Source organism: Nicotiana tabacum, chromosome 13 (assembly GCF_000715075.1).
Source record: "Nicotiana tabacum cultivar K326 chromosome 13, ASM71507v2, whole genome shotgun sequence".
Taxonomy (NCBI): domain Eukaryota; kingdom Viridiplantae; phylum Streptophyta; class Magnoliopsida; order Solanales; family Solanaceae; genus Nicotiana; species Nicotiana tabacum.
Genome location: NC_134092.1, coordinates 54,077,918 through 54,150,006, shown reverse-complemented (window position 1 = coordinate 54,150,006; position 72,089 = coordinate 54,077,918). Strand labels below are relative to the sequence as shown.

The following is a 72,089-nucleotide window of genomic DNA, read 5'->3' as shown; positions in this document are numbered from 1 at the left end:
GAGAACATAAATCAATTAAGTGATGAAATAATCAAGTAGAACGGATTTTTAGTAGCAGTCCTATAAGCATGATTTCTAAGTGAGCGTAAAATCCTAAGAGCATGCTTCCTATGCGCAGTAATTAATAGGCAAACAAATTAAAATAGAGTTAAACCATATACGCATGTTATCTAGGCGATGATGTTGGATTATAAATCGTATAGGTAGGTTATCTGTGCAGTGCCCGATCCATACCAATTAGAGTATCATAGTTTCTAAGTGGAATAAATCGAAGATGGAAGCACGTTAAAAAAATGTAAATCCAATAGGCATGATTACTACTAACAGGTAGCACGTAGGAATTCAAAGCCCTAAAAGTATGTTTTTGTAGCGGTAGTTAATAGGTAAGGATTTAGAAACATATAGGCATGTAATCTACCCGATCATGCATGAATTGAAATATTCCCAGGCCCAATTCACTATTTTTCCCATTATTCGTCTTTACAAAATATTACAGACCAATGAAAAGAATATCAGAGGCCCAATAGAGTACAAAAAATAACCCAGTCATATTCTTGGGTCTTCAATAGCCTTAAACTTCACTCAAAACAACATGCCCAAACTCCAGGTGTATAAGGCAAGGCTGACCGTGTTGTTTTGGACTTAATAACCATCTTGACCCAATGGACTAAGCCCAGACCTAGCAACGACTCTTTACTCTTATACCATTAATGCTTAAACAATTACTGAGAAAATAGCTAAGAAATGCAGATGAGATCCTATAGGCATGCTCTTTAAATGCAACTTCATAAACTCAAATTTGAACAAGAACCATACATATACACTCAAAAATGCTATGTGTTATTGTCTGCAAATTAGCCAAAGACAGCATATCACGTTCATGAAATCAAGATGACAAGATCGTATAGGCATGTCTCCTAGAAGGGTCAAGGATAGCATGGAGAGAACAACCAGAGATAGATTTGTACTGGAAAAACAATAGGATTTATTAAGACACAAGTTCAGCAGAAACATTCTATAATCATGTTCTCTATGCAAAAACAATTAATAAGTCATTTGATTGCAAATAGGCACAAAAGAGATAGGTATTCGACTGATCATATAAGTCAACTAAAGAAAATGCACATTGGAGAGTATTGCTAACATGTAATAGGGAGTCACATATAGATGCACTTAGGCCAAATTGAAGGACAGTGAGTTACAACAAGGTTTAAGCAGGCATGTAACATGAGAGGGGATATCATAACATTAGGAGGTTAATATCTTAAGCCATGTTTTCTACCTTCTTAGAATTCAGTAGGCAAAGATAACAGTATCACATAAGGCATGACACATATAGACATCAATGAGATTGAGCTAGAATGGGTTTCAACATTAGCATGCAAAGAATCAAACTACAAAGGTCAAGGGTACTAATCAGTGCACTGAGTAGCAGGTAAACAAGAAAAATCCAAAAATCCAATAGTAGTTCAATGATTACAAGTGAAAAAGTGCAAGCAACAGAAACCCCAAGTTCTCTGGCACTTCAGAGTTCACAAGAGCCTCGAGGACTCTGAGCAGTGGTTGTGCCGGAGGATGTTACAAAATAATATCCGAGTGACCTTGGCTTTCAGCCGTCCAAGAGCAAAATTAAACAAACAAAGATTTCAGAGAACCAGAGCACAAAAGAAAGCAAGTATAAGCAAGGAAGCAGTGACTAAAGTTCGTCCACAAGGGAAATCGGGGAGGGGCATATATACTGCTCGATTAGGCAAACAAACAAGATAAGAAATCAATCAAACGCAAACAAGTAAAATAAAAATCACATGCAATCACTAAAACAACTCGTAAATGAAAGAAATCGGTTTTCAAACCCTAGCCAGGGTTCCTTTCACAAGAATAATCGCAGACCGGCCAGTGAGTGTAGGAATCGCCTCCCTTCACATGTATATAGACGGGATATCATCTAAACCCCAAAGATTGAAGTAAGTCAGGTCTTATTTTGAAAGATAGTACTTGCCAAAATTGGGCAAGTACTACATAATACCACAAACGCAAGAATAATGATGAGATAACCCAAATACGGCAAGCAGATCATTAAGGGATACCATCATTTAGCCGGACTTGGAGAGGATTTGGGGAGTGAGGCATCCAAGGCTAGCAGAGAGGAAGAGAGAGAGGAAAGCATTGAGAGGCGGCTGAAGTAAAAAAAGGGGATTAGGGTTTGGGGTCGGGTGAAATAAGGAAAAAGGGGGAAGGCTGCGAGTTGTTGATCATTTTAGATCAACAGTCGAAGATTAAAATGAAGCGGGTGGGTTAACGGGTCACCCGGCCCGGTATAGGGTATTGGTTCGCGTGTATTGGGTTTAGGAGTGTTGGGCCAATGTTTTGGGCCTCTTTGATCCGATACTTAGCCTATAATTGGGCTATATTTTGAAACACATAAAAATAAATTAAAATAAATTATAAAAATAGCTAACAAATATATAAAAATATCATTTATGAAATTAAAGACTTCAAAATAGTAAATTACGATTATAAAAATATTATTTTGACACAAACAATGTAATAAATATAGTTATTGTGGAAAGTACAAGCTATTTTGTTTAAATAATGCATAAATAATATAAAGCATAAACAAATCATAGGAGTGTTGTAAAATATTATAAAATGCGCATAAAATATTATGAAATATGAATAAATATTTTGGCCAATCGGTCACTCATAAATGATTTTAAGAAAATAATAAGTAAATTATTTATCAATTATAAAATTCTAAAACCAATCAAAAATACTTATAGTATATAAATGGAAGGTCATTTGCATAAATCTTCCATAATAATTTGAAAATGCTATGAAATAATAATAAATTAATAAATTAATATCTTAAACATGTCATGGAGAAATAACGCAGGGAGGTGTCCTATGAATAATACTTATAAATATTTAAAAAAATACATTATAAAAATATAACAACCCACAAAGGCTAAATGAAAAACCATGAGGGCAAAATAGACTATCAACACATAGGCAATCACCCTACCATTCTACATCAACACACACCCAATGCCAACACGCGAGGCATCACAATAGACAGTATACATCCCCGATCTTGAAGGTAATACCAAAAATGGAGTTGTAGTCAAAGAAACCTTGAGCTTCTGAAAGCTCCCTCACACTCGTCAGGCCATTTGAACGAAGCACCCTTCTAAGTCAACTTGGTCAATGGAGTTGTAATAGATGAAAACCCTTCCACAAAGCGATGATAGTAACCAGCCAAGCCTAAGAAACTTCTGATCTTTGTAGCGGTAGAAGGTCTGGTCCAACTATGAACTACCTCAATCTTCTTCGGGCCAACTTTGATCCCATCACCAGACACCACGTGGCCCAAAATTGCCACTGAGTCCAACCAAAACTCACACTTGAGAACTTAGCATACAACATGTTCTCCCTCAAAATATGGAGCACAATCCTCCAGTGTTGCTCGTGCAACTCCCTACTATGAGAGTACACCAAGATATCATCAATGAACAAGATGACAAAAGAATCCAAATAAGGCTAGAACACATTGTTCATCAAATGCATGAAAGCTGATGGGGCATTAGTCAAACCAAATAAAATCACCAAAAACTCATAATTCCTACAACGAGTCCTAAATACCGCCGTAGAAATATCTAAAGCCCTAATCTTCAATTGGTGATAACTTGATCTCAAGTCAATCTTCGAGAACACCCTGGCACCCTAAAGCTGATCAAACAATTTATCAATGCGAGGCAATGGATACGTGTTCTTGATAGTGACCTTGTCCAACTGCATTTAATCAATACACATCCTCATGGAACCATCCTTCTTCTTCACAAACAACACTGGCGTACCCCAAGTTGAAAAAGTCGGCTTGATGAACCCCTTATCCAACAACTTCTACACTGCTCCGTCAATTCCTTCAACTCAGTTGGAGCCATAAAATATGCTGGAATAGATATGGGTTGAGTACTCGGCACCAAATCAATACCAAATTCAATATCACTATCGGGTGACATGCCCGGTAGGTCTGCAAGAAATATATTTGGGAACTTCCTCCCTACTGGGACTGAATCATCAGTAGGAGTATAAGCCCTAACATCTCTAACAAAATCCAGATACACCAAACACCCTTCTCAACCATCTGTTGAGCCTTCAGAAAAGAAATCACTCTACTAGGAATGTGACCAAGAGAACCCATCCATTCCAACTTAGGTAACTCCCATATGGCCAACGTCACAGTTTTGGAGCGGTAATCAAAAATAGCATGATATGGAGCTAACTAATTCAAACCCAAAATCACATCAAAATCTACCATACTAAGCAACAGAAAATCAACCCTAGTCTTATAACCCCAAATACTAACCACACAAGATCGATATACATGATCCACCACAATAGAATCACACACAGGTGTAGATACATGAATAGGAACATCAAGCAAACTGTAAGGCCCTATGAAATTTCACCTAGAACCCGAGGTTTTGTGGTGTCAAGGTAAGCTAATGTGTTTGAGGATTGTAGAAATTCTTTTGGGGTTGCTCTTCGTCGAGGAGTTAAAGGAAAAGGTTTGAGGAAAATAGCAGTTTTGCGATCCACTATGCGACCGTAGAACCAGTTTGCGGGCCGCAGATCGGCCGCGGAATGAAGCAAAATGATTTGCCAATCTTGCGGGCCGCAGATCCCATCGCAGAACCAGCATGAGAAATTTGGAAGGAGGTGCTGCGGTCCATTATGCGACTGCAGAATTGGTCTACGGACCACATACCTGTCGCAGAGTGAAGCAAAAATGCCCAATTCTGGAAGGCCATTATACGGTCCATTTTGCGAATCACAGAAGTATTATGCGACCGCAGATCTGCATCGAGGCTTTATTTTTCTAATTTTATAACCCGACCTCCATTTTGTTTATCTAGCCTGCGGGTTCATTTTTGGGGGATTACCTGACATTTTAGAGAGAGACGAGAGTTGTTCTAGAGAGAGAAAAGGGATGACTAAGAATTTCACGACTCTACTCTGATCAAACCTTGGAATTTCATCAAAAGGAACTTACTAGGGCTTCAAAAAGGTAAGAATTTCTTCCCCCAATTCTTCAATTTCGGGTTTGGGTTGATTATGGGTGATGAGGGTAGATTATCACATGCATGATCTAATAGAGACTGTGGGAAAGTTGTTGAACCACCTTGGGCGGTTTTGTTCTTGAATTAGTTGAGGGAGGGTTGAGTCGTCAGTGTAGCAGCTCTTGCCATACGAATTCCTCTAATCATGCTTGTAATTCTCCCCTCTTCTATAGATTAACATCATTAGAAGAGTCGGGATGTTATTCTTACACCAAGGAAAGCTCTTTCGAGGTATGAAGGATAAACTCTTCTTCTAGTATTGGAATTCCCAAATCCTTGCAAAACTCCATCATATGTAGTCGAACTTGAAACACTGTTGAGGTGGGATGTTCAAGCTAGTAAATTGATTCTCAAATTGCATAACGTGTCCAAATCCTCATGTGTTAAAGATTTTCTATTGTGACTTAATTATGTTATACTCCCATTTAGGAAGAAAACCTTGTATGAAATCAATGTGATCAAACACTTATTTCTCATATGATAAAACCTTATGAGCTTACACTTGTTAAGGCCGAAGGTGCCAAACGGTTTATTGGAAGAGAACTCCTTGTACAATCTATTATCATTTTGGGAATCTAAATTATGGTATTGTGATTACACCTCCACCCGCAAACATTGGGGTGAGGCAGTAGGGCCTCTTTGTGTAGAATTGTGGTATTATGATTACACCTCCACCCACATACATTAGGGTGAGGTGGCAGGGCCTCTTTGTGTAGAGTTATGGTATTGTGATTACACATCTATCCGTACACATTAAGGTGAGGCGGCAGCGCCGCTTTGTGTAGGGTTTATGGTATTGAGATTGCACCTCCACCCGCATACATTGAGGTGAGGCGGTAGGGCTGCTTTATGTAAGGGTGGTTACAGAGGATCCCCGACTTAAAATTTATAAATGTTATTGGAAGCTCTTAATAAAATTTGCTTTGACTTTAACGGCTATTTAAGCCCTTTTATTGTTACCATGATTCATCATATCCATGTTGTATTTCCAAGTCCTTGAATAGGTGTTTTGGTTTTCATACTAGTACTATTCGACATGCACTAACGTCTCTTTTGCCGGGGGCGCTGCATCTTTAATGGGTGCAGGTGGTTCCACAGTGGGAGATATTGACCAGTGATAGCGTACACTTTCTTCCCAACTGACTTGGTGAGCTCCACTTCATTTCGGGGTCGTGCATCTTTTGTTCCATGTGTATTATCTTTTGAGGTATAGCCGGAGCCTTGTTGTTGGCACTATCATTGTACTCTTTTGTATCTATTAGAGGTTCCGTAGTCATAGACTGGGTTGTGTATTGTTATTGGGAAAGTTAAGCTAGTAATGCCGTATGTGTATTACATGTTCCACTTCAAACTATGAAATTGTTTGTATTTTGAGACTTAATGTAACGACCCGACCGGTCGTTTTGAGGTCTAGTGCGCCGTTCGTCAGTTTGAGGCCTTGAGTATCTTCACTTCATGTTTCATGACTTCTACACGTAGTCGGAATCGAATTTCAAGAAGTTTGGAGTTGATTCGGATGGAAAATTCTAATTTCAGAAGCTTAAGTTGGAAGAATTAACTAAGGTTTGACTTTTGAGTAAACGACCTTGGAATCGGGATTTGAAGGTTCCAATAGGTTCGTATGATGATTTCGGACTTGGGCGTATGTTCGGGTTGAGTATCGGGTGGTCCGGAAGCATTTCGGCACTTATTATGGAAGTTGGTGTTTTTTGAAAGTTTAAGAATTTCTTATGGTTGGTTTGGGGTGGACTTTGGTATTATGGATGACCGTTCGGGATTCCGAGCCTTGGAATAGGTTCGTATCGTGATTTGTGTCTTACACGCAAAATTTGGTGTCGTTCTGGGATGTTTAAGTATAATTCGAACGCATTCGGCGAAGTTTGGATGTTTGAAATTTTTAAGGAAGGTTTCGATCGTCGATCCGTAGTTTTGATGTTGTTTGGCGTGATTTGAGGCTTCGACTAGGTCCGTGTCATGTTTTGGGATGCGTTGGTATGTTTAGATGGGGTCCCGGGGGCCTCGAGTTTGATTCGTATTGAAATCGGAGTGAGAATTTGGCCTTATGCAATTTATGGTGGCAGCACATCTGGTATAACCGCACCTGCGAGGTTTTGGGATGCGTTGGTATGTTTGGATGGGGTCCCGGAGGCCTCGAGTTTGATTCATATTGAAATCGGAGTGAGAATTTGGCCTTATGCAATTTTTGGTGGCAGCACATCTGGTGTAACCGCACCTGCGAGGTTTTGGCCATAGGTGCGAAGGTGCAAAAGCGGCCAGGAGGGTCGCAGAAGCAGTTCTGGGCGAGCTCGACAGTGGGCGCAGGTGCGATACTATTTCCGCATATGCGATGGCGCAGAAGTGGCTTCCTAGAGCACATAAGCGGAGTAGAGCGCAGAAGCGAGGGAGATTGTCGCACCTGCGATGTCGTAGGAGAGGGACCTTGTCCGTAAGTGCGAAGGGGAGGCCTCCAGTGCTTTTCGCAGAAGCGTATTTATTGCCGCAGAAGCATCCATTGGCTTCGCAGGTGCGAAGATCGCCTGGGCAGAATGTATATGTTAGCCAAATCGGGTTTTGGTTTATTTCACCTCTTTTCAGCCGGCCTTGGGGGCGATTTTGGAGATCCATTTTTGTCATCCTTCATGAGGTAAGTGATTCCTACCGTTGTGAGTTAAATACTTGATTTACATGTGGATTTAAACATGAAATATTGTAGTAATTTTGAAATTTTTGAAGAAACCTAGAAATTGGTAATTTTGGATTTTGACCACGGTTTTGGAAATGAAATTAGGAATAAATTATATATTTGAGTTCGTGGTGTTATGGGTAATGATTATCTTCAAAAAAATTTCGAAATCCGGGCATATGGGCCAGAAGGTTGACTTTATTGACTTTTCGAGCGGAGTTGAGAATTATTATAAATTGATTAATTATGGGTAATGGAGTATATATTTATGGATTTGCACATTGTTTGACTAGTTTTGGAGAGACGGGCATCGGTTTGAGGTGTTTGAGTGGCGTTGGAGCCGGTTATGGAACTTCGGAGCGAGGTAAGTCTCATGTCTAACTCTATGAGGGGGAAACTACCCCTAGGTGATGTATTTGATAGGTGCTACTTGTTGCGGGGGCTACGTATGCACGAGGTGACTAGAGTCCATACGTAGCTAGATTCATGCTATGTTCGGGTAGACTTAGGTTCACGCCATGCTATAATTGTACTATTGGAGTTATCTTTGCTCGTTTAATTCGTTTATTTTACGTTACGACTTGAGACTAGACTTGCGTAGAGTGTTAGACTTGCTATTGTAGAGATTTGATGCGCTACTTTATTTAGCCGCAAAATAATTGTGCTCCCCTTTTGAATTTCTCCCGCATTGTGCGTTTTTTATCGAAAAGCTTTCTTAAATTTCATAACTCACATGTTTATTCATAAATGGGGTCAAGGACCCGTTAAAGCTTCTTATTTTAATGGGATCAGGCCGTTTGACCCTTGGTAGTGCATACATTATGATGGGAACGGGTCGTACACCTCGGCATTTCTATAAAATACTCTTATGGAATCGTCTGTAATATTTGACAAGAAGCCAGTGTATCTGTGAGTTTTCCTGATTTGAATTGTGATGACCTATCTGGTGAGGTCCATTATATATATACTCCGATTGAGAAGGTAATCCATTATATATATACTCCGGTGGAGGAGGAAACTGCTAATTGAGAGCTTGAGTTTATTGTTGAGAGGAGGATTGTACCACGTATTTATACTTGTTTATTTTGTTTATTTACTCTGCCTCACATTTGTTTACTTCTATTGTATATGATTTATTGGACCACTAGTAAGTGTCAATATCGACCCCTCGTCACTACTTCTCCAGGGTTTGGCTAGATACTTACTGGGTACGCGTTGATTTACTTACTCATGATGCACTTATTGTGCAGGTACATATATGTCTGGTGGTCTTTTGGGCGCAAAGGCGCGGCTATTGCGGGGACTTTACCGTGAGCTGCATTTCATGTTACGATCTGTAACATGCAGAGTCTCATTCAGGGTTATTTATATTCTCTTGTCTAACTTGTATTCCAAATAGATGTTGTATTTTATTATATTTCCTAGTTGATGCTCATGCACTTGTGACACCGAGTTTTGGGGGTTCCTACTAGATGTTTAGTATGGTAGTTCACGTAATTATTATCATTTCACCTTGTAAACTCTATTTCATACTATTTAGTTAATGAAAATTATGATTTCAAAAGTAATAAAATGAGTAACTAAGTTGATTAATCACCGTTGGCGTGCCTGACGGCGGTGTTAGGCGTCATTACGACCTATAGTGGATTTTGGGTCATGAAACTTAAAAATAGAGTAACTAATGTTAATGGAGTTGGGGTTGTTTATGAAATCCTCGCATTGTTTAATTAATAGAATATATCTCCTCTTTATTCATTGGTGACTTTGGGTAGAAGTAAATCTAACAGGCTTGCTCGGCTGAGTTATTTCGGTTGAGCGCCGGTCGCGCTCCCTGAGGTTGAGGCGTGACACGAACTACGGGGCATATCAAAATAAGGAGAAAAGTATTATGGCACATAGGAATAGGTAGACCCCAAATCAAACAACATAGAAGCATCTCTATGACAAACCGAAACCATACCTGTAATCACAGCATCTGAGGCTATCGCCTCAGGTCTACCCTGAAAAGCATAGCATCGAACCTGACCACCACCTAACAGATTACCACCAACTTAGCACCCTCATCTAGGATGACCTTTGGTTGTTTGTCCTCCCCATGTAAATGATTGGGTCGGGGATGAAGCAACTGGTGTGGGGGCCACAGACTAATAAGTTTGTGGAGTTGCGCCTCTAGCAAGTCTAGGGAAAAGCCTCCTCACATGACCGAACTCTCCGCACTCAAAGCAACCTCTAGCTGGTGGAGACCGCTAAACCTGAATCTACCCTCGAATAGCCACTAAAAGAAACCTAAGCAAACGAAACACGGTATGAACTCACTGGGAGAGTACTGAAAGATGATGGAACTAGAGTGCTAAAAGATGATCGAGCCACTACACCACGGGCTCCGTGCTATATGAAATGAGCTGGCCTACCATGATGGCCGCTACTGAACTGACCTCTACCTCTAGATGAGGTGCCAAGGAAACTACCATAACGACAAGGCTCTTATTCCTCATCATAGCCTCTCTCCCCTGACTACGAATACGCTTGATCCTCTGAGCTATATCCACAGTCCAAAGTCAAAGTAGTCTCAATATCTAACTGTTGGGCCATAGTATTTCTGATATCATAAGTCAATCCCTCAATGAAGCTCCTCACCTTCTCTACCTCGGTGGTGATCAAGAAAGCATCATGATGAGACAACTTTGTGAACCTCATCTCATACTCAATCACAGTCATGTGATCCTGCTGAAGGCGCTCAAACTGACTCTTCAACTCATCCATCCTAGTATGTGAGATGTGCCTCTCCAAAAACAAGTGCAAAAACTAAGTCCAAGTAAGTGGAGATGAACCAGCTAGCCTGCCCGACATAGTGAAGTCCACACCATTGGGCTCTACCAAGCCCAAATTGCAAAGCATCTTATGGCATCTATCTAGAAAGCCCTGAGCATCCTCTGAAGCATCACCATCAAAGTGAGGAGGATGTAACTTCTGGAACCTCTCAAGCCTCTTTTGCTCCTCATCAGACATAGCAGGCTCAACCGCGAGTCTGGCTACCACAATAGGCTGCTCAACTGGCAATGCTCTTGACGTTTTAACCACTGTCGCTACCTGCTCTAGGGTACTAGTGATAGGGGTTTGAGCTACCCCTCCAGCTTGAGATGTGGTTGGGGCCACTAGAACCACTACAGCCTGAGTTAGTGCATCAATAAAGTTGACCATCTTGTCCATGGTCTCCTGGAATATCGGTGCGACAATAAAACTCTCTAGATGTTGGGCGTGCGCTGGAGCCACAATATGATCATCCTTTTATCTGAACCTCCCCATGATCTGCATGTGGGTCCATTGATGCTTCTATGGAATGCCCTCAAGCTACAGTAGGTGCTCTACCTCTCGCCATAATTGTGCAACCCCTGGTAGGAGCCTTGGCCCTACCCCAAACTCTGCCCCTCCCGGCTACGGCCGCTGGTACTTCCTCTGGAGTTCCTATTGCAGATGTGCATGTTCTCACCATCTGTGAGAGAATAGAAGAAACAGATTTAAATTCAAAACAATAATCAATGCACGAGAGGAATCACGAAAGAGAAGTTTCCAAAATCACTATAGCCTCTCGCAGATAGATACTAACGTCTCTATACCAATCCACATGACTCTATTAGACCTGCTTGTAACTTGTGAAACCCTTAGAACCTAGAGTTTTGATACCAATTTATCACAACCCAAAATCTCACCAAAGGTCGTAATGGCATCTAACTTGCTTTCTAGACAAGTCAACACTTAATAACAATAACATAAGCCAATTTATTAAGTTATTAATAGAGTTATGATAAATATAAAAGAAGAAATAGTCTCAAAACCAATATAAAGATAATAAATATCTAAGACATGATCTAAATACGACCACAACTATCTAGAAATGCCCAAAATCCGGTGTCACAACTGTCACGGGCATCTAATAATAAGAGTAAATTATATCTGACAATATAGCAATATTTGTCTGAAAGGAACAAAGACAGAAATAGGTAATCAAAGAGAGGGACTCCATGTACTACGGATCGAACAAGTAGGCATCTCACCACGAAGTCTCCAAATGCAAGTCACTAAGCAGCTGGACGGGTATGACTGGTACCAGCCTCAAAGTCTACAGAAAATGTGTAAAAGTATAGTATAAGTATAGAACTATATTACTCAGTAAGTATCAAGTCTAGCCTCGAAGAAGTAATGATGAGGGGTCAGTACTGACACTCACTAGAAGTATAATGAGCAAGTGAAAGCATAAAAGAAAGCAGTAAATAAGACATGATATCACTAAAGGATACAAAGGTTAAGTCACGGTAATAACTGATATGTAGGCATGCTTTTCAGGCGAAGAACCACAATACAGGGTCACATATCTCAATTACTTTCAAAATCAGGATAATACTAAGTGATATGTATAAATGAGGGCTACGACATGAATCTAGAATGCATATGCATGCTCATGATCTAACTCAAGACCTCACAATACAAAACCATATGTCCAACACTGGCCAAGTGTAAACTAGCACCAATTTGTGTGCCTGCGCTCACAAGCCTAAAGTAACATGGGTAATCACATGATTTCAGAGGGACGAATCTATATCCAAGCGATGTGTGCAGCCCGATCCATTGATAATATTGAAGTCCATAATCAATTTCCGCTCATAATGTCCTTTGTGCCAAATCCTCAACTTTCCTCAATATCAACTCTCCAACTCATGCATATGCATATGAGATAATGTAATAAAGGTGCACCGGGACATAAGAATAAAATGTGGATGAACATCAACATGAATAAGAGATAGCTATGGCTAATCATGTAATTCAACTTTCCATAACAGTTCAACATATTCATTTATTATTCTACAATCCGAATATGATATCAAATATGAGACACAAGGGCGATAATCTCAAATCATGTCAAATAAGGAAATTGCATGCATATGGCTAGAATAGAAAGCCAAACATGGTGAAAGAAGCCCGTCAAGTTCAAATCAACAAGTCATAATTATCACATAGTCTCTAAAAATGATTTAAGATTCATCACGTAGTCAAAGATTCAAGGAAGCTTGGATAATAATTCTTAAAGTCTCAACAAGGAATGATATACGTATAACTCTAACCGGCTATGGTCAAGACCTAACCACGCATATACGCTCGTCACCTCGCATATACGATCACTTAAATCATGTATAAAATAGCAAGCATATCACCTATGGGAGGAATTCCCTCTTACAAGGATAGACAAGAGGCTTACCTCCACCCGGTAACAACTTCAACCGTCCAACATAGCTTTTCCTTTCAAATGAACCTATGAATGCCTTGAATCTAGTCAAATACAACTCAATAACATCAAATAATGATATAGAAATCAACTTCAAGCAGTAAAGCTTCAATCTTTAATCAAATTCCTAAAAGTTAACAAAAGTCAACTCGGGCCCACATGGTCAAAACCTGAGTTAAGGGGTAGATCCCGACTACCCATAACCCCATGAGTCCAAATATGTGATTAGATTCCAAAATAGAGTCCAAAATCGACACTCAAATCCCAAAAATTCTTCCTTTTAATTTGTAGACAAAAACTCAAATTTTTTCTTCAAAATCTGATGATTAAATTGAAAACGGAAAAGGGCCAGAACTGACCCTGAACTATAGTTTCAGGGTTAAAAATACCCTTCGTCCACCTACTGGGTATTGGAATCCCTAACGTTTTTTCCCTAGCCCTTACATGCCATTCCGACTAACGACTGATAATTAAAAAAAAAGTTAATGACTAATTACGTGGAAAATTCTCATTGACCTATTTTGAAACAAGGTACCCCATTACATATCCAAACTAGATGAACCGTACCCGCCCAAAAAACCCACCCGCTCCGACCCATAAACTAGTAACCTTAATTAGGAGAGAAGAACTATGAGAGACTATTTTCATGTCATGTGTCAGCTCTTCAACCCTCGATTCAAGAGGTTTTGAGAAACATGCTCATTACCAAGAGAAAATTAGAGAAACCACAAAATGAAAATGCAACATGTCAATAATTGGATACTTCAATTACTGTTCTGCTTATTTTCTTTCTTTTCAAGTCTGCTGCAGAATTTAAGTTCTTAATTCTTCCACCAAACAAAAGGAAAGGAATATAAAGTGTGATAACGCATAACATTTGACTATATGGTAAAAATGATCACAAAAGTTGATAGTTTTGGGGTATATCCCAGCAAATCAAACATTTGAGTAATGTTTCGTAGAATCTGCAAGATTCTTTAATTATTTCCAGCGCCAAGGCAATAGAGGGACAGATGCAAGAAGCCTATATTTACGAGATAAATGGGTTGACATTGGCCGATCTCCCAAAGTTCCAAGGAAGAGGAAGTACACAAGAAGCCTATATCTATGAGATAAATGGACTGAGATTTGCCTATCTTCAACAGTTAATTTTGACTGAGACCTTAGAGCTCACCATCCCATAGCTCTTCAAGTGTTCTGTACTGGCCATAAGTTTCGTGAACAAATGAAGTGCCTCTCAGCAGCCTTGCCTGCATGATGTTCAACAGTAATGTCAATAATCCATGAACTGCAAGTAACTAGTCATTAACTTTTTTTATTAATTATCAGCCGTTAGTCGGAGTGGCATGAAAGGGCCAGAAAAAAATGTTAGGGATACCAATAACCCAATAGGTAGACGGAGGGTATTTTTAACCCTGAAATTATAGTTCAGGGTCAGTTCTGGCCCTTTTTCGAATTGAAAATTACTTACCCACAAAATAGTGATGAAAATCACCTCAAAAATTACCTCTTATCGAGCTCCAAAACTCAAAATAATTAAAAAAACAAAAAGCTAACCCTCGAAATATATGAAGTCTGCTAGTGATTCTGCACCTGAAGACAAAATATTCGCATCTGTGACATCACTTCTATAGTCCAAGGCTCGCATCTACGAGCTTCACTAATGCTGCCAGCCTTCGCATCTGTGGAACATACGTCGCATTTGCGACTCCACTGGTGCGTCCAAATCCTCCGTAGTTGTGCTATCTCTCAAGGTTGCCAATCCTCACAGGTGCGCATTCGCACTTGCGCTCCCCCTTCGCAGAAGCGACCTCCCAAAGAACCAACAAGCCTCGTAAGTGTGATATGTCATCGCAAGTGCGACCTCTGTACTTGCACTCGCTCTTCCGCAGATGCGACAATTCCCTATACCAGCTCAATACTGCAAATGCGATAGACCAATGGCACCTGTGCCCAAGCTTCCGCATGTGCGATGCACTAGAACTAGATTTGGCAAAAGACACCAGAAAAAAGCTATGAAATCATTCTGAAACACAACCGAGACAATTAACATTAAAACTAAGAATTATCAATAAAAATCCATCTCTTAACTTTCGAATTTTTTAACTTCAACAAACACGTCTGAATCGTGCCTAAACATTCTGGACTCTAGCCAAACTTTTCACACAAGTTCAAATCAACTAAATGAACCTATCCATAGCCCCACAACACAAATCGAAACACGATAACACCAAAGCCAACTCCTGATCAACCTATGAACTCTCCAAACTTCCAAATTGCCAATTTTTGGCAAATAGAGCCAAAACCTCATAGGAACCTCCATATTCAAATTCGAATGTACGCCTAAGTCCAAAATCACCTTATGAACCTACTGGAACCATTAAATCACCAATCCGACACTATCTACTCAAAATTCAAACCTTGATTAACTCCTACCACTTAAGCCTCCAAAATAAGACTAAGTGTCTCAAATCACTCTCATGCCTTCTCAGAGCCAAATCAATCAACTCTGCAAGTCACAAAACTACAAACACACACGGGAAGGAAACAGGTTCACATACACATAACGACTACTCGGGTCATTACATCAACAAAAAGTCCACCTCAGGCCCCGGACCCAAAATCCGAAATTGATCAAAGATATAGTTCATCTGTAACCTCATGATTTCAAATAAATGATTAGATTCCAAACCGGGGTCCAATTTCACAATCAAAACCCCCCCAAAATCACTCTCTTAAGCTCATACCAAAAACTCTAACTTCTATACTTTAAATCCATGTTTTAGGGGTTAAATGTCCATATAGATTCTTGAAATATAATCACAAATGAGTAGAAATCACTTACTGTCATGCCCCGACCTTGGGCAATGGGACCGGCACTCAACCGAGTTACCCCAGTCAAGCAAGCCTACTTAGTGCCTATCTTTCAACCTTGCCCATGAATAATGTGAGATGAATATCAAGAGTTAGACAAACGAGAGAATAATATGTACAACACCAATTTCATTACTTATAGAAACTTCATTTATGATTTCCAAAATATTACACGCTCATAGTTTAAAAGTGGAAACATGTTTGATAACTACTACATTTCTAGTTTGTTTTTTCCAATCAAAATACAACCCACAACATATCTACGGAGCCTTTAAATGAAACAGAAGAGTAGTACGAAAGTGCCGGCGATAAGCCCCTGACTATACCTCAAAAGGAATGTACAAGAGAATTAAAACGACACAAGGGCATGAAGTAGAGTAGGGCTCACAAATCAGTTGAGCAGAGGGTATGATGCTATCAACGATCAATACTACCTGCTGAGAAATCACCTGCATCCATTAAAGATGCAGCGCCCTCGGAAAAAGGGACGTTAGTAGATATGGAATAGTAGTAGTATGTAAAGATAAATACCATATCATGGAATGGAATGCCAACGTAATTAGGAGAGAAACATGGAAACAGTAAGAAAAGTCAATACTTATTTAAATGCCAAGTTAAAACAAAGTAATCCTTCAAGTAAGCATTAATAATTTAGGTTGGGAGATCCTTAGTACCGACACACAACCATACACATGGCATGATATCTGATTCCCGCCCAATCGACTAAGACATCTCACCCCAATGTATGCGGGTGGACATAGGACACAATACCACCATGTGCGCGGCATGGCGTCTGATCTCCACCCGATCAGCTAAGCCGTCTCACCACCATGTCGTGTAGGTCGACATGGTCCTTGCTAGCTATCAACGCATCCCAATCAAGGGGAATAATCTCAATATAATATAAAGGGGACTCACCCCTAAATCAATTTCTACACCGACACGTGTAGTTTCGGGCCTGGGCATTTATAACCCAGCCTTCCTCAGTGATCTAAGGATACTCGTAAAAACAATTATCATATTAAAGAATCATATTTGTTTCATAATCTTTCATACTTCCTTTCAGTTCATTGGCACTCTTGGCCACACATATAAATCATCATTCTTGGCACGATGGCTGCATTTCACATTTCATACTTCCCTTTCTTTTGCTTTCAAGATCATCATAAAACATCAATATGTAGAATGTTTTGGAAATTATGACTTTAAATACATGAATGATAAGAGCCTTAAACACATTGAGTTTCTTCCACAAAGAGGGCATAGTGATTCGCAATTGAAACATGAATTCAAATCATAGGCATTAGATACAATAACCATACTTGAAACATTCTTCCAAAGGATAGTGATATAATAGGGGCAATTGAAACATGACTTGAGTACATAAGCATTTGGGTAAACTAATTGTTAGGAGCAATTCTTAACATTAGAAGTAAGAACTTGAACAAACCATGCTTGGAATTTATAAGGAATTCATGGAATCCGATTCTACAGAAGGAGTTTAGCCAACATACCTCGATTGAGATTTTCTTAGAATTACTACAACGTTCCCCCACTCTTAGTTACTTCAATCTATAGAAACATAACCAAATTGAATCATTATTAGGGAGGCATTCATAGGCTTAGCCAATATTGGCATTTCATCAAACACTAAGCTCAAAATCGACTACCAGGTTCTATAATGGAATTCCCTCTCCTAAAAACCAATTTCAACAACAAGAAATCAATCTACACAGTCTTACAACACTTCTCAACCTTTACTAGCACATGCATGTCCAACCATTTATTTAAAACTTCAAGAATCACACTTCTTAGCCCCCCCACATACACGCACATTCGAGTTTGGGACTTATGGCTTTTGATCACCATCCCATAAGCCCTGTCACTATAAAATCATACTTAAACCCATTACAAATATTGCATGAAAGCTTAGGAGCTAGAACTTACCCGTTTGGTTGAAGACCTAGTGAGTAGCTTCCTTGAATCTTTAATATTGAGCAAGAATTGAGTAAAATGGTTGGAACTTCTTCATCTCTCTCTCTCTCTCTCTCTAAGATACTCCCCTCTCTCTAAAATAACCGTTTATGCATTTCAAAATGACCTATAATGCCTTTTATTAAAAACGGGTCAGGTAAATTTCTCAAATATTAACCCTCTGAGTCGGGCCTTTGATCGCATATTGGACCGCAAAGCAGGTGTGCGGCCCGTGAAGTGGACCACGAAATGGTTCTCCAAAATTGGGCTGGCATGATCAAGTCTGTTGTCCGCAGATCAATTTCGCGATTGCACATTGGACCGCAGAATCTCCTCCCAAAATTTTCCCTTGCTGAAATGCGACTATATGTAGTCCGCGAAATGATTATACGGCTGCACATTGGACTGCAAAATAGCCTTCAAAATTGAGCTTCTTCTGGTCAAATCTGTGATGGTTCTACGTTCAGCGGAACTGATCCGCGGTCGCGAAATGGACTGCAGAAACGCCAATTCCTGCAAATCTTTCACCAACTCCACAATGTATTGCACAACCCAAAAAGTATGTACCCACAACCTTCCAAATACATTAGCCTACCTCGACACCATTAAACCTCAAATTTTTGGCAAAATTTTACGGGTCCTTACACTTACCCTCTTGCTTCGGGTGGAAAACCTCTTAAAGAATCGCCTCTCTCGAAGTCTAGAGCCCAAAATATGAAAGATTAGGAAAAATTCCGAAATTCTACTTATTATATGTTGCCCAATGAAGACCTTCACGATCGTGATCCAAAGCTATAAGATAGTGAAGAACAAAAGCTCTTCTGCTAGAAAACATCCTACGCAATCGCGAAATACACCCTGTGATCGCGAAAGCCAAAGGTCCCCCCCCCTCCCCCAGCGAACTCGAGAGCCACTGTGCAAACACGAAGACCAGCTTCTCCACACTACACAATCGAGACTCCATGCCCGTGAACGTGATGAAAAAAATGTCCTGCCAACTTCTCTTCTACATAATCGCGAAGCATTGCCCTGCACCAGAAAACTAGCAATGCAAAACTCAACCGAAATGATCTGAAACCACCCTGAATCACACCGGAGCCCCCCAGTCTCCCCTACAATCATACAAACAAGTCTGGATACCTTATCCAAACTTATCAAAATACTCAAAATTACACAACTAACATCAAAACCGAGAATCAAAGACTAAAATCCATCTCTTAACTTTCAAGTATTCCAACTACGCCAAACGCGTCTGAATCAAACTTAGACATTTCGGATTACAACCAAACTTTGCATACAAGTTCATATCAACCATTATGACCTACCCAAGGTCTCAAAACCATAACCGAAGTTAGATAACACAAAAGTCAATATCCGGTCAAACTTAAGAACTCTCCAATTCTTCAATTGCCAACTTTCGACAAATAGAGCCAAAACCTTCTAGGAGCCTCCGAATCCAAATTCGAACATACACCTAAGTCCAAAATCACCATACGAACCTATTGAAATCATCAATAGGTTCTAAATTCGTTTACATAAAAGTCAAACCTTGATCATCTCTTATAACTTAATGCTTTCAAATTATATTACTATTCCAAACCACTCCCGAACCTTTCGGAGATCAAAACCAACCATACTCACAAGTCATAATATATCATATGGAGCTACTAAAGGTCTCAAATCACGTAATGAAATGCTAGAGCTCAAAACAATCAGTCGGGTCATTACACAAATCCTTGATTTCATGTTAAAATAAATGATAGATCCTCAACTTGAAGATAAATGTGAGTTAGAATCACTTAAACCATCGTGGCTATTTAAAATAGGTCAACCCCTCAAAATAGAGCCCCCATGCTCCAAAATTGAAGAAAAATATCAAAACCACAAAATGGGCTCTATTTATAGTGTGAAGAACCATCCGTGTCCTTCCCCACCCCCCCCCCCCACCCCCCCCCCCCAATCGAGGTAGTGCTGTAACCTGCAACATTCTGGTGACCAAATACTGTTCTTCCACCCTTCAGTAAACACAATCAAAACTTAGTTCTCAAATGTGAGAATGATGAACGATTTAAACACAAGAAACTAGACTCAAAGGATACAATATCATCAAAACCTCATCCCAAAATACAATATATATTGGGAGATATGCACTTTTTAAGTCAAGTCAAATGTAGAAAAGCCCTTTTTCAACAACTCAATTCTTCCAAACCTTGCCCCTAATATATCGAAACTCACCCAAGCCCTTAGGGGCTCTATCTAATCATTCCTACAAGTCCAAATACCCTATATGGACTTGTCTAAAGGCTCAAAATACCTACGAGAACATCACAACAAAGAATCAAGGCTCAAACTGAATAGAATTTCTCTTAAGTTCTTAAATCTTCATTTGTTCAAATGAGGGTCTAAATCACACTTAGACACTTCGGCTTACTTTCAAACTGTGTACACAAGTTCATTCAACTATATAAACTTATCCAAAGTCTCAGAACAACAGTCGATGTCCAATAACATCAAAATCAACTCTTGGTCAAACTTATGAACTCTTAAGTTCTTCAAATTGCCAACTTTCGACAAATGGTGTCGAATACTTCTAGGAACCTCCAAAACAAAATTCATACGTACTTACAAGTCCAAAATTATCATAAAAACCTATTGGAACTATCAAAATCTAATTTTGAATCTTTGTACCCAAAAGTCAAACCATGGTCAACTCTCTTAACTTAAAACTTTCATTTAAGAACTAAGTTTTTCAAATCACTCCTAAGCCTATTGGGACAAAAATCACCCATATCCGCAAGTCATAAAACATCAAGTGGACCTACGAAAAGTTTCAAACCACGAAACAAAATGCTAAAACTCAAAATGACTAATTGGGTCATTACAACATAGTTTATGTCCTAGTAGTCAGCTCTGCATTATCACTTGCAATTTAAGTGTTTGAAATGCGCCTCTGACTCTCTCTTTTAACAAGTATCAAATAGGCTTTGTTCACAGATAGAACTGGAATTATCATAAGAATTTAGTTGTGTGCTTGCTCATATGACTCGTTTAGTCTCATAAGAAATTACAACTTCTATCTTTGCATGAATTCGACAAAATCTCGAGATTTCACAGTCACACCTAGGAACTAGAGGTAGGGTATCAAATTTATCCCAGAGCGAACATAATTTCGAAAAATAAGATGCAATAGTATATTTACCTTGAGTCACTGTCGCAATCTCCTTATGAATTTGAAAAATCCTAGTACAATCGATTTCATCAAATCGCTCCTTTAAATCAACCCAAAGAGTAAACTATCATACTGAGCAAATTCTTCGAGACACAATTCATAATCCATGAAAGAACTATGGCTTTGCATCATTCCCATAGATCAACTAGGTTAGGATCGTAATTCTCCTTTTTTGCATGTGCCATCATGAACCGCTAACTTATTCTAGCCTAGGATTGCGATCTGCATTACACGACTCCACACAGAGTAATTCTTCGGTCCAGTCAATTGAAGAGATATCAACATAACACTTGAATTATTCCGGTCCAGTCAATTGAAGAGATATCAACATAACACTTGAATTATTCGTGGAATGTAGAAACATACGGTGATTATTGTTGAGGTTCTCCAGCAATGTTTCGAAAACGCATTTGATGAGCTCGCCTTGAAGGTACTCCAAAGCAATGATGAAGCATCAAACCCATACTAATTGCCAAAAGGTTTTGATGCCGTGTTAAAAATATAAGCTTTAGCTAATTATAGATTCACGGGAATTATGTTCTTAACTACATAGATTGGTTCTATATTTTTAAGGGGATAATAATTTCACTTTGAACAAGTACAGGGAAGTTATTTGGTCGCCCCTAAAGGTTAAGTCTGAAAATTATTTTGTCAGACAACTACACGGTGCAACTTATGTATTTTCTCTTTAAATTATCATATAATATGTGAACAGATATATTCATCGTTCCACTACATTTACATTTACATGAAACAAAATTTAACTTAAATATTAAATCCTGTCCAGTCAAATGACGTCAAACACAATCAAATGGAGGAAGTGCATCCAGCTATTCTCTCTACAAAAGGTTAAGCATTTTTAGGCGTTCTTCATGCTCTATATCCAGTTTTGGAGGAGTGTAACAGCCACGAAGATCCTCCACTATATACTCCTGCAATGTTTTCAAAGAGTGAGCATATCAACAAACTGTGCTAATAGAAACAGGAAGCAATCACCATGCCATAGCATTGGAGTGTTAGCTCCACTTGGAAAGATAAGAAAAAGATGCTTGCAGCGAGTCAGACTATTTACATGGCCGGGATAACTTAATTTTTCACTATTCCATGATATGGATTGACACTTGGGTGTGATTATCATTACTAGTCAACATTTAACGATTATTCAGACATAAAACCAGTCTGACTCCTGATGCAATTTCACCAACCCAAGTTGGTTATTAGGTTGATGCATGCACGAGTCAAGTACTCCCTCTGTTTCAAAAAGATTGGCACTAATTCCTTATTAGTATATTCCAAAAAGATTGGCACCTTTCAATATTTCCTTAATATGAAGCATTTATAGCCACACAAATGCTATGGCAAGTTTCAGACCACAAGTTTCAAAAGTTTTTCAGACACACAAATGTTATGGCTTATTTAAGACCACATATTTCAAAAGTCTTTCATTCTTTATTAAAGAATGTGCCGAGTCAAACTAAGACAATCTTTTTGAAACGGAGGAAGTAATAGATCTGTTCTTTTGAAATACGGAGCGAGAAGGAGAAGTGTTGATGCAAACCCCTAACTCGGAGATGAACAAAAAAAAAGGAAAGCAGACTTGGAACTTGTTTTTACAGCCTTCTGTAAGTTAACAAGAATTCTGGGTTGCGACCATCAAAGATGACCAAAATATACACCTTTATTAATGAAGACCACGAACTTTTCGGTAAGTGGTGAAGAACACAATCATTAGCATCCAACTGAACCCAGGAAAAGGAAAAAAGAAAAAATACTTTTTGGGACAGACCAAGGTACAGATATCGCACCTGAGTAAGTTCTCTCTTGGTTAGGATGTGGTAGTGTCTTTGCCAGATCCGCTGGATGGCCATTGTGGCTGCAAGGAAACTATATGCAATGCCAAGAATGGCAAGGATGACAACAAACACAACAACCAAAGCAAAGCATGCTTCCATTGACGCAGGAAAAAGATCCCACATTCCCCAGCCATAACAACAGTTATGACATCCAGCCATGTGTGGATCATTGCTATTAAGGGAAGAGCAGTGCAATATGAGCCCAAAAAGTCCGAGCAGAAAAAAGAAGACAAGAACTCCTGTATTATATACACCATTGTGTTAATTACATGAATATTATAATACCCTAAGCCAGTTGTTAAAGACAACAACAACAACAACAACAACCCAGTATAATCCCACTAGTGGGGTCTGGGGAGGGTAGTGTGTACGCAGACCTTACCCCTACCCTGGGGTAGAGAGGCTGTTTCCAATAGACCCTCGGCTCCTTCCCTCCAAGAACTACCCAGTTGTTAAAGAGATAAATGAAAAAGAGACAGGATCTAAATACAACATCTGCTTAAATTCAATTGTTTAGGTTTTTCAGCAGAAATTTTAGTGCCAGTTATATATTTTGTACAAATGGAGATACAAATTTGAAGCATACTGTAGTGCAGGCCCTAGCCGTAGCCATAGTCTTTTGATGCTTTTTTTGGGCTGCTATTTCAGGGAGTAGCTACAGCAGAAATTCAAATTTTCTGAGGAAAGCATCCTACTTGGATTTAAAGCAAGGCCAAAAGAAGACAATAAATTACATCATTACCGACTTCCACCCAATGCGAAATTTATGCATCTTGCCCCTACAAATTCAATAAGAGCATTTTGTTATTTTTTTTTTATAACAGTGGCGTAGGGACCTGCTTGCACACACCTTCTACTATTCCACCAGTACTTGCTAATTTCCACTAGCTCAGGCACTCGGTAACTTTGCCCACCAAGACTTAGCCTAATTAGAAGAAATTACCAAATGTTTTTTGTCTCTGTTGAAATTTGAATTCTGGTTTGCATGGTTTGCACTCACTGCATTGACCAAGGCCAGGTCGTAAGAGATCAAAGGTGCACACATTAGGTTTTGATATATAACCCCATCAGTGGCAGAGCCAGGATTTTCATTAAGGGAAGTCAAAATATAAAGAAACAAACTCACCAAGAAGTCAAGGGGTGTCATTATATAGTATATATACATATTTTTAAAAAGATTACCGAGCTAAACAATGTAATTTTCCGGCGAAGGGGTACCGGTTGACACCCCTTTGGTGCTTGTAGCTCCGCCACTGAACCCCATATACTAGTACCATACAACTTAACGTCTTTACAAACATAAACATATAACTCTATCCATGTCAACTTGCAGGTCCCGAGCAAAGGAGAATGGTTGTGACAAGTTGACAACCTATAAAAATAGTCGAGCTATGATGAATCTTCTGTAAATCGAATTCGTGCGATCATGCTCACCTAGATACGAGCTAGATGTGATGTCCATGACGGAGGGTGGGCTGATAAGGGGTCAAGCAGGACTGACAAACTTCTAAGCTGGCAAGCTTCCGAAGAAGGGGTGCACATGTCACCTTAGACGAATTCCACATCGGAATGGGAGAAGAAAGTGAAGAACCTTTTTTTTATGAAGGGAATTTCATTAAATGGCATCAAGAAGATGCATAGCAAAAATTATCATATACAAATAGTTATTTTTCTGGAACAGACAAAATCCAGAAAAAGTTCAACAGTAGTTACCGGGGCCTGATTGAACCAACTAAATAAGTTAATTAAACAAGTGGCTTTAAGAGTGTGGTTGGGAGTTGAAATCCCATCAAAACATCTACGGTTCCTTTCATTCCAAAATACTCCAAAAAATAGCACCAGGTACCATTGACCAAGTCTTTTTGATGGATATCCCAGCTCTCCATGAACACCAACTCTCATAAGCTTCCTTGATACTGTTTGGCATATCCCAGGCAAGTCCAAAAACTGATACAAACATACTCCAAATGTCAGATGCTACTAAATAGTGCAAAAACAAATGCCTCACACTCTCAGATTCCATCTGGCACATATAACATCTATTTACAATCTTTATACTCCTTCTGCTAAGGAAAGTGAAGAACCTTATAAGGCATGACACAAGTTCACATGATACGAACGCTTTTGGGGCTCGATGTGGCATAGCCCAAAAAGACAAATCCGTGCGGGCCTAGGCCTAAAGCAGACAATACGTTCCATGGGCTTGGGTCGTGACAAATATGGTATCAGAGCCGAATCTCCCTTAGTACGATGGTGGAGCAAATCTCAGTGGTCAACTAAATTTAGGCGAATCCCACGTCTTTGAGAAAGTGCCCGGGAGGGTGAATGTGATGCCCATGACGGATGGCGGGCCGACGAGGACGGGTCTAGCAGGACTGACAGGCTTCTAGGCTGGCAAGCTTCTGAAGAAGGGGTGCACATGCCACCTTAGGCGAATCCCACAACGGAATGGGAGAGGAAAGTGAAGAACCTTATAAGGCATGACACAAGTTCACATCGTATGCTTGCTTTTGGGGCTCAATGTGGCGTAACCCAAAAAGACAAATCTGTGCTGGCCTACGCCCAAAGTGGACAATATGTGTCATGTGCTTGGGTCGTGACACTAGATTGGCATCGTGATGTTGTGATAAATTAGTAAGGAGTTCCATGATACTGCCGCCTCGGTATGAGGAACATAAGCAAAATTTCATCATCAACGACTGATGTTTAAAATAGGCCCACTACATTGGTGCCTGAATCTGGTGCTAGATGGAAAATGATTCTCGCATCTTATTAGAAAGATGGAGGTAAAGAAATGGTCCCACAGATTGACTCGGATAGTTAGTTGGAACATCGACTCAGGCAGATGGATACCTTAAAAGAGAAGAATTTACAAGAGACTAAACAGCCAGGGAAAAAGATTAGACAATTTGGAAACATAGCTAATGAATCATCGTATTATGGATTAGACAAAAATATGTTATTGATATTGGATGATAAATACAATACAAGAGGTCCCTATTTATAGCTATACACTACAAGGAGATATTACTCCTCTTCCAATGTGGGACAAGACTACACTATACATATCTATAAACTAACACTCCCCCTCAAGTCGGTGCATACACATCATATGTACCGAGCTTGTTACACATGTAACTAATACGAGAACCAGTAAGAGACTTAGTGAAAATATCTGCTAGTTGATCATTCCACTTTACAAACTTTGTAACAATATCTCCTGAAAGTATTTTTTCTCTGACAAAGTGACAGTCGATCTCAATGTGTTTAGTCCTCTCATGGAACACCGGATTTGACGCAATATGAAGAGCAGCTTGGTTATCACACACTAGTTCCATCTTGCTGATTTCTCCGAACTTTAACTCCTTGAGCAACTGCTTGACCCAAACTAACTCACACGTCGCCATAGCCATGGCCCGATATTCGGCTTCGGCGCTAGATCGAGCAACTACATTCTGTTTCTTGCTCTTCCACGAGACCAAATTACCTCCTACTAGAACACAATATCCAGACGTAGAACGTCTATCAAAAGGTGATCCTGCCCAATCAGCATCTGTGTACCCAACAATCTGCTCGTGGCCTCGATCCTCGAATAGTAATCCTTTGCCTGGAGCTGACTTTATATACCGAAGAATGCGAACAACTGCATCCCAGTGACTATCACAGGGAGAATCCATAAACTGACTTACAACACTCACCGGAAAAGAAATGTCAGGTCTAGTCACTGTGAGGTAATTCAATTTGCCAACCAACCTCCTATATCTCGTAGGGTCTCTAAGAGGCTCCCCTGTCCAGGCAGAAGCTTAGCATTCGGATCCATAGGAGAGTCAATAGGTCTGCAACCCATCATTCCAGTCTCCTCAAGAATGTCTAAGGCATACTTCCGCTGTGAAATAACAATACCTGAGCTAGACTGAGCGACCTCAATACCTAGAAAATACTTCAATCTGCCCAGATCCTTAGTCTGGAAGTGCTGAAAGAGATGTTCCTTCAGATTAGTAATACCATCCTGATCATTACCAGTAATAACAATATCATCAACATAAACCACTAGATAAATACACAGATTAGGACCACAATGCCGATAAAACACAAAGTGATCAGCCTCACTACGAGTCATGCCGAACTCCTGAATAATTGTACTAAACTTACCAAACCAAGCTCGAGGGGACTGTTTCAAACCATATAGTGACTTGCGCAATCTGCACACACAACCACTAAACTCCCCCTGAGCAACAAAACCAGGTGGTTGCTCCATATAAACTTCTTCCTCAAGATCACCATGGAGAAAAGCATTCTTAATGTCTAACTGATAAAGAGGCCAATGATGTACAGCAGCCATGGACAAAAAGAGACGAACAGATGCTACTTTAGCCACGGGAGAGAAAGTATCACTATAATCAAGCCCAAAAATCTGAGTATATCCTTTTGCAACAAGACGAGCCTTAAGCCGATCAACCTGGCCATCCGGGCCGACTTTGACTGCATAAACCCAACGACAACCAACAGTAGACTTACCTGCAGGAAGAGGAACAAGCTCCCAAGTGTCACTCGCATGTAAAGCAGACATCTCGTCAATCATAGCATGTCGCCATCCTGGATGAGATAATGCCTCACATGTAGACTTTGGGAAAGAAACAGTGGACAAAGAAGATATAAAAGCATAATGTGGTGACGACAGACGATGATAACTTAAACCGACATAGTGGGGATTAGGATTAAGTGTGGATCGTACACCTTTGCGGAGTGCAATTGGTTGACTAAGAGGAGACAAGTCCGCAGTAGGTGCAGAATCTGATGCGGGGAGTGAATCACCTGGGCCTGATGCTGGATGTGGACGACGATGAAAAGTCAAGAGTGGTGGAGCTGCAGAAGGTTGAACTGGATTATGTGGAAGAACTGGAGCTATAGGTGATGGAGCTACAACCGGAGCTGTAGGTGGTGGAACTGGAGCTATAGGTGGTAGAGCTACAACTGGAGCTATAGGTGGTGGAGCTACAATTGGAGCTATAGGTGGTGGGGCTGGAGTGACTGAATCTCCAAAAGATGAAATTGGTAGTACCTCAGAAATATCTAAGTGATGACCTGAACCTGTGAAGTATGATTGGGTTTCAAAGAAGGTAACATCAGCGGACATAAGGTACCGCGGGAGGTCAGGAGAGTAGCATCGATACCCCTTTTGTGTTCTCGAGAAACCCAGAAATACGCACTTAAGAGCACGAGGAGCTAACTTATCTGTTCCTGGAGTAAGGTTATGGACAAAACAAGTGCTTCCAAAGATACGGGGTGGAAGAGAGAACAAAGGTAAGTGGGAAAACATGACAGAGAATGGAACTTGGTTCTGGATAGCTGAAGATGGCATACGATTAATACGATAGCAAGATGTAAGAACGGCATCCCCAAAAACGCAACGGAGCATGAGATTGTATGAGTAGGGTACGAGCAGTTTCAATAAGATGTCTATTCTTTCTTTCAGCTACCCCATTTTGTTGAGATGTGTACGGACAAGATGTTTGATGAATAATCCCATGAGATTTCATAAACTGCTGAAATGGGGAAGACAAATACTCTCGGGCATTATCACAACGAAATGTGCAAATAGAAACCCCAAATTGATTTTGAATTTCAGCGTGGAAGGTCTGGAAAATAGAAAACAGCTCAGATCGATTTTTTATCAAAAATATCCAAGTGCACCTGGAATAATCATCAATGAAACTGACAAAGTAGCGGAATCCTAAGGTGAAACTGACCCGACTAGGACCCCAAACATCTGAATGGACTAAAGTAAAAGGTGACTCTGCTCGATTATCAAAACGCCGAGGGAAATGGGAGCGGCTATGCTTACCGAGCTGACATGACTCACACTCTAGAGCTGACAAGTGAGATAAACCAGATACAATTTTCTGAAGTTTTGACAAACTGGGATGTCCCAACCGTTTATGTAATAAATCCGGTGAATCAGTAACAGGACAAGTTGTAGAAGGAAGACAAGATGCGAGTCCATGTGATTTAGCAAGGATAAGGTAATAAAGTCCGTTTGATTCACGCCTGGTACCAATGATCCGCCCCGTACTGCGTTCCTGTATAAAAACATGGTCATCAAGAAATAAAACAGCGCATTTAAGTGATTTAGCTAAGCGACTAACAGCTATGAGATTAAAAGGACTATTGGGAACATAAAGGACTGAATCTAAAGGTAAGGAAGGAAGTGGGCTTGCTTGACCTATTGCAGTTGCCATGGTTTGAGACTCATTGGCCATTGTGACTTTTGGAAGAGATTGAGAATACGAAATAGTAGTGAAAAGAGATTTGTTACCAGAAATATGATCTGATGCACCTGAATCAATGACCCAAGACTCAGAGGATGAAGATTGGGAGAAACAAGTCACGCTATTACCTGTTTGAACAACAGAAGGTATCTCAGAAGATGTCTGCTTACATGCTTTATACTGAAGGAACTCAATATACTCTGCTAAAGAAACCATCCGACTATTCAAAGCATCGGTTCCCATGTCACTACAATTTGTAGTAGTAGGGTTAACTTGAAATAGTGGAAATAAGTAACTCCTGTGAGAAAACTGAAAAAATAGCTTGAAAAACACTGTTTACAGCAAGAAAACAGAACAATGTTCTGTGCCGGAACACTGTTCACGCCGGAAACACTGTAGCTCGCCGGAAAATTCCAAAGTTGTCAGAATTTGTTGTAATAAGGATGGATAGACTCGGAATTCCTTTGCGAGCAAGCTGGCCTGAAGAAATATTTTCAAAAAAATGACCAGAAAGGTCACTGTTCACGCCGGAAAAATATAAAAGTGGCCGGAATTTGATTTGAATTAGATGGGTAGGCTCGGAATTTTGAGAGCACACTGTCCTGAAGAAGCTTCGCGAAAAAATGGCCGGAAAGTGGCCGGAACCCTCACCGGAAAAGTTGTTGCCGACGCGTGGAGGAGCGTGGCGGCTTTTCTGCCGGATAAAATTTCAAGGATCGGTAGTCGGAGGGTGATCTACCACGTGGTGGTGTTGGTTTTAGCACAACACCGACAGAAAGTGACTTTCACTTCGACAAGCCTTAGGTCACCGGAAAAATTACACGATGACTAAGTTCTTTCTTCCCGGTTAACACACAACGATCTTTTCTCACTAATGCTCTGATACCATGTGAGAAGGCACGGGAGAAAATATGTTATTGATATTGGATGATAAATACAATACAAGAGGTCCCTATTTATAGTTATACACTACAAGGAGATATTACTCCTCTTCCAATGTGGGACAAGACTACACTATACATATCTATAAACTAACAGGAATGAAGAAGGGAATCTTTCTAGAACCAGAACTTCAGGATAGAGTTGTAAAAGTAAAGAGAACTGGTGATATGATTGTCTCTTTTACACTAGTGGTGGGAAAGAAGACAATCAACATTAGTAGTGCCTATTGTTACAACCCAGAATTTGGGGTTGTAATTTCGGCCAAGAACTGGTGAGAAAGGAGCCTTCTGATGGTCTGACGTAGAACAGTCTACTCGGGCAACTTGGGCTTTTTAATTTTAAGCATATATAAGGGGGTATAGGTGATGAAAGCTCCGACCTGCCTCCCCCATACGCGCTGCCACCGAGCCGTATAGAACGAGCTGCCTTGGGGGCGAACCCCAAGGGCCTGCCTAGATGACTCAAGGGAGTGTCAAAGGTATCCATGCGAGTTTGGGAACTCGTATGGGCTGCGCAACGCCTTAGGGCCTGCGTTGGGCATCAAAAGGGTAGTGGAGGCTGCTATTGTGGAACGGCCAGCCCCGCGGGCTGCCGAGTGTTGGAAAGAGACCTCCACGCCGATTGGATACTTGACGCACCTGTCATAGGGGCATCATGTGTCGACTTGTGAGCATGGCTTTGGTTCAGCCATGCAAGCAAGGGTCCGTTGGCCTAAAGGTGCAGGTGTGGGCGACACTGCACTACTTCGGAATGGAAGCGTGCTGCAAGAGGGCTATGTATGGGCATGGCACGAAAGAGGCGCATGACAATGGCCAAGGACTAAAGGTTGCCTTACTCGGGCGAGGCACGAGCTAGTCGCGGATGCACTAGACGAGTGTAAGCTTGAGGATAGGGCTGTGCACGCGGGAGCGATGCTCAGTCTTGGGCTAAGGACAAGGCATGTCCTAAGCCAAGTCCCCAGGGCGCGCAAGGATTGTGATCCTACGATGGAGCGCCACGACATGCCTAGGGCCAAGGGCCTAGGCATCTTACGGGCGGCACAAATTGGGGCGAGTCCCCAACCGACAGGCACAGGATCGTGCTTGGGAAATCCTGGGACGGATAGGAAGGCTGGCCCGCAGCGAGGGGAACTGCGGGCGCCGCACGGGCGAGCAGGTGCCGCTACCCAATGTAAGGAAATGGGCCCGTGACACTTGGTATCAGAGCTGATTAAGGCCATACTATGCCATGGCACAACGTCAAGGCAAAGGGTGGATATGGCTAGTGCATTTTGGATGTCAGTGCCGAGATCACGTCAAAGCAGAGATTGATGTTCATATGCCAACAAAGATCGAGAACCAGATACTAATGGTCGACGAAGGAAATGGGTGATTCCATTGTCTTTCGTCAGTCTAAGGTGCTACTGAATGAGGTGATATGCCGATGAGTCGGATGGCCAAGAGAATGCCATGTTTGCCAGGTCGTGCAACCATATTACGAAAGAGTAGGCCATGGACTATAAACTTTGGGCATGATCATAGCGGAGATCTTGCCAAGGATGCGTGCAACGCATCATGCTGAGTGTCTTTCCTTCGGGAGAAGACTTTGGGTTGCCTGAGGGCATTGCCAAGGTGAGGAAAAGAATTTGAGGGTATAGCGAAGCAAGCGGAATGGGACGAGTTCCCAAGTTTGGAAGGTGTCATCATTCTGGAAAGGGGTATGTCGAATGATCGGGGACCGAGAGTGTCCAAGTGCGTGGCACACCGAACCGGGAAGCCGTGCTAGCAGGACCAAGAGAGTACCTGTCTATAGGGCGAGTATTGAAGTACTACCGGGAACATTGGCTACTTGCTGAGGAAGTGACGGCCGGAGAACAAAGAACTCTGTTCGGAAAGGCGACGATGCTATGACTTTGGGAATGTAGTACTCACCGAGGGTCGTCTCAAGAGCTGGCCGAGTGCCAAGTGAGACGACAGTGCTAAAATGTATCCTCCACATTTAGTGTGGGAGGATCCCGCCTATGCAAGAGGCATATGGGCGAAGTCGTGGGTCTGGAAGCGAACACATCTTCAAGGTAGTGGGCAAAGAGAGCCGCGGGAGCAGAATGCTACGTGAGCTATGCCAAAGGCGTTTGAAGGCCAAGTGAGCGAATGAGCTACTAGGGTTGCGCGAAAGAGGGCGTCTTAATGCTACGGGAGCCAAGCCAAAGGCATCTTAGGGCTACGCGAGCGAAAGGCTGCGGGAGCTATGCCAAAGAGGGCATCTTGAGGCTACGGAAGCGGATGGCTACGGGAGCGACGTCAAAATAGCACATTATGTGCTAACCTATGAAGGAAAGCTTCGGACGGACATGAGGGCCGTGAGGGTCATGGTGTGATTTGACTAGTGTGGGTCAATCACAAAGTTAGACACCAGAGGGTGCAAGTGCGGAGGCACTTTCCAAGTGAACACCGAATAGAGGTGAAGTGCAGAGGCACGCTTGGAAGATACTTGGGAGGAGGAGTGCATGGGGCACGACTCCTTTTTGAGAAAGGACTTCGAGGAAGTCCAACCCACAGGACAAAGGGGAGCTTGAATGGGCATACCTGAGGGGGCAGACTCCGGGATGTCTTAAGCCATGATGTGTCATCGGGGCGATGACATTATGAGTGTGGGAGGATGTTACAACCCAGAATTTGGGGTTGTAATTTCGGCCAAGAACTGGTGAGAAAGGAGCCTTCTGATGGTCTGACGTAGAACAGTCTACTCGGGCAACTTGGGCTTTTTAATTTTAAGCATATATAAGGGGGTATAGGTGATGAAAGCTCCGACCTGCCTCCCCCATACGCGCTGCCACCGAGCCGTATAGAACGAGCTGCCTTGGGGGCGAACCCCAAGGGCCTGCCTAGATGACTCAAGGGAGTGTCAAAGGTATCCATGCGAGTTTGGGAACTCGTATGGGCTGCGCAACGCCTTAGGGCCTGCGTTGGGCATCAAAAGGGTAGTGGAGGCTGCTATTGTGGAACGGCCAGCCCCGCGGGCTGCCGAGTGTTGGAAAGAGACCTCCACGCCGATTGGATACTTGACGCACCTGTCATAGGGGCATCATGTGTCGACTTGTGAGCATGGCTTTGGTTCAGCCATGCAAGCAAGGGTCTGTTGGCCTAAAGGTGCAGGTGTGGGCGACACTGCACTACTTCGGAATGGAAGCGTGCTGCACGAGGGCTATGTATGGGCATGGCACGAAAGAGGCGCATGACAATGGCCAAGGACTAAAGGTTGCCTTACTCAGGCGAGGCACGAGCTAGTCGCGGATGCACTAGACGAGTGTAAGCTTGAGGATAGGGCTGTGCACGCGGGATGCTCAGTCTTGGGCTAAGGACAAGGCATGTCCTAAGCCAAGTCCCCAGGGCGCGCAAGGATTGTGATCCTAAGATGGAGCGCCACGACATGCCTAGGGCCAAGGGCCTAGGCATCTTACGGGCGGCACAAATTGGGGCGAGTCCCCAACCGACAGGCACAGGATCGTGCTTGGGAAATCCTGGGACGGATAGGAAGGCTGGCCCGCAGCGAGGGGAACTGCGGGCGCCGCACGGGCGAGCAGGTGCCGCTACCCAATGTAAGGAAATGGGCCCGTGACACTATGCTCCGCAAACAAGATTAGCTGAGGAAACCAAATAAAATTCTAAGAACTAGTATCTGGTTCTCCAAAGTCTGAAGTTCTGTTCATGTTAGTTGGAGCTCGCGTGCGAGTTCTATCAGGTAAAGACAATGACTTGAGCAATCGGGGGCACACAATGATGGATTAAACCAAGTATACGGAGTATATGGCTGTGAAACCAGGAATGCTATTTATAATTTGTCGCGCACTCTTATAGAAAAGGATAAAAGGTAAACATCATCGAATTTGCTTTACCTGAACAACACCCTGTGTCTGCTATTAAAAAAAGAATTCTACTTGTATCATAGAATGAGACCCTATCAGTTCAAGCCGGGGAAATCCAGTTCTTAATATTTGGAAATCCTGATGTGCTATTGCACCTAGAAAGAAGAATTGAACTGCCATTTGGCGGGGTTCAGCTTTTACTTTGAATTAGACTTAGCTTTGTACTATGAGAGAGCTAGATTGCAGAGAAGAAAAGTATGCGATGAAGAATTACTGGCAACTGGCAAATGGTCCTACAACAGCCCCAAAAAAAGGGGAAGAAAATCACACTTTTTTATAGGTATGATAGAAAAAGAGAAAATCACACTTGAACATTTAAGAATGGAGGTGATATAGCTAAATAAGCTTCAAACTTACAAGAAGTAGTACCAGGACCACATGCAAAAGTTGCGATATTGTAGTAGAAGAACCCATAACCACCCATCATTGACTAGTGGTCGTAGTGAAAGCGTGGAGCCAAAACAGGAGAAAGAGTTGCAAAAAATCTAGAATTCGGTGATGGAAATAAAGGCAGCATTGAAAGACAAGCTATTAAAGTAGGAAGCATGAGATTTAGAAGCTAATGCAGTAATCTTGATGGAAGAAAATGATTAAGTTGCATTAAAAATTAGCAAATGAAGCTCTCAATGTTTCTAAAGGTCTAGGACCTCGTTGACAAGAGTTGTTGTAGTTGAATGAGGTGCAAAAAGCTATTAAAGAAAAAGAAGATTGGTATACGAAGTTACCAAGGTCTGGAAATGGAGAAGCTCTTGAAGAATATAAGAGACCAAAAAGAGAAGCTGTGAAGCCGAGTGAAGCTAGAGGTAGCCTTAGATGACTTGTATTATGGATGCAGGAAGGGAGAAAGAAATGTTCAAGCGATCAAGAATAATAAAGAATAAGGTTAAAAAACTTGAAACAAGTTAACAGTGTCAAAGATGATTTCCTTAGACAGGAAATAATAAGACCATAGAGAGTTGGAGGAGTTATTTTGGTTAATTGCGACAAAAATTACGATATTAACTTTATAGATATTCATGCAATTGACAGACAGAAATCTTAACTACACTCTCCAAATTATGTCTATTGGAGTAACGATGGGTACGAAAAATATAAGGGTAAGAAAAGCCTATGGTCCAGATGGAATCTCTATAGAAGTTTGAAAGTGCCTTGGCTAAATTCGAGTAATATTGCTAACCAAGCCATTCAACATTATTGAGAAGGAAGTATGTGTATAACAAGAGTACATTGGTTCCAAAATGCATCTTTAAATAAAGGATATCTTCAAAGTTTTCTGAAATGTTGTGATATTAAACTTATTAGTCATACAGAGAAATTTTGGGACAGTGTGATACAACATAAACCCAGGAACATACAAGATTGATGGAGAACCATTTGGATTTATGCTTGTTGTTCTACAACAAATGCTATTATTGTTGTAAGAAGATTTATAGTAGCTTATAGGGAGAGAAGGATGTTCACATGATATTCATTTGACCTACAAAAAGCATACAATAGAGTGACAAGAGAAGTCCTTTGATGAGAGTCACAAAGAAAGGCTTCCATATCACCTATATCATAAATATAAACTTCATAAAGGATATGTGTGACAAAAGCCATCAAAATGTTGAACAGTGGAAGAAGATAAATATAAGATTCTCATAATCGTAGATTTACACCAAGAATCTACTTTCAATTGCACTGGTTTACCCTAGTTGTAGATGACCTAACCAATAGTATACAGGATAAGGGTCAACATTGTGCGCTATTTGCATGTAACATAGTGTTAATTGACAAAACTAGCGAAGGAACTGACGAAAGCTGGATCGATAGAGAAGCACTTTAATAAAAAATATATAATGATAAGAGAAGTAAGACTTAACATTTGCATTGCAAGTTTAGCTCACATAAGTAGAGTGAAGGTGAAGTGAGATAGATGGAACAGTGGTACCTAAATGCAGTAATTTAGAAATCAATATTTAATCTTCTAGGGAAAAAACATGATAGAGGAAGATATAATAGATCAAATGAAAAAGGAATGATTGAAATGGACGACTAATGCAAGAGTATTATGCAATAGGGATACCTAACAAATTGAAACGACAAATTTCATAGAATGACGATGAGACCAACAATGTCATATTGGAATACATGTTCGGCCTCTTTGGCCTAACCTACTGACAAGATAAATGTCGTAAAATGCAAATGTTAAAATAGATGAACAAATATATAACATTGGACGAGATCAAAATTAATCATGCCAAACAGAGGATGCATACATAACACATAGGATAAATGAGAGAAATAAGTATAAAAGGTTTGGTCATGTCTGGTGCAAACCTCCATATACACTGGTCTACAGGTGGGACATTATGATTATTAAAAATGATAAAAAAAAACGAGGTAAACCTAAAAGTACATGGCATGAAGTTGATTTCAAAGACCTATAACCTTTCTAAATTAGTGCAGATTTAGCTTTAAAAGATGCACAGTAGAAGCAAAGGATAATATATGTGATACAAAGTAATTGTTATTGTTACACTTACGTCGGTTCATATGTTTATCAAGAGTCTTTTTAGATGGTTAAATAACTTGTATTTCACTAAAGGGGACAAGTGCGAAAATTTTAAAATCTCGAGTCTCAGAGAACCTCTAATTTGTCTTTTGTTCTAACTTTGTACCGGAATGAAATAATCCAAATAGGGTGGATGTTTACAAATGATTCATGAAGTCGACCCAACTAGCTATTATGGTTGATTTTGTTGATTGATTGATTGACAAAAGCTTACATATGCATACATAACAGAACTCCATCTCTAAAACTTTATCTGATCTTACTAGCATGATACTTTTTAATAGAAATATTGAATAGGTATTATACAAAGTTGGCTGAGCGTAATATTAACAGATAACTTATCAAAAAAACAAAAGTTGTTACTGACAGATGATAATCCCACAGAACAACTGACAACCAGCAGAGTGCAACATGACAGATAAATTATTCCAAAAGAATTGCATCATTGACAGACGAGAATCCATCAGAATAATTGAAAACCAAGTTTGTTTTGTTTTTTATATTATAAAACAATTCCTTCGAGCCTCCCACCCCCCCCCCCAAAGAAAAAAAAAGGTGTGAAAGGTTAAACAAACAATTAAAATCTGATGGTGCTGACCTATAATTTGCCAATATTAAAGGAACATTTCGTGTTTGCTAAAAGGTTCACATACTCAGCCCTTAAAAGCTTCCTGTCCTTCCTTTTTCCTAGAAGTACAGTGTTACAATACTTACCTATACAGTAGTAAAAAGGAATTGGGTGTTTTGACAATATTCGGTCCCAACTGTCATTGAATGAATTCCTAAAAGTTCCATCTTTGTCCAAGAGGTATGTGAATCCACCAATGAGTGCAATTACCTGAGAAAAGGGAAGTAGTCAAATTAAAAAATAAAATAAAAATAAAATAAAATAAAAAACTCATGTGTTAATTGAAAAAACTAGCAAAAGAACTGACAAAAGTTGGAACTATGGAGAAGCACTCTAGTAAAAAATATTTAATGACAAGTAGAAGCAAGACTGGACATTTGCGTTGCAAATAAGAAGAAGGTGAAGTGAGATAAATGAAACAATAGTGACTAAATGCAGCAATTCAGATATCTAGGCTTAATCTTCCAAGAAAAAGACATGATATAATATATAGAATAAAAAAAGAATTGACTGAAATGAAGGAGTAATACACGAGTATTATGCAATAGGAAGATCTCAAATATCAGGGCTAAAGAAGTTGTGCTCTACAATGTCCAGCGTGAGAGAAAGTAAATATTGATTCTCTAGATCAAGAGTACCTTTCAACATTGAGATAGGGTAACACAAAATTTTGGATTCTCTCCAACCATCTTTTATCCTTCACAGATATTTCCGATTCGTTAGTGTTTCATTGGGACACAAATTGATAACAAGCACGACAACAAAAGTATTATGAACACAAATACATTGTTTCACATTTTTTTATTAATATTAATGTTTTCGGGAAGATATATTACGGTGTCGATAAGCTACATAACCATGCATGTTTTAAGTTCTAATTAGATATGCCAAAGATAAAAGGTTTGATGGATCTAAAGAAGACTCAATCAGGTCCAGATGTTGGCACATTTGCTTCATTAAGTTCCAGTCAACCTCAATGACTGAATGAACGATTTGGAAGGATCATGAAACCAAAAGCTATAAGTGGTTTAGTTTATACAACTACATGTCATAAAGCCTCTTTGATTTCCATAGTTTTTGACTTGCACACCTATAACCTATTAGTTCCTCCATTCTGACATAGCCACTCTGACATAGTATAACACCTGCACTTGGGGCTAACTGCTAAGTAGGTGTAACACATTCTATAAATTTGCTGCTGAAGGGCTGAATAGGTTTAACACAATCCCAGAACTTCTTCCAAATATCATACCACCACAGGAAGGATACTAGATAACTATGTTGAATCAGTGAGCACGAGTGAAATCTTCAGTAATTTTTTGAACAGAAGAACTTTTAAGTACTTAAAGTGAGGACAAGAAAGAACAGAACAATTGCCAACCTAAGAACATACTTCCCAAGTGCATAGCGCCATAGCCATTGCAAGTGCATATTTTATGAACAGAAAAATAAGTTTGTTGCCCTCTACAAAAGTTCTTCGATTCTCATCAGTCATAAAGAGAACTATCACCTTCAAGCTTTAAAAATGGAGTATTCTTGAAAACTTTCAGTGTTTTTAGTTTCCAAAATGCTATTTTCAATTAGAATTTTCTTAAATTCTGCTTTTGGAAATTCTCAATTAAGCTCCATCCCTAAAATTTCCTTTACAGCCTCTCCTCAGGTAACAGAAGAAATGTAATAAACCATGCGTCGCAAATACTGGTTACACTCTTTCGACAAATTAAGGCCAATAACATCAATTTTTTTGAGAAGGTAACAGATTTCAATATATTAAAAGAGAAAGCCCTTGCACAAAGATTGTGCTAAGGGGTAACATGCTTACAAGACCCCAAAAATTGACAAAAACCAATCTTGTAAACAGCTACAAGGAACCAATGAGATCTACTATAGATTCTACATCTTGTACCAGTGCTTCTTTGCACCAAAAATAAAACAAAAATATACAATTCATCTTGATCCTTTGTTCATGGTTAGCCAAATCTTCAAAGCATCTTGAGTTTCTCTCCTTCCAAATTTTCCATCAAATACATGCTGGGATAATGTTCCACCACCCCCTTTGACCTGTGCCTATACCAGAGCCATTCCAACATGCCAACATCTCATCAGTTCTCCTAGGCATTGACCAACTTAAACCTTTCATGATCATGAACAATTGCCATAGTCTATCGGTGACCTGACAATGTATGAAAAGATGGCTTATTGTTTCATTTTCAATTCAACAGAAAAAACATCTTGAACACAGAGGCAATCCTCTCTTCATCAGGTTGTCATGAGTCAGTACAGCCTGTTTTACCACTAACCAGCAGAAAATTGTCACCTTTAGGGGTATTTTCATCTTCCATAAGTGTTTCCAGTGCCATGACCCATAATGCTGGTCACTTCTGTTTAAGTCATGTAGGTTGACTTTACTGAGGACGTTCTATGTTGTTTCTGGCCCATACCATCTTGTCTTCTTGTTCAGTGGTTCCCCAGAAGTTGTGTAGCATTCTGAAGAACTCGGTCACTCTACTTACCTCCCAATCATTTAGGAATCTTCTAAAGGTTAGGTTCCATCCCTGTAGACTCCAACTTCCAGCTAAAGTTGCATCAGGTTGTTGCACCAAACTGAAAATATCAGGGAAGCTCTCTTTGAGTGGTCCATTACCAATCCAGTCATCATGCCAAAAGGAGATTTTCAAACCATTCCCAACTTTAAAACTAATGTTGCTTGCAAAGTCTTGCCAAAGGGTTCTTATTGATTTCCAAACACTCACTCCATATCAGCTGGTAACAGAACTTGTGCACCACTAACTTGTTGACCCATATTTCTCCATAGAGCTTGGTCTTCTAGAGGGAATCTCCACACCCATTCATCTATAGGAGTTTGTTATGCTGCCTTAAATTTCTAATTCCCTACCCCCTTCCTTATTGCTGCATGTTAGAGATTCCCACGTAACTAGATAATAACCTCTCTTCTCCTTGTTTCCATGCCAGATAAAATTCCTCCTCAAAGCATCAATTCTCTTTTCAACATTTACTGGCATGGGAAAGAGAGACATCATGTATGTTGGGAGAGCATCAAGGATACTATTAACCAGGACAACCCTTCCTCCAAGAGATAGGTAATTGCTTTTCCACTTGGATAGTTTCTTCTCACACCTTTCTAGGATTCCATTGCCATATCTATTTGGACTTGTTCTTAGCCCCTAGTGGTAACCCCAAGTATGTAGTTGGTAGGTTCCCCAGCTCACAACCTAAAGAGCCTGCCAGTCTTTGGATGTTTGGGACAATATTCACCGTGAAAAGCTGGGATTTCCTACCTGAAGCTGCTTCAAACACAGTTAGAATCAAGCTCATGTGAGAAACTTGTTCCACTTTGGCATCACCAAAAATCAGTGAGTCACCGGCATACAGTAGGTGTGTCGAGGTTACTTCTGACATTGTTAAGCACCTTGAAACCCCTAAACCAACCTTCAGTATTTGCTTTCTTGATCATGCTATTCAATCATTCCATGGCTATAATGAATAGGAATGGTGAGAGAGGATCTCCCTGTCTTAAGCCTTTCTGAGATGGGAAGAAGCCTTCTACGGAGCCACTCACGAGGACCGAGAATCAGACATTACGGATACAGAACTGTACACTTAGTCCATTTCCTGCAAAATCTCATATCTTCCGGGAGCTTAAGGAGATATTTCCAATCGATGTGATCAAACGCCTTTTCAATATTTAATTTGCAAAGAACCCCTAGTTTTTCCCCCCGATTCTGGAATCAACACATTCATTGGCTATAAGAGCTGCATCCATAATCTGCTACCTTTGATAAAGGCCATCTGTTGAGAGTCGACCAACTTATGAATCACTTTCTTCAACCTTTCTGTGAATACCTTGGAGATAATTTAGTAGACACTTCCAATAAGGCTGATGGGTCTGAAGTCCTTTAATTATGCTGCCCCAACCTTCTTAGGAATCAGTGCTATGTAGGTGGCATTGAAACTCTTCTCAAAATATTCCTGAGAGTGGAAATTCTGAAAAGTGTTCATCAGGTCCTCTTTTATAATTTTCCAGCAATGTAAAAAGAAACCCATAGTATATCCACCAGGACCAAGAGCCTTCTCAATTGCACAAGCCTTAATACCTTCTAAAATCTCTTGTTCTTCAAAATCCCTTTGAAGCCACTGCTTTTCTATAGCATTAATTTGAGGACATTGGAGGTGAGTAAAATCAGGCCTCCATGCCTCAGGTTCACTATATAACAGCTGATTGAAATCGATAATCTCACTTTTAATTGTTATTAAATCCTCAACCGAAACCCGATTGATGTTGAGCTTGTCAGTAGTGTTGAACCTCCTGTTTGCATTTGCCACCATGTGAAAGAATTTTGTATTCTTGCCCCCTTGCTGTAACTAGTCTCTGAGCCGAGGGTCTCCCGGAAACAGCCTCTCTATCCCTTCGGGGTAGGGGTAAGGTCTGCGTACACTCTACCCTCCCCAGACCCCACTAGTGGGATTCTACCTTCTTTGCAATCTCTTCTAAGTCCCATAGATAGACTTGCCCTCTGCAGCATCTTATCTCTAGTAAGATTCCTAGTCTCCTATGCTACATCTAGTTCCAATATCATGTTTAAACACTCAGTTTTCATAGCTGCCAAGTTTTCTCCTTGAGATAAACTCCATTCTCTCAAGTTACCTTTCAAAAGCTTGAGCTTCTATGCCAAGATGAAATCTGGTCTTCCGAAGATACTAAAGGAAGACCACCACAAAGCTACCATTCTCCTCGACTCCCAACCACCAATTCTCAAATTGAAATATGATTTTGAATTTTCCCGGTCACCACAATTGAGAAGAATAGGGGTGTGGTCAGAAGTAGCTTTGGTCACTGATTGCCTGATGCTCCTAAAGCTTTCATCCCAATTTGAAAAACCTATCCAATCGGGAGGCAATGACAGAGTTATTGTCTTTGGACCATGTATACCTTCCTCCAATTAAAGGAAGATCAAGAAGCTCTAAATCCTCAATGAAGTTGGAGAAATCAGTCATGGCCCTTGTTATGATGTTGTTATTTCTTCTTTCCTCCATAAACCTGGTGATATCAAAAATCACCACATATTACCCAAGGTCCATTAAAGGTTCCTCGGGAGGCAGTAGCTTCCCACAAGACATTCCTTCTTTCTGATCTATGGTGTGGAGCATAGACTCCAGTCAAGTGCCATAAAAAATTATTCCTCTAAGATACAAAATTGCAAGTGATGGTATAACTTCCCACATTAATCACCACCCCCCTACAAGTTCTACTGTCCTATAACCACAATATCCCCTTGGTGCTACTAGCTCCCAAATCTAACCCACATGTACCCCCCAAATCTCTTTCACGAACCCCCGGACATCACCTTCTAATTTGAGTTGTTGCAAGCAGTAAATATCAGCCTTCCAGTTCTCTATTAATGACTTCACAATAGATCTTTTATCCCTTTTATTCAATCGCCTAACGTTCCATGAGTTAATTTTTACCTTCACTGATAAAAGTTGCTGATGGATTTCCCCCTGCTTCTACTGCTGGATTCAGGGAAGGAAGTTCATGTTGAAAACTAGATTTTGAACCTCCATGCTCCCGTTTCTCTTTTTCAGAGTCGATACTAAACTAAGAGCTGCTGCTTCTCTTTTTTGTAACCTGCGTCTGACAATTTTCATGAACAGTGACAGGGCTTATGGATCATCAACACACCGGCTAAGAAAAAGTACGTAAGGTATACGCCTTCCAATTCTCATGTCTTAAGCACGAGATTTGTTCCAATTTTGTGGAATGAGATACTCCACCCCTGGAAATTCACCCCATATGCTTTGCGCATCTTCATTACATTTTTGTGTACCCATAAGGAGGCTTCCATCTCAGCCTCTAAAATTAGAAATCCAAAGGTTGTACTTCATCAACTGACCATGTATCTTGGTCCTCGTAGTCCACCAGTTGTTGGTCATGTATTGGAGGATGAGTGAGAGGAATGATTTCTCCACCAAACTAGTTTGACCTTCTTCTTCTTCAGTGCCAACGTGCGAGCCAACTCGTCTATCATGGCTGTATCTAGCATAGCCTCTTCTCTCGAAGAAAAAGCAGATGAAATTTCAATGGCCCTTGTGATTTGGTTTACGTTAAATTCCTCCTCCATTGGGTCAGATCTATCTTCTGGGTAAAGAAGTGCAAATATTTTGAGTAGTAGTATGTTTCTCCGGTCTGGGCTTTTTATTAAATCCAAATAAGATTTTGTATTAAAAGGGGTATTGGGTCTTTCTATAATAGGCCCAATAGTTGGCTTTGGGGCAGCTAGAAGCCCTTCTTTAACAAGACATCACTCATTGAAATGGTCCCACATGCCCTTCCATTATACCAGGTCGCCGGCGATTCAAACCTGATCGGAATAGAAAAAATTACTCTGTTTTTCTCCACCTCTATGACTTTTGGGATTATTTCAAATGGACCCTTGACTTTGATTCGAGCCCATTTCAGATGATTTGTGAGGGAAGTTTCCTCCTCTGTTTCAATCTAGCCTCCACATTTGTCTCTGACTAAGTTGCTCCGACATGGCAGTTTAGGTGCCGCACCCGTGTCGACACGATACTAGTATGGGTGTGGTATGGGATCCGTATTGGATCTAGTCAAACAATTTTGGGTACTTTGACCACGACGGACGAAAAAATTCGAGATGAGATACAATTTGATTTCTGAAATCAGAACCAAAACTAGGATTAATTTGAAGAAAATAGCATACCTTATCTAGGAAATCAATCATTTATTTATCTACAACTTGAAAATAAAAAAGAAATTCACACTTTACAAGCTATACGTAAGTATTCCACAAAATTTCGCATAATTTAGATTTATTTATTTATTTATTTTATTTTATTGAATTATTTTTAGTCGTATCCTCGCACCCGTATCCGTACTAGGATCCATATCCCTGAATCTTAGAATTTACATCTCGAAGGATCCGACCTCTATGTAACGACCCGACCGGTTGTTTTGAGCATTTGCACTTCGCTCGGTAGTTTACGGGCATGAGTAGCTCCGTATGATGCATTATGACTTATGTGAATCGTCGGTTTTGATTTTCAGGTTATTCGGAATCGAATTGGAAGAATGGATTTCATTGTCGAAGCTTTAAATTGGGAGAGTTGACCAAGTTTGACTTTTTGTGAATTTGAACCCGGAACGGAGTTTTGATAGTTCTGTTAGCTTCGTTGGGTGATTTTGGACTTAGGAACGCGTCCGGATTGTGATTCGGAGGTCCGTAGTGGAATTTGGCTTGAAATGGCGAAAGTTGAATTTTTGAAAAGTTTGACCGAGGGTTGACTTTTTGATATCGGGGTCGGATTTCGATTCCAGAAGTGGGAGTAGGTCCGTAATGTCGAATGTGACTTGTGTGCAAAATTTGAGGTCAATCGGACGTGATTTGATAGGTTTCGGCATCGGTTGTGGAAGTTTGAAATTTCAAAGTTCATAGATTTCGAATTGAGGTGTGATTCGTCGTTTCGATGTTGTTTTGTGTGTTTTGAAGCCTCGAGTAGGTCTGTATTATGTTATAGGATTTGCTGGTACATTTGGACGGGGTCCCGAGGGGCTCGAGTGAGTTTCGGACGTAGTTTGGATCATTTCGAATGGTTTTTGCATTGTTGGTTTTTCTGCTGTTACCTGTTGCTTCTGACGTTCTTCGCGATCGCGAAGGCTTGGCCGCGATCTCGAAAGGTGTTTGATCAGTGGAGCTATTTGTTCTTCGCGTTCGCGCTTCTGAGGTCGCGTTCGCACTGGATTGAAGATTGTAGTCTTCGCGTCCGCGTCCATGGCTATGCGTTCGCGTAGTGTTGAGCGGGGGTTGGTCAGTCTATATGGATTCTTCATCGCGTTCGCAGGGAGTTGTCCGCGATCGCGGAAGTCTGGTAGTGTGTTTCATCGCGTTCGCGAGGGCTTTGCCGCGAGCACGTAGTGCAAAGTGAGGCAGTGTGGATTTGTGCTTCGCGAACGCGAGGCTTCTACCGCGTTCGCGTAAGAGGATGCCTGGGCAGAAGTATAAAGTACTCTATTTCGAGGGTTTCGGCCATTTTTACATTTTTGGAGCTATGGAGCTCGGATTGAGGCGATTCTTGAAGCAATTTTCACCATATGAATTGGGGTAAGTGTTCTCTACTCGGTTTTGGTTATATTTCATGAATCTATCTTCGATTTTAGCGTTTACTTGATGAATTTTAAAGAGGAAATTGAGGGTTTTCGCCGAAAGTTTCATAATATAAATTTTTGAGTTTTGAACATCGAATTGGAGTCGGATTTGAGTGAAACTAGTATGGTTGGACTCGTAATTGAATGAGTTGTCGGGTTCCGATGTGTGGGCCCGGGTGGGGCTTTTTGGCCGATTTTGGGCTTTTGATTCAAGATTTGATCTTTTTCGATCGGGATAGGTTCCTTTAGCATTGTTTGATGCATTTGAGTTGTTTTTGGTTAATTTCGAGTCGTTCGGAGGTCGGAACACGCGGATGGCATCTTTGGAGTATCGCTTGGCTTTCTCGGCATTGGTATTGGCTTGTTCGAGGTAAGTAACTCTTTTAATCTTAGTGCTGAGGGTATGAAACCCCGAAATACGTGTTATGTGATTGGTATTGAGGTGACGCACATGCTAGGTGACGGGCGTGTGGGCGTGCACCATGTGAATTAGGACTCTGTTGTTTCCATGGCACTGTATAGTGGTCCTACTTTGTTGATATCCGTGTTTTCACTATGTGATAAAGTAGTTAAGCTGTCAATCATGCTAGATATCATGTTTAGGCATTATGCCGATACTGTTTGGACCCATAGTGGTCGTTTCTTACTGTCACCTCACTGATTTCATTGATATTTCATACTCAGTCATATCCATGCATTCATGCCATATCTCAGTCTCGGTTATTATTTATTGATACATCATATCATTGTTGTCGGGCTAATTTCATGACAGTGTGAGCCCGTGAGTGAGATTGGAGAGATAGATGACTGAGTGAGGCCGAGGGCCTGAGTGAGAGTGATATTTTGGGATCGGGCTGCACGCCGCAGCATGATATATTGATTACATTTATGGGATCGGGTTGCACGCCGCAACGAGCCTTAGGGTTGTATATGTATATGGATCGGGTTGCGCGTCGCAACGAGCCTTATGGCTATTTATATATTATGGGGTCGGGATGCACGCCGCAACGATATAGCGCTTGGGCTGAAAGGAGCCCGTCCAGGAGTCTGTACACCCCAGTGAGCGCAGTCGACTATATATATATATATATATATATATGTGGATCGGGCTGCACGCCGCAGCAGTTATTATACAGCGCTGAGTGATTGAGTGAGAGCATAGTGAGAGAGGATGCGAGACAGTGAGATTGAGTACTCTGAGAGTGTGAGTACATGATTCATCTCTGAGGTACATGGCATTTGCATGCACGCATGACATACAGGCATAGAGATGCATTTTTCCTCGTGCTATACGGTATCACGTCATTCATGATTTTTTTTTATACACATTGATATGTGAGCATAGAGAGGTATTTTATACTTGTTATCTGGAAAGAATATGAAACATTTTTTTTATTTATTGTGGAAAGGATATTTGAAAAATTACAGTTTTCAAACTTACTCGTATTTTTGGCATTTTCGGTAAGAGACTTGGGTTTTTCACCGAGATACTTGAAAAGCATGACCATTTTCTGAAACTGTGAACGAGCTGAGCATTTTTACTTCTGAGATACCTCTTTTATCCTTGTATTTGTGCTGTTATGATTTTTTGCGGGATTTTGGTATTGAACTCGACCTTGTGTTAGCTCGTCACTGCTTTCAACCTAAGGTTAGGTTTGTTACTTATTGAGTACATGGGTCGGTTGTACTCATACTACACTTCTGCATCTTGCGTGCAGATGTTGGCTGCTGTTATAGCTGTGTTCGATGGGAGCTGGATTGAAGATGTACCTACGTCCCGGCTGTAGTTGCCTCTTGTTCGTGGTAGCTTTAGATCTGTAAAACTCTATTTATGTACTATTCGAACAGACTATGTATTTATTTCATTTCTGTTTTGTAAACTCTATTCTTAGAAGCTCATGATTTATACTACCAGTTCTTGGGGAATGTATAAGATCAAGACTTTTCATTACTTAATTGCTTTATAAATTGTTATTGGAATTGGTTAGTGTTTAATTGGCTTACCCAGCGGGTTGGGTTAGGTGCCATCACGACTAGTCGGATTTTGGGTCGTGATATTATTCCCCCTGAGTTTGACGTCCGCACCCATGTCCGAGCAACTTAAGTCTCTGATTTGTTTGAAGATTTTTTGGGACCAAAGATACGGAGAAATCCCCAGCAATCTCACTCAAACCCAATCAAGTTTTGTTGCAGCTAGAAAGTAACCCACTGTCGGTGCCCACCATTCAAGAATCAGCAATAAATTCCTCCATCTCTATTCCTCCATCTTGATATGATCCGCCATTTTTCTTACCGGAAACTCAAACAAGAATTTCCATCCGTGCATTTCGTACATCTGCCTGGAATATTGCTTTATTTGTTACTGACCCATCTCCTAACGTCAGAGAACGTGGGTAGCTCTTTCGAGACGCTGAAGCTTCCAACCAAACATCCACTCAACAAATCCTTATCAGAAATTTCAGGGCCTTGAACAATTACATTTTTATGCATGAAAATTTGCACAGTTGATGTCGAAGCCCCCTTAGGTTCCCATTTATCAGTCTTGAAAGCTTCAAAATAAGAGTGGTTAGCTGCTGGAATAGCACGCCTATGCACGACTGGGACCGCCTTATTTATGAATATCTCTATCTTTAATGCTACAGATTTCCAACCCACATTGAATGCTGCTTCTAGGAGTATTATGACTGCTCTCCGTTCCCCCGTATTGCTAGTACACTTATGTATCTGCCAAAATCGTTGTATTTCTTTGTGCAAAAGAAGTTATATACGCGGTCTCTGGTCTTCCATCTCCTGAGTTCATTCCCCCTCCCTTCAGACGAAGTATGCAGAAGCTTGCAAGCCCACAACATGACATTCCGGCTGAGAGTCATCTTTCTCACAAAATTCTTCTTGCGTTCCACCCATTCGTACCAGACCTCTGCACCATTTGTAACTTTAGTAATATCAAAGGACTTCTCACCGATAATAAAGTAAATTTTGTCAACCATGATTCTAAGTAAAAGAGAGAAAACCAAGTTTTTGAGCCAATCATCAAGACATGATTGATAAAAAAACTAAGTGAAACCAAGGAGCATAACACCGCAAAGAAACAAAAGAGCCACCAGAGAGAGATGTTAGGCTCTCTACTCATAACTAGTGCCTAGGAGCATTTTTTGCTTTAACATCAAGTTTTTACACTATGAACATCTTCATAAACACTGGCTTTCCATAATCTGATCCTTAACCACACAAGGAACCACCCTATAACTTCTAACACAAGCACTTTTGCGCACTGAGCATAGAGATGCTTCTCAAAGTAGAGCTAACTGGTCATAAAATGCAATATTACCACTGGAACACTTGAAAGAGGCATAAAATCTTTTACTTACAGTTTGCACAGCCAAAAAACCAAGAAAAACACATCCCTAGCCACAAAAAGTCTGAATTTTGTTTTGCGCCAATTTCCGTCCTCCAGCTCGGCCACTCGAAGATGAAATTGAGCCTTACAAGTTGTGCAATGCGAAAATGCAAACCCTTCCTGCATAACAATCAAGGGGTTACAACTGAAAGCTTTATCACAAATTAGTAACCCATATTCAACTAGTAGGAAAGAAAATATCTAACTTTGACAGATCTCCAATGATCAAGGCAAGAGCGATGCACATATTGTTGGGTGCCTTTGCACATGCAAGGAGATATCAGTTCATCGTCTGAAAACAACAGCACAATCAGGCCGAAGGAAAAAGTCCGTTGTACAATTTAGCATTTAAATACAATAATGTAAGCTCATCATGGCTGTAAAATTTCCACTAAGATCAGCTAACTTATCCAAAAAGGGAAACACAGATTCTTCAGAAAAATGGTTTCAGAAGTGGTAATAATGCTAAAGTAAAAGTAAATAGATCATTGCAAATGCAGCCTAAGGTTGAATTGATTAGACTATTTGAAACATTAAATATTGTCAACATCGACTAAAGCCTGTATCTTCATAATAAAAAAACTCTCACATGAGAAAATAGTAATCTGATGAAAAAGAAAGTTATAACATGAGGAACGCTTCACACAATCCCTGGGAATAAAAAGAAAATGATGCCCCATTAGGAAGACCAAAACCGCCATAAGAATAGGGTTTCTCCAGAACAAAAAATTTTCACTATGGCTTTTCATTCATTATAATCAAATGAGAAGACACAATTGTTTCAAGCACCATCACCTTATGGGCTATTCATATTTCAATCGAAAGGTAAATAGTTGCAATAACCATTCAAAGTTCTTACAACCCAATACAAATCAAGTAAAAATAAGAGGATCAAAACTAAATTATTAAACCCAAAGGGCCCCTTGTTCCGGTTTCATTCGAAGCTAAGCAGTGGCAAGAAAGACAACAAATTGAAATTTACTCAAAGATAACATATAAAATACCATCATCGCCATCACATTCGAGACAAATTCGACAGCAAGGTAAGGAACCAAGTTCGACATCTTCATCATCCTTTATTATTTCATTCGAAGGCGGAGGCTCATGTTCATTTTGATGAAGCAGAGGATCGGATTCATTAGTGTTCCACTCCTCTCCCACTACCTCCAGCTCTAATTCACTTTTCATTGGACGGAGCCTCTTTCTAATCCTCAATAGTGGACGCACAATCCTCCTTCCGCAGACTGTTTATCAGTGATCAAATCGCAATCCGGGAGAAATGAATTGAAAGAAGGAGAATAATTATACAAATAAAATAACACGAATATTGTTGATTTTTACATTGATATAAGAGGGTTTGCAGGGAGAGGGCTGCACGATGTTGGTAACTGTTGTCAATTATTTGTTCCTTGTTCCTGCGGAGCCTATTTGAGCAAAGATCAATTTTCTACACTTTCTTTTAATTTCTTTTAGGAAATTGTTATAGTGTCACGGTTGTTAGTAACAAAATTAGTATGAGATTCAAAAATAGGCAGATTTATAAGTGAAAACTGAAAAATAGAGTAATCGATTTTAGCTATTTTTCATGTAAAGATCAATCTAAACGAAAACACTTTTTAAAATTCGGAAAATATTCCAGCATAATATTTTACATGTGAACTTCCAGCATAATATAGTGGATTTTCAACATAATATACTGGAAGTTCATACACAGGTGAACTCTCTTACGCTGAGAGTTCATACACAAGTACTCCAATCTTCAGTATATATGCTGAAACTTTCCGTGTGCTGAAGTTCATACTATGCTGAAGTTCGTACACAAGTGTACCAATCTCCAGTATATTATGATGGAACTTTCCGTGTTGTAGCAAAATATGCTGGGAGTTCATACACAGGTGCTCCAATCTCCAATATATATGCTAGAACTTTTCGTGTGCTAGAGTTCATACTATGCTGGAAGTTCATACACAAGTGCACCAATCTCCACTATATTATGCTGGAACTTTCCGTGTTGTAGCAAAATAGTGGTTATTTTTTAATTACTAGTCCGAAACTGGCTAGCCCGTACTTTTTTCACAGAGAATTAGAGTATTGCATTCTAGCACATATTTGAATATTAAGATATTATATTAATATTATTTTATCTTTAATTAAAAAGTTATAAATATTAAAAATTTAAATAAATTTCTAAATAATTTTATACTATATTAGAAAAATATTTTTTTTAAAATATATGGTAGTTAGTGGTGATGATAGCTAATGATGGTAGTTGTGGTGCCAACTAGGGGTGGTAGTTGGGGGTGGTTTTAGCTAATGGTGGTGGTTGTGGGGAGCATCTAGTGGTAATGGTGTGTAACCGTAGTGGTTAACGGTGGTTGATGGTGGTGGTTGATAATGTGACGATCCAATCGGTCGTTTTAAGTTTACCATTTTGTTATGTGATTCGTGACTTTGAGTAGGTCCTTATGATATTTTATAACTTACGGGTATGAGTGATTTGGAAGCGAAAGGGATCAGGGAGGATTTAGAACAATATCTTACTATTTAGAAGGTTAAAGATTAGCTAACTTACCCCTCGATCCTAGAAATAACGATTTGGTTTATGTTTTGACGCTTACAAGTTTTTATGACGTATTTACTTAAATTTATATTTGAATTAGGACCCGAGGGGCTCGGGAGCATTTCGGCATTATTGCATAAAAATTATAGTTTTAAAGTACTTTAAATCAACTTGACATGTCATTTTGAGTTGTAGCACTTTGCTTCATATGTTGAGCCTTTGGATAAGTCCATATATGTTTTTTGGGATAGTGTGGATGGTTTGAAGGGATCCCCGAGGGCTCAGGTGAGTTTCAAGGTATCAGAGGAGACTTTAAGTGAAACTGGAAAAATTTGTTGTGTAGTAGACCTGTCGCATCGCGCCGGGCAATGCATGGGGCGTCGCAACAACGTAGCTTTTCAGCAGTTTTACCTTCCTCTTTAAATAGCCTCATTTCGTACCCAAAGTTCATTTTACCATTTTGGAGTTAGGGCTCAGATTGAGGCGATTTTTGAATGGTTTTTCATCTATGATGTTGTGGTGAGTCTAAATCGAATGTATGATGATATCATGAATCTATTATCAATTTTATCTTGAAACATAGATTGAAGGTTAAATCAAGTGAAAATTTGGATAAAACCTATCTAAATTATTATTTGAATGCCTAAATGATCTTAGATTAAAAGTCTAATAGTAGATTTGGACTCGGGAGGTTATGGGTCACTGTAATTTAACTTTTCTTTTGGTGTTTGACCATGTTGGCCCGAGGTTTCTTTTATTGACTTTGGCCTAAACTTATTTTTGCTTAGGAATTGAGTCTTCTGACTTTGTATGGCATTGTGGAGCACTCTCTGGTCTAGATCGGACTCATCTGATAGATTTATAGTGAGGGAAGGTGATGTTTATAGATTAGATCTAGTCGGGGACCTAGGTAAGTTGAGACTTGACCTCAATGAGAGAATTGTCCTTAATTATCTTGTTTTGCTATGTGTTACGTATTTGGGAGTACCGTCCATGTGAGGTAACGAGCCTATATGCAGATTCTATGTGATTCTATGCACAGGTAGAATAATAACCTTTGCATGTTTATCTTTTTTAACTTACTTTACTTGTGTCATGACTATTTGTGCCTCTTTAGTAAAGGCATCTCTCATATGCTAGTTAACATGATGGAATATTATAGGTCAAGAAACATTATTGTATGACTACTGCAGGAGCTTATTCATGTTAGTATAATGTTACAGGCATCCTTCACATACTAGTATAATATTACAGATTTCATGTATCTATTTTACATGGTTAAATTATTTATCCATATACTATTTATATGCACCTTATTAGCATATATTGTTCTCATTACTTGTTTGAGATGATTTGAGCTATTGAGCTATTTGGGCATCTGAAACCACGTTTTTGTTGAGGTATGAGTTAGAGCATGTACATTATGTTCCTGTAGGACGTAAAAGATTTACCTTCATATTTGCATGTGAATAAGGATCTATCACTCTAGAGTAACTAAACACCAAAAACTCGGTGGTAATGTGCGCACAGGTTCAGAACCGACGTGTTTCTGGTTTGATTTGTGATACCGATTGATTTGAATGCGAATGTGGGAACTTTATCAGGTTTAAGTGATCCTTTATATTTGTTCATACAGTCTTACATGCTATATCCATGCGTATTATTATATATTGTTTGATGCATTCTAGGCATGCATAAGACTTCTTAGCAAACATTTTAAATAAATATTGAGTTGTGCATATCATTGTATATGCTCTTTTGGATACATCAATACATGCATTGAACTTGTTTAGTTAAGATAAATTATATCATATCATATACCCTATCTATGCATATTGTCATATGCTTTGACTGTGATTAGCCTATTATGTTGTTGTGTATTTTCTCTATTGTTGCTATTTATATAACTACGTAGGTTGGTAACATGAGTATCTTTTGACTAAATCCTCACGACTATTTCATTGGGGGAAGGTCAAGGATACTTACCGAGTAGTATACTGATGTACTCACTATATACTTTTGTACTCTGTGTGTAGATATTGGAGCTAAGTGATTGCGAAGTTCGAGAGCGAGTATCGAAGATAGAAAACGATCTAGTACTGAGCTGATAGTTATTCATGGCAGCCTAGAGTCAATATTTCAGTTTATGTATATTCAAATAGATGATATATTTATCTTTATATCAGCATTGTATTCCTACTTTTAATTGCTCAAGACTTCTTGTGATAATGCGTATTGAATTCTACATTTTTACTTTGTCATTGAAGATTATCTTTGGCTTGAGTAGTTGTGATGACTAACAGTAGTGGTTGAAACTATTGGCTGATGGTAGTGATTATCATTAGTGAGTGGTGGTTATTTTTGGTAATGATGATTGGTGGTAATAATTGTAAATTATAGCTACTAGTGGTGATGACTGGCTGTGGTGATTGGCGGCTAATGGTAGGCTAAGAACACAGATTTTTAGCTATATTTTGCACTCTAATTAATATACTTGAATTGTGTTTAAGTCTAATTACTAGTACTTTGTACTTATTACGTGTGTTATGCTGTGTAGGATGTGATTCCAAGTTGAGACACATTGGAGCTTTGAAGTATGAGTAAAAGCCTAAGAAATTAAATCGGAATTGCGTTCGGAGTTCGAGGACCAAGTCTAGATATCAAAAAGTGAAGAAAAAATCAAGTAGTGCAAATAATTGCACTATCGCGCCGCATGGGGCGGAGTGGCAGTGCAAATGTGGGATGTTCCTGACAAAATACAAGGTCTTTGATAAAGTTCACTAATGTGGCGCATGGTGCGCCGCGGGGCGCGCCGTGCTTGTGCAATTTTCCACCAACTTTTTTCACTTTGGCTCAGAAAGGGTAGATTGATTTGGGCCTGTTCCTACTTGGTATAAATACACTAGAAACACATTTTGAAGAAACTTTTGACCAACAACTGGTGCAATATGGGAGTTTATATCGAATCATTAATGTTGATGTTGTCTATGTCATTTGAACCATTGTGAGATAACCTTTTCCATATCTATGGAGTAGTTTACGTTAGGGTTTGCGAATATGGTGTATTGAGTGTCCTTTGTGGAACTAACTCTAGTTTAATTGCATGAATTCATTTGTGGAGCTTTGACTTGATTGCAAACTTTTTCACCGGTTTATTTAATCGAAGGAGGAATATTTTGGTGATTATTTTTGCATTATTATGTTTGGTTTAATTAAGTGAATCTTCTAAGTAATCGAAGGAGATTTTTGAATTGTTGATTAAACCAATTTAGGAGAATATTCAAGAGACATTTTACTAAAGACTAGTCCATTAACATGTTCTTTCATAGCTTCACAGTGCTTCATATTAGTTTACCTCATAGAGTTCAGATTTAATTGAGAGAGGGATTGCGACTATATGATTAGACTAATCATCGAATGAATTTTTGAGAATCATTAGAAAATTAGAAGTGAATTCAAACAGAGTTAGATCCCGAATAATTATCTTGCATCTATCTCGTCAATTACCCTTATTTCGCATATTGATAACAACCCATTCTAGCTCAATTCTCTAGTCTTCTGTAGTCGATCTTAGTAGTTTACTATTTCAGTTTGTTACTTGTGAATTTCAACCACCTTAATCAAAATGTTAATTATCTTGAATAGGGATAAGCCATGAATTAATAGAGCATTATTTAAACCAATCCCTACTGAGACGATATTTTACTATACTATCTTTGGCTAGAGAGCTTCCAATTTATACACAATGGTTTGTGCTCGTCAAATTTTGACGTCGTTGCCTGGGTTTGGAAATCAATAGTATTCAACAAAGTTTTTGGTGCTAATTCAGGAAGCGATTTCATATGATCTAGAGTTGGAAAAGCTCCTACTGCAATTGAGAAAAGAGAAAGGGTTCACCGAGAAATTCTTGGGGCAATCTTCGACCCAAGAAGCATGACAAAAATGGTGATGAGCAAGTTGACTTGGTTGCAAGAGAAGCAGCCCAAATAGAAGCAGCAACACGGGCAGCTTCTAAAGCAACTCTTAGAGCTGATGAAACTGTTGAAATGAAGGTTCAACCTAAATCTACCTTTGGTTGAAGATGAATTTGAGAATGCAGGACCCAATGCTGGTCGATCACTAGGAGACTACGCCAAGCCAGTCTACAATCAGGAATTATCAAGTATTAGACCTCCTTTTATTGCAGCAAACAACTTAGAATTGAAGCAAGGGATGCTCCAGACCATCCAGAATAATGTGTCTTCAGATGTAAATCTAATGAAAATCCAAACACTAACCTTATGGAGTTTGAAGAGATCATGAACATGTTCCAGTACAACGGAGTATCAAAGGACGATGTTTATTTAAGGGCATTTTCCTTTTCACTAAAGAATGATGCCAAGCGCTAGTTGCGAAGTTTGTTAACAAGGTCTATCAGGATATGGGAAGATATGACCAAAACGTTTCTAGACAAATACTTCTCATCTGCAAAAACATGAAAAATAAGAAGGGAGATCTATAACTTCTGCTAGAAGGACACAAAAACCATTTTCAAGGCATGGGAGTGTCACGCCCCGACCTCGGGGAGCGGGACCTCCGCTCAATTGAGGTGACCCAGTCAAGTAAGCCTACCCGGTTCTTACCCACCAACCTTGCCCATGGATGATTCAAGAGCAATTAGCAAGAGGTAGCTTGCCATGCCCCGGCCTTGGGGAGCAGGAGGGCGCTAAACCGAGGTAACCTAGTCAAGCAAGCGTACCTGGTGCCTACCAACCAACCTTTCCCATGAATGATTCAACAATAAATAACAAGAGATAGTCAATCGAGAGGATAAAAATGTACAAAAACAATTCTCATTATTTAAAGAGGGCTTCATTGATAACTACCAAAATAGTACAAGTCCATAGTTAGAAGTGGAAACTTCCGACAAAAAAATATTTTTAGTTTGTTTTCTTCCTATTCAAAATACGACCACAATATATGTACGGAGCCTCTAAATAAACATGAGAGTAGTATGGAAGTGCCGGTGACAAGGCCCTGATTTGGTTGGGAGATCATTAGATACTGACACTGTCACGACCCAAAATCCATAAAGGGTCGTGATGGCGCCGGACACCACTGTCCGACAAGCCAACAATAAATACTTAATTGGGTTCTTATTTTAATATTTCTGAAATTATATTTTTCTTCAATTAAATAGCAAAAGGTAGAATTTATATAATAAATAATAATATTTTTAACAAATTCAATACAAAACAACCCATAATCATCCCAGAACCCGGTGTCACAAGTGAATGAGCATTAACTAGGAGTATAATATAAAATTTAACAGTTGTTCGGAATATAAATTGGACAGGAAAAATGTAAGTACTCTGAAGGAGACTCTGCCGACTGCGGACCGTAGTATAGAATACAGCTCACCTAAGTCCCTGCCATAACCGCGCCTCTACGCCCACAAGGCCACTAAACATATGTGTACATGCACAAATATGTGCAACAAGTATAGTATGAGTATGTAAATCAATGCGTACCCAGTAAGTATCCCGCCTAACCCCGAAGAAGTAGTGACGAGGGGTCGACTTCGACACTTACTATGGGCTATAGCTAGGATATCAATGATATAATTAGGCATGGATTACGTAGAACGACTGTAAGCTTGGTCATGAAATAAGTAAACAATTCTTTTGTTCATAAGAAATTTTCAAATTTATTTCCCATTATTTAACAATTTATCTCAGGCCGAGGAGGCAAAATCATTTATTGTAAATTCCAAAGCAATCAAGTTCAATCATGCGCAAATCATGCCGAGGTCGTACGACCCGCTCCAACATAATTATTTAAATTGTGCCCTGCCGAGGGTCGAACGACGCGAATCATAGATGCATCTATTTAATCTGCCGAGGCGTTTGGCCCGCTCCACAAAAAATAAACACATTCAACAGTCAATCAAGAATTCTTTAAGGAGCAATTATCCAAGAAAATGTCAATTTTCATTTAACGGCCAAGGAAACAAAGTTTAACCTTTTAAAAATTCATTTACCAAGTTCAATATGATTTAAGTAATTTAAATTAACAATAAGGTTGCAAATATTACAAGTATAGCATGATCTGGGTCCTAGAGTACCCGGATATAAACATATTAGTAGCTACGCACGGACTCCCGTCACCTCGTGCGTACGTAGCCCCCACAAATAGAAGCACATATTAAATTATTTCACCTATGGGGTTAATTCCCTCTTACAAGGTTAGATAAAAGACTTACCTCGCTCCGAAGTTCCATCACCGACTCTCAAGCCCTTCCAATAACTCAAATTGATGCCCAACGCTCTGAAACTAATCAATAAACGTGCAAATCCATAAATAAACAATCTAGTACTTATTATAATCCAATTTATAATAATTCCTAACTCCGCTTGAAAAGTCGATAAAATCACCCTCGGGCCCACGTGCCTGGATTTTCGAAAATTTTGAAGATAAACCTTATCCATAGCACGACGAACTCAAATATATAATTTATTCTCAATTTCATGCCCAAATTTGTGATCAAAATCCAAGAATACCAATTTTTAGGTTTTTCTTCAAAATATCAAATTTTTACAAATTTTTATGTCTAAATCCATATATAATTCGAGTATTTAACTTGCAATAAGTGGGAATCACTTACCTTGACATAGATGATGATGATGGAGCTCCAAAATCTCTCCAAGACCGGCTCCCATGGAGGAAATGAAGTGAAAATGGCAAAAATCCCGTTTTAAAAACAACTCACTGCCCAGAATCTCTCTTCGCGTTCGCGACCCTTTGATCGTGTTCACGAAGGCCAGCTGACCTGCCCCATCTCGTTCGCGTAACCCTCTACGCGTTCGCGTAGGCCAAATGGCCTTAGGTCCGGCTCTCTCCTTTCCTCTTCGCGTTCGCATTGCCTTGGCCGCGTTCGCGAATGCTTGCCCAGCTCTTGTCTCGCGTTCGCGTCCACTGGCTCGCATTCGCGAAGGTCAAACCAAGCAGCCCCATAAATTCCTCTTCGCGAACGCGGGACTTACTTCGCGTTCGCGAAGAAGGAAACCAGACACCAGCAACAACAGTCCAAAACAACTCCAATTTGGTTTGAAACCACCCCGAAACACACCCGAGGCCCCCGGGACCCCGTCCAATCACACAAACCAGTCCCATAACATAACACGGACCTGCTCGAAGCCTCAAATCACATCAAACAACATCGAAATCATGAATCACACCCAATTTAGACTTAATAAACTTTAGAACTTCAAACTTCTACATTCGATGTCGAAACCTTTCAAATCATGTCCGATTGACCTCAAATTTTACACACAAGTCACATTCGAAATTACGGACCTATTCCAACTTCCGTAATCGAAATCCGACCCCGATATTAAAAAGTCCACTCCCTGTCACTTCTCAAAAACCTTCCAGTTTCTAACTTCGGCCAAATGATCCCAAAATAACCTACGGACCTCCGAATCCACTTCCGGACGCGCTCCTAATACCAGAATCACTATACAAAGCTATTCCCAGACTTGGAATCCCAAACGGATGCCGATATCATTGAAATGCACTTCAACTCAAATTTATGAAATTCTTCCGAAATGCCAACCTTCCACAATAGGCGCTGAAACGCTCACGAGTTATCCAAAACCCGATCCCGACATACGCCAAAGTCCAAAATCATCATACAAACCTGTTGGAACCTTCAAATCCCGATTTCGAGATCGTCTACTCAAAAATCACACTTTAGTCAATTTCTTCAACTTAAAGCTTCCGAAATTAGAATTTTCTTTCCAAGCGTACAAGTCCTAATACCTGAAGTGAAGCTGCTCAGGGTCTCAAACCACTGAATGATGCGCTAGAGCTCAAAACGACCGGTCGGGTCGTTACATTCTCTCCCACTTAAACATACGTTCATCCGCGAACGTGCTAAGAACTGCTCTGGAATTGTCTGAAATCGTTGTTTAACACCTCGTGCACCTAACCGTGCTACCATAACCCAGTTGAGCACATTTGCTTGAGCAAACATGAAAATCCTCCTTTTTTTCTTGTTAAATAAGCCTTAGAGCCAAATTCCAACATCTGAAATTCTCTACCAGGTCTGTTCCAACATACGAACACTGTATCCATCACTACATGATGTACCAACACATGATTGTATATCCTTACTGAATTCTTACCATGTACCGCATAATTTACATGACCATAATAACATCCCCTGATAACAACAGCCGAAAACCCACAAATTTGATGTTCGCAACACACTTCATGGCTCATATAAATCTTGTTCCAACTCTTGCAATATTGCCACGACAGAGAAGATGTGTAGAACTTATAACCACCAGCCGAATCACAATTTATGGTGTCTCTCCTCCAGACAAGAACTATTACCTCATTATGGACCGAATAACAATATCTACTCTTTAATATGCTTCATATAAATATGATCGCACTGATCCCAAGTCCAGTAATATCTTCTCACCCAGTACAAGCTGCTCAGGCAATAAGCCACCTCAGACACTGCCAAAATCTCATATGATGCCACAATGTGCCCACAAGCTACAACTCGAATGTGATACATAAGGAAATGAACTCTGGAAAGAACTACTCAACCCACGTAACTACTTCAACAACCGAAAGGATGTTATGAACCTTCCTCAGGAAATGAGAAGCAAAACATGCAATAATAGATATGGGAACTGTACTCAATAACACACTGTTACGGCGTGCAACCCGATCCATACATGATACCGTTGCAGCATGCAACCCGATCCTACCATGATACCCGTGGCGGCATACCACCCGATCCAATCAACATATCTGTGGTGGCGTACCACCCGATCCACACATAATAATCTAAGGAAAACACACATCGAGCCGCAACGCTTATACTCACGAAATGCCCGAATATCAACCATAAGCACTCCAAGCGCATAATACAAATCCTGGGGAGACGGGTAGCATCATACGCTATCAAACTCAAGCGTGACTAAGGTGCGATATATGATCTGCATCTCGAGAGCCATCCTGCTCACATAATACCACAAACTATACGGGATCTCAATACGAGTGTGAATAATCAAACCACCTCACAACCCACCTGGTATAATATAGATTACACGGAATAGTTGATGACAGAAATAACATCCAAGGCCTGAAGACCCTTTCGGAAACAACGCTATACTGAGATGAGCATATCCGGCGTGATATAGAGCCCACATTCACATTTAGATCCATCCACGGACCTCAAACCGATTCTGATCATACCATGCTTGGCTAAATAGCCTCTCAAGGACCCACACTGACCAATTCACGACACATAAGAACAGTCGTCAAATCCGGAACAAACTTCCATAGTCCACAATCAAATGAACCGAGCGCCCTTCAGGCATAAATTCTCACATTAGCGATAATACCACAATCTTCATACTTGGTTTTAAATCTTTAATCAATCCAGTGACTATATGTCACACTTATACAATCTTCCCGTGGGATACACCCCCACGACCTTCCGCACCAGGTAACAATCTGCACCTCCATACCGCATGCCACTCTAATGTTGTAAAGCAAATCAAGAATCTGCAACTCAGTACACAGAGCCTCTTACACAGGACACCGATCTCAGGTGAATACTTAGTACACAGAGCCTCTTACACAGGACACCGATCTCAGGTGATGCTAAAAACAATATCAGCTTACTCTAAACATCTGAATTCTTCCCTGCTCATCCGAGCCCTTGACATTCTTATCGACCTTAACTGCAACCTTGATCCTCAACCTCCAATTCCCATGCCGCTCACTGCACCTAACATACTAGTATGCAAGAGTACAAGAATTTTATCATAACTCCCGAACCACCAATAGGGCACATATTTCATCATATCGAAACCTTCTACTTAGCTCATTCCTAAAGAACCTATGCAACACGCAACTAAATTCTCAAACTGTAGCAAAATACAAACCTCGAGTAGTGGTCTAAACCATCATAATTCTTCCAGGTTCCTTCTACACATAACATGCCATAATACTCGAATGCCCCCAAATAAAATCAATTACGGCGGTCGTCAAGCCTCGCACGTATCACCACAAATCACATGTACAACTCAACACGCTGAAGGAGCTGATCATTGCCATAATCATGCCAATTCAACCATTTCTAACCGAACCCGACTTCTCCTAATTTACTCTGGATCTTCCTTAGAAATAACAACAACTCCTTTATCAATATAAAGAACTCAATCCGCACTCATCCTGAGTGACCCCATTTCACAAGACCACATTATCCCCAAAACCCACAAACCATCTCATACTCTCCTTGTGCGCATATTCGCGTATTCGACTGGTACACCCATTCTAAAAACCCCTATATGAACCCGAAGTTATTTTTTCCCATTCCTCAAATGCCACACTGCAAACCGACGATAACATAGAACATTCCAAGTCTCCTTTTTCATAATCCGCTGCCAAAACTCGGTACTTAACCATACCACAGACTCGAAATCCTTAGGCACCGCACCTTAAATTTTGAACCTACTAGGACCATTGTTGAGAGTCACCCACTCTGACTTGGTCCCGAATATAATCAAACTCCAAGGCTCCACTAGCACATGAATGCCCTCTCAAAGAAGCACTCGGCTAAATCATTTTCCTTATACACTACTTCCACACGAAGCCTAGACTCTGAGTCTTCCCCAAACCTGAACACGACACGATAAGGCCAAATATAGCACACATTCCTCAAATCCTTTGCTCAAATTACCATTGATATTCTCTTCCCTTAGTCATGGCGACCCATAAATACACTGATAACCAGAAACCGCACTAGTTGACAATTACACAATCCAATCATAGACAGTGGGGCTCTCCCACTTAGCCTGAAGCTACCATTGCATAACCCTAGAACCCACCAAGATCCCTTATCTCCTATTGACATGATCTTGCACAATCAACCCACCAAATTTTCTCGAAATCCTTATGTTAAACATTTCATGAACATTCTGAATCACTAGCCATATTCACATATTCGACCTCTTACTGGATAACCAGTAAAATTCTTCGTAGAAGCTTCATAAACACTACGCAACTGCTAACCTGCTCACAGGAGATATCCCACTTGTGGAAATTCCATGCCGATATCCTCCAACAACGCTGCACCGAGTACAATTACCACAACACCAATAAACCATCCTGAGCCCGTGCTCGTTCACCAGCTGTACAAGTCCGTTTACTCCTCATGGACATTAATTAAAGGTGCGACAATACATTCCAATCCAAAGTCATGTTGTATCCTTCTTCATATCATGCAACTCCTTTCCGTCGTATCCAACCCTTCTTCGTATAGAAGCCAATATTCTAAATTAAGTTCATAGACTTAGTCACTGTCCACCATGAGTTCCAAATCACTCTAAACTTTCCGCAACGTGTGTAGCTATCCTACCACAGAACCCATATGCTACTCTGCCACTCTCCCACTTTGGTCAAACCCTCTCCTTTAAGCAACTACCCGACTTTTATTTCTCACACTTGGCCTTCTAGAAATTTAACCACCGCAAGACACCTCTCACATGTTCTTACTCATCCTCCGCTGCCCAGTTGTTACCTTAATTCAAAATCTACCTCTGTAGCACTTGAACCAATCGATCGCTACCATCTTTAATCCTTTTCGAAGATCATCTTCCTTGAGCCCTCAACACCCGGACCACCGATTAGATCCTGAACCACCACACACTACGATCTCTGACAGCCGCTTCCTTGCCAATATTTCACACTACCCTGCCCCGAAGGCAAATTGATGAAGACCATAACATCGGCGAACTTAACACATTCAATCCAGGGCGACGACACCATATCACAGATGAAAATTCCACCATGCTCGAAAATACCAAGTCTCTTTACTCCATCAATCCAACCTGAACATTCTTAGTCCGATTGCTTTTTCTTTGCCGGAAATAAAATACTGGATCTCTGAATCATGCACTGGGTAAACCTCCTTCCAAGTCATTCACTGCTCTGACACATAGACAAGCATCCTACCATTACACAAACATGATGCGATAGCAACGCACGAATCGTCTTAATAATCAATGCCAAGTCTCTAAACCTTAGATAATACTGATACTGAGCTGAAATGACAAAACGACCTTCCACAAGGTGACAACAATAGCCCAAAGCAAATACGTAGGGAGAAATATCCCGCACCATATCTGTAGTACCGTTCGAATTCCTCGATTCCCAATTTATAACAAGCACCTCACGCCGCGTAAGATTGAATGGGAAGGAAATGAAGGCATAAGCCTCACATGGATCAAATCACATGACGAGGAATCAAGAAGGGAAGTGCTCCTAACAGCCCTATAGCCTCTCGAAGATAAGTACGGACGTCTCCGTACCGATCCGCAAGACTCTACTAGACTCTCTAATGACTCGTGAGACCTACTAGTGCTCTAATACCATGTTGTCATGACCAAAAATCCATAAAGGGTCGTGATGGCGCTGGTCACCCACTGTCAGGCAAGCCAACAATAAATACTTAATTGGGTTCTCATTTTAATATTTCTGAAATCATATTTTTATTCAATTAAATAGCAAAAGGTGGAATTTACAGAATAAATAATAATATTTTTAACAAATTCAATACATAACAACCCATAATCATCCCAGAACCCGGTGTCACAAGTGCATGAGCATTAACTAGGAATATAAAATAAAATACAATAGCTGTTCGGAATACAAATTGGACAGGAAAAATGTTAGTACTCTGAAAGAGACTCTGCCGGCTGTGGACCGTAGTATAGAATGCAGCTCACATAACTCCCCACCATAACCGCGCCTCTGCGCCCATAAGGCCACTAAACATATGTGTACCTCCACAAGCATGTGCAACAAGTGTAGTATGAATACGTAATTCAAAACGTACCCAGTAAGTATCCCGCCTAACCCCGAAGAAGTAGTGACGAGGGATAGACTTTGACACTTATTATGGGCTATAAATAGGATTTCAATGATATAATTAGGCATATATTACGTAGAATGACTGTAAGCTCAATGTCATGAAATAAGTAAACAATTATTTTGTTCATAAGAAATTTTCAAATTTATTTCCCATTATTTAACAATTTATCTCAGGCCGTGGAGGCAAAATCATTTATTGTAAATTCCAAAGCAATCAAGTTCAATCATGCGCAAATCATGCCGAGGTCGTACGACCCGCTCCAACATAATTATTTAAATTGTGCCCTGCCGAGGGTCGAACGACGCGAATCATAGATGCATCTATTTAATCTGCCGAGGCGTTTGGCCCGCTCCACAAAAAATAAACACATTCAACAGTCAATCAAGAATTCTTTAAGGAGCAATTATCCAAGAAAATGTCAATTTTCATTTAACGGCCAAGGAAATAAAGTTTAACCTTTTAAAAATTCATTTACCAAGTTCAATATGATTTAAGTAATTTAAATTAACAATAAGGTTGCAAATATTACAAGTATAGCATGATCTGGGTCCTAGAGTACCCGGATATAAACATATTAGTAGCTACGCACGGACTCCCGTCACCTCGTGCGTACGTAGCCCCCACAAATAGAAGCACATATTAAATTATTTCACCTATGGGGTTAATTCCCTCTTACAAGGTTAGATAAAAGACTTACCTCGCTCCGAAGTTCCATCACCGACTCTCAAGCCCTTCCAATAACTCAAATTGATGCCCAACGCTCTGAAACTAATCAATAAACGTGCAAATCCATAAATAAACAATCTAGTACTTATTATAATCCAATTTATAATAATTCCTAACTCCGCTTGAAAAGTCGATAAAATCACCCTCGGGCCCACGTGCCTGGATTTTCGAAAATTTTGAAGATAAACCTTATCCATAGCACGACGAACTCAAATATATAATTTATTCTCAATTTCATGCCCAAATTTGTGATCAAAATCCAAGAATACCAATTTTTAGGTTTTTCTTCAAAATATCAAATTTTTACAAATTTTCATATCTAAATCCATATATAATTCGAGTATTTAACTTGCAATAAGTGGGAATCACTTACCTTGACATAGATGATGATGACGGAGCTCCAAAATCGCTCCAAGACCGGCTCCCATGGAGGAAATGAAGTGAAAATGGCCAAAATCCCGTTTTAAAAACAACTCACTGCCCAGAAATCTCTCTTCGCGTTCGTGACCCTTTGATCGCGTTCGCGAAGGCCAGCTAACCCGCCCCATCGCGTTCACGTACCCCTCTACGCGTTCGCATAGGCCAAATGGCCTTAGGCCCAGCTCCCTCCTTTCCTCTTCGCGCTCACGTCGCCTTAGCCGCGTTCGCGAAGGCTTGCCCAGCTTTTGCCTCACGTTCGCGTCCACTGGCTCGCGTTCGCGAAGGCAAAACCCAACAGCCTCATAAATTCCTCTTCGCGAACGCGGGATTTCCTTCTTCGCGTCCGCGAAGAAGGAAACCAGACACCAGCAATAGCAGTCCAAAATAGCTCCAATTTGGTCTGAAACCACCCCGAAACACACCCGAACCCCCAGGGACCCCGTCCAATCACACAAACCAGTCCCATAATATAACACGGACCTCCTCGAAGCCTCAAATCACATCAAACAACATCGAAATTATGAATCACACCCCAATTAAGGCTTAATGAACTTTAAAAGTTCAAACTTCTATATTCAATGCTGAAACCTATCAAATCACGTCCAATTGACCTCAAATTTTGCACACAAGTCACATTCGACATTACGGACCTATTCCAACTTTCGGAATCGGAATCCGACCCCGATATCAAAAAGTCCACTCCCTGTCAAACTTCTCAAAAACTTTCTAATTTCTAACTTCCGCCAAATGATCCCAAAATGACCTACGAACCTCCGAATCCACTTTCGAACGCGCTCCCAATACCAGAATTACTATACAGAGCTATTCCCAGACTCGGAATCCCAAACGGACGCTGATATCATTGAAATGCACTTCAACTCAAATTTATGAAATTCTTCTAAAATGCCAACCCTCCACAATAGGCGCCGAAACGCTCCCGAGTCATCCAAAACCCGATTCGGACATACGCCTAAGTCCAAAATCATCATACGAACCTGTTGGAACCTTCAAATCCCGATTTCGAGGCCGTCTACTCATATCTCACTCTAGTCAATTTCTTCAGCTTAAATCTTCCGAAATTAGAATTTTCTTTCCAAATCAACTCCGAATTTCTTGAAATTAAATTCTGACCACGCGTACAAGTCTTAATACTTGAAGTGAAGCTGCTCAGGGTCTCAAACCGCTGAATGACGCGCTAGAGGTCAAAACGACCAATCGGGTCATTACATTCTCTCCACCATGCTCGTGGCATGAAGTCTGATCTCGGTCCGATCGGCTAAGCCGTCTCACCCCATTGTATGTGGGTGACATGGTACTATGAAACTACCATGTGCGTAGAATGGCGTCCAATCTCGGCCTGATCGACTATGTCGTCTCACCACAATATTGTGTGGTTCGATGTGGTATTTGCTAGCAATCAATTCATCCCAATTAAGGGGCACTATCTCATCATAATTCTAAGGGGATTGGTCCCCCATTTATCTTCTACACCGGCACGTGTAGTTTTGGGCTTAGACCTTACAACACACCTTTCTCGGGACATAACGATACTCTGAAAAACATTTCATAGAAATCATTTCATAAAAGCCTTTTTATTTTCATTGTCCCTTGGGACATACACTACATCATGATTCTCATTTTGGCAAATGGCCATATTTCGTTTTCATGCTTTCACTTCCTTTACTTGCCATGGGTCATCATAAAACATTAAAGTCATTTAAAACATGGGAAATCATGGCTACACTTACATGCGTTTATGAGAGCTTAAAAATACTTGAAATATTTCCACAAGGAAGGCATAACAATTTCAATTGAAACATGAATTAAATTCATAGATATTCATTAGCTCAATCACATTTGAAGTATTCTTCAAAGGAAGGCATAAGGATATGTAACACCCCAAAAAATTTCGAAGTATTTAAGTGTACAGCCCCATAAAATTTCGCAAATGAATTCAAGGTTTCGTGGTACCGAAGTAGGTATACGTGTTTAAGGATTTTAGAAATTCTTCGCAGCGAGCTTGCGAGCCACGACTCGGACTTTTTGGGTTGAACAATGCACTGGAAAGTAAAAATATTTTTTTGGCTGAAAAGCTCATTTATGCAGTCCATTATGCGGCCATATAATCACTCTGCGGGCCGCATAATTGCCGCAGAAGTGAGGCAGGAGAGGGTTAATCTGGGAGAAATTATGCGGTCGACTATACGAATGCATAACTATTTTGCGGTGCATTATGCAACTACATAACAGTTATACGGACTGCATAGTGATCGCAGACTCAGACAGATATTTTGGTCATTTTGGACACCAATTATGCGACCGATATGCGGTCCACATAACCATTATGCGGTCATATATGCGACCGCAGAACCTGTTCTGGTGCTCTATTTTTGGGTTTTTAAAACTCGACCCTACTTCGTTAAATACACGCTTTGGCCATTTCTGAGCAAAAATCTGATGTTTTAGAGAGAATGGATAGTGTTTTAGAGAGAGAGAGAGAGAGGAAACCCTAGGCTAATTATTTATCAAGTATTGCTTAGATCTTGGAAGATTAACAAGGAAAACCCATCAGATCTTCATCTAAAAGATTGGGATTGCTAGAATTTCCGGAACGTTGTAGTAATTTAAGGAAAGCTCAAAGCAAGGTATGTTGGCTAAACTTTCTCTCTTGGAATTGAATTCCATAATGTTTCCGTAGGTTTCAAAGTATGAGTTATGTATTAAAAGGTTATGGCTTTGAGTCATATTTCAATGAAAGATAGTATGCCAAATTGTGTGAGAAAATCTCAATATTCTTAAGACTCTTAATTGCTCATATGTGTACCTAAAGTCTTGATTTGGAAATGTCTTATTATTGATAATCTATAAAGATGGTTGGAAGTGAAATAAGTTAATTGGGAATATAGAGTGTGGCCAACGTGCCAAGAATTTAAGTTATGATTGTGGCTAGTAGTGCAAATGATTTGAGAAGACGCTATAAAGAATACGAAATGAGCCTCGACTCAGTTGTTTAAAAAAAATGACTTCAAAGATAGAATTGCCTAAAAGCTTTTGTACTCAATTCATGCCCATCAGTGGATGCTTTAACTAATGCTTTACTTTATAAATATATCCAGTGTGATTCTATTTGTATATACTCATGTGTTGAAATTGTATATTGTCATTTTTGGGGAAGAGTATTGCAAGAATAAATGGTGTATTGATTGCTTATGATTTTTTATGTGTGTTTATATCGTTGGTTGGTATGCCTCATTCTTTGGGAAGAAACCATTCGTGTTTGAAGTTCCCATTTCAAATGGATTTTAATTATATGATTTCTAAAATATTCTATATGTTGATATTTGATGGTGGTCTTTAAAATTGAAAGAGGTGAAAGTGTGGAATATGAAATACGACCATCGTGTTAGGAATAAAGAATCTTGTGAATGGCCTAATGAGCCAAGGAAATATTATCGTTGTGAGTGACTGAAAATACTAATGATAATTTATACAGTGTGAAATATGTTGAGGTGAGTACAATGGTATTTATGATATTTCTGTTTGCAAATTATATCAAAAATGTTTTTGGGAGCAACATTAGTAAAATCGAGGGAGAGCGGGTCATAAGGCCCATACCTGAAACTACACGTGCCGGTGTAGGGGTGAATTGGGATTATTTCCCTTATTTGGGATGAAATTGGAACCTTTGGAAATTATGATATTATTCCCTTTAATTGGGATAAAACTTGAACTTTTGTGTATTGGAAAAGTCAACCCACACGGCATATGTGGAAAGGCAGCCTAGCTGATTGGGTGGAGATTAGATGCCATATTGCGCATATGGTGGTACTACTCTTGGTAATAACTTTCTTTCACATCATGTCAAACCACATTGTTCATGGGGAGATGGCCTAGTCGATCAGGCGTGATCGGAATCTGTGCTAATAAAGACGATGGTATATCGGTGCTAATGATCTCCCAACCAAAATTGTATATGAAGTTCGTATTTTGAAAATTATTATGTTTTAACTGAACATTTGGATATTGTTGATTATGACTTGCTGTTTCTATGTGTTGCCTTTTCTTATATGGGCATTCTATTTTGAAAGAGGACTTTTAGCTATGCATACTAGTGCTATTCGACAGTACTAATGTCCCTTTTGCTGGGGGCGCTGCATCTTTAATGAATGTAGGTGGTTCTACAGCAAGCGGTATTGATCAGTGATAGTAGTGAGCTCTTTTCAACTGATTTGGTGAGCCCCACTTCATTTCGGGGTCATGTATCTTTTGTTTCTCATGTACTGTGTTTTGAGGTATAGCTGAGGCCTTGTTGCCGACATTTTCATATTACTCTTCCATTGTATTTAGAGGTTCCGTAGACAGGTTGTGGTTGATGTTGGGGAATTGAACTAGAAATGTTGGTATTTGGAAATCATGTTTTTCATTAATTCTATAAACTCGTAATATTTTGGAAATTATGAATGAAGCTGCTAATGGGAATAAAAAGGAAGTTGTTAATAAAATCTTTTCAGTGTTTAATTAATGGAATACATCTCCTCTTTATTCACGAATGAGTTTAGGTAGAAGGAAATCTAACAGGCTTGCTCGGCCGGGTTCTCTCGGTTGAGCGCCGGTCGCACTCCCCGAGTTTGGGGCATGACAAGATAGTAATTGAAACAAGACTTGAGCATGTAGACTTTTGATAAATCATTCATTTGAGGCAATTCAACACAATAGAATTGGAACATTGGGCAACCATAGTTTGAGTACATACGGAGATCATGGAATACGATTCTATGGAGGGAGCTTAACCAACATGCCTCAATCGAGCTTCCTTAGGATCACTACAATGTTCCACGACTCTTAGCAACTTCAATCAACATTAACATAGTTTAATAGAATCACAATTAGTAGGAATTCTCATAATGCAGGTCTTTTATGTATTTCGTCAAACACCTAATATGCATAATTGACTACAAGTTTCTATAATGGTATTTCTTCACCCTACAACCAATTTCCTTGTCAAAAATCAACCCATAATAGTCCTAAAATACCCAACAACTTCTGTTGGCACATGCATGCCTAATCATTTACTTCCAACCCACAAGAATCACATCTCCTAGTCTTCACATATACCCTAATTCAAGATTGAGGGCTTATGGCTTCCAATCACCATCCCATAAGCCCCACATAAAGATCCTACTTATAAACTCATTATAAAACTTTGCATGAGAGCTTAGGGACGAAATCTTACCTTGTTACCAGAAGCCCTTGCAAGTTTTCCCCTTGAATCCCCAAGATTGAGCAAGGAAATTAAAGAGTAAATGTGTTAGAGTTCTCCTCCTCTCTCTCTAGAGTGTATCTCCCTTTAAAAAATAGCCAAAACCCTCGAAAACAGTCTGATTTTTGCCTTCTAAAATAACCCACGAGTTTTTTTTTTTTTTCTAATAAACTATAGTCGGGTAAAATTTTTCCAAAACTTAACCCTTTGAGTTGGGTCTGCGATCGCAGATTGGACCGTGAAACAGATATGCGGTCCGCGAAATGGTCCTCCAAATTTGAGTTGGACCTGGACAGCTCTGCTGTAGATCCGCGGTCCGCGAAATAGTTCTGCGGTCAACACATTAGACCGCAAAGTTTTCTTCAAAAATTTCTAAGCTGATTCCACGACTGCAATGCATTCTGCTGAATGGCTATGTGGTCCGCATTATCCACCGCCAAATGACCCTCAAAATTAAGTTTCTACTGCCTCGATCCGTGATGGTTCTGCAGTCAGTGGAATCGATTTGCGATCCACATAATTGATTGCATAATTGCCCTTTTCTGCCAATTTTTCTACCTACTCCATGATGCATTGCACAGTCCACAAATTCATACCGCGGCGAGATTATCTACAAACTTCTGAACAAATTAGCTTGACTTGGCACTACAAAACCTTAAATCCTTAGTGAACTTTTACGAGGCCTTACATCCTCCCTCGCTTAGGATCATCCATCCTCAAATTAGGGTTAGAGTCCGCTATAGACACCCAACACGACTTAGCTCCATATTCACACATCAATAGGTCAGAATTTGACTAACTCCCCGAATTTTCAAAAATTTCAGTAGTTTCTTCTGTTTTTGGGTCTATTCAACTGTCTGAGAGCCACAAAAACCAATTAGAACAACACATCCATAACTCAATAAAGCATCACAATAGATAAATAACACCAATATTAATATTACAAGCATTGCATTTCCAAAAGGGGCAATCCTAACATAAGTTTAGGGCATAGCTCATAAAAGTAAACTTCTAACATTCTTTTAAATACAACTATTTGGTTCTAAAAACAAGTGGTGATATTTTCTTTTCATATCTTCCTCTGCCTCCCAGGTGGCCTCCTCGACTTTTTGGTTTATCCATAGCACTTTGACGGAGGCAATCTCTTTATTCCTCAACTTACGAACTTATCTATCAAGAATGGCAACAGGAACCTCTTCATAGGTAAACTCTTCATTAACTTCAAAACTCTCCACTGGGACGATAAGCGGAAGATCTCCAACCACCTTCTTCAACATAGACACATGAAATATCGGA

General features: G+C 40.1%; 1 pseudogene; it reads right to left on the bottom strand.

Moving 5' to 3' along the window:
- Positions 1-21,826: 21,826 nt before the first annotated feature.
- LOC107823051 (uncharacterized) lies at positions 21,827-50,324 on the bottom strand (annotated as a pseudogene).
- Positions 50,325-72,089: the final 21,765 nt, after the last annotated feature.